This window comes from Henckelia pumila, chromosome 1 (genome assembly GCF_033568475.1).
Source record: "Henckelia pumila isolate YLH828 chromosome 1, ASM3356847v2, whole genome shotgun sequence".
Taxonomy (NCBI): Eukaryota; Viridiplantae; Streptophyta; class Magnoliopsida; order Lamiales; family Gesneriaceae; genus Henckelia; species Henckelia pumila.
Window position 1 is genome coordinate 120,143,152 of NC_133120.1, and position 72,089 is coordinate 120,215,240.

Sequence of the window (72,089 nt, forward strand, 5' to 3'; positions counted from 1 at the left end):
GGGATAAGTGCTCCTTCGAATCCCCTTTTCCATCATACTCTCCTATATGCGGAAACTTGAAATTTTTAGGCATTTTCGCCTCCAATATTTCCAGAGAGAGGGGCACGTTTCGAACCGGCTTGACTAGATACCCAGATTATTTTTTCTTCAAAAGTTCCATCTCCTCCTTCAGTCTTCTGATCTCCTCCAAATGTGCATCTTGGTTGGGGGAGGTGGATTGACCCTCTCCCTATCTGCTAGGTCCCTTTCAACAGAAGTGGAAACGAGTTGATTAAGTATCGCGGGATCAACTGGTGAATTTTCTCCATTTTCTTCAACCATCTCAACTTTTTCTTCTTCAAATTCCCACAGACGGCTCCAATTGATGATACAAAAATTTTATCTCGGGTTTGGTCTGGTAAAGTGGATATTCAAATATTCAACATATCAGGTCGGGTCGGGCGTGATGTTGTTCTGAACAGACAGAAGCTAGGTTAGGGGGCGCCGAAGGTGTTTTCGCCGTGACCCCTCCAATGCCTAAGTCAGTACTCAAAAGATGAAGAGCATAATAAAGAGAGAATAAAAGTGAGTGAACGTGTGAGCAAAAGTGAATCTATAAAACCATAAATAATGCATGTATTTATAGCAGTTGGCGGGGTGAGTTATCTTGTTGCAGTAGAATTCCTATTAGGGAAAAATTCTACCCAAGATAGGAGACTAAGGCAAGTAGAACTCTGTAGTGATCCTGCAATGAATCACCTACTAACTGGCAACTATGACATGTATTTAATATTAATTAAACATAAATACTTCCAGAGTAAAACATGCGAAAATATAACCCATAATTTTAATATCAATATAGTACAAAAGTTTAAAGCTTAAACTCAGTAGTGATACAACCTTATCGAATAAATTAAAATAAAATGTCATAAAATATTATACAACTATATCGAATCCTGCTGTATAAAATATTCACTGATAGCTCATGTCCCCTAGTCTTGCCTCAAACTCCCAACTTCGTCCATCCTGCGACCTGCCCCGTGAAATGGGGTGTCTAAAATAATAACTAGGACGTGAGCGACTAACGTCCAATACATAAACATGAGTAGACATATAAATATGATGCATGCACTCGTGATGACGGGTAATAAGTCATCTGAAAGTCATGCTAATAACTGGCGCCAATGAGTGTTGTGACCGCTCGGATCAAACCTCTGGGTACAACCACACTCGTCTAAAACCCCCACTATAACGGTACTTCCTGTTCTAGAATATCTCTTAGAACCCCCCACTATAGCGGTACATCCGGCTCTAGACTAAATACAGGTATAACAAAATAATAGGCTCAACGTGTATGCGCACATGACATATGAATATGAAAAAAATTAAATCATACATCATGTCACATAATAATGCCACAGAAATGCAACGTATAAACATGTATACTCGCTGGCAATCTCAGTCAATGTGTACGTTCTTCTAAGCTAGTTCGAGTCTAGTAGGACCTAGGTTCCAAGCCTATAATCAAAAGTTCACCGTATCACTACATAAGTTCTATAAGCCTTAACTAAACTAATAGATACTCCCAAAACTTAATAAGATTCCCGAACCATACCTTCGTTCGTAGTAAGCCCTTTGGAGTCGCTCGTTCTGAAGGACTATAACAACACCTTTGTTATTCCAGAACCTCTCTATTAACCGATAGGCCCTCAAGTGTATACCTCACACTATATATAACTGAAGGAGGAAACTTAGGAATTCGTATTCAGAAATGAATCTGAAAACCCTTATTTACAGGTAAAATCTCGGCCACGTTCGGAGCCTCCGTTCCACGATCAGAGCGTTCGATCTCTGCATGCGCGGCACGTGGTGATCGGAGCGTCTGAAGTTGAGATCGGACCGTCTGATCTGCTGACTACTGGACATTTTTCAAAACTCAAGACTTAGTCATCATGCCTGGCTGGCCGGGGGAAGATCGGACCGTCCGTTCTTGGATCGGAGCGTCCGATCCTGCCTTCCCTCCGAAGTAAACATACGCCACTTCAGAGCTTCCGATTTACAGGGTTCGGTCCGTCTGATCCTGTCCAAACTTTGGAAGTCCAATTCTTGCTTATGAAGCCCGATTAAGCCCTTGAATTGGTTAAATACTGACCCTTAATCATGTTTATTATATTATTATCTTAAAATAGACTCTGGGTTCGGACCGTCCGATCATGTCCAAACTTTGAAAGTTCAATTCTTGCTTATGAAGCCCGATTAAGCCCTTGAATTGGTTAAATACTGACTCTTAATCATGTTTATCATATTATTATCTTAAAATAGACTATGGGTTACTACAAACTCAATCACCTTGACGGCTAGAACTCTTGAGCCGACATAATAATCGATCATATCTCGAATTTTTTGTAACTTATCCTTATATGTTAGAGATTCTCCCATATTCTTGCCTATCCAATCTTACATTTGTTGGGCTCGGGTCGGGTCTCTACATCACCTAGCTTGGGCTCAGCCCATTGGATTTAGCAGCTAGGACTTGAACTAGAAATATTACCTTTGTGTATTGATTGGATTTTTATCTCGCTTGGGCTTTGACATATAATGATATTTAGTAATTTTTGGACTATCTTTCTCGGAGATGGATTATCGGATTTGGATCGGACTAGACCCAATTATTTATGGGGCATCAATATTGTAAGTTAGGGAGTAATCTTACGTTTTTGTAGAAACACATCTGTACTGATAGTTGATATCAATAATATTCATTAAGTTTTATAAACTCTATATTTTTACGATGGGTGCGACGGCTTAATATACACTTGAGAAATAAATTTATATAAAAACGTGATTCATTGAATTGTCAAATAAGAGAGAAAAATTTTAAAATTCAACTTTTGTAGGTGATGAAAGGCCACAACTCTTCGATGAGTGCACTATTGCATGCACACAGTACTGCTTAATATATCATTTCTTTTACTCCTAAGACGAAATCGTATTCATTCCTGTTTTGTGTGTTTGATGGAGGTGGAGTTAGATATAGTTTTTTTTATTCATATCATATTTGTATTATTTTTAGTCATTTTTAGCCATCTTGATTTCATCAATTGTTCAATATGCGGGACTTACATTAGATATCACATTCTATCCATATAACGAGAATATGATAAGTATGATATGAATGCTATTTTACAACTATATGATTTGACATGGTTGATTTGGATTTTGTAAGGACATTTAATGTATCAGAAAATAATAAACACAATTTTAAGATAACTGTTAAAATGATGTGAAGAATTGGCTTATATTTTATTTCAAGGTTATTAGTCACAATTCGAATATATGCACATAAAACACTTTTTTTAAATAATAATAATAAATAAAAGACTTTTTTTAAGTCAACGGCAGTGACCAAGTCCAATGACATTTCACGTTTTTTAATTAAAACGATAAATACAAATGTTGAGATATATATATATGTGAATCTTTGACTTCCTGATCAGATCAAAGTCCGTGTTTGACCTCCTGTTCTATGTTGACTTTCACTTTACAATTTCCATTTTTATAATTATAATTTGCAAAATTTTTAGGTTTCATTTTCGTTCAGTTACGCAATACTAAATTGTATTCATATATATCAATAACTTTGCCAATTTATGTACTTAAATGAATGTTAGATTATAGGTATATTTACTCAATTACTCCGATAGGTGAACCCTTCAATGAAACTATATTTGATCATTTCAATTTATATCCAAATTAATTCTTATCATCATTCCAAATTTTGTCCGCATACCACACGAAATCTTATGCTACACTTGGTGTTACACACCGTGCTATACTTTGCTAAAAAATAACCCCATCTTCACAAATTATTAAATACACTAAACACTATGGATAAAAAAATACAATTAATCAGTGATAAAACATTTCATTCACCTGTTTTTTCAATTAAAAAATCATCAATATATCTTTTTACTCATTTATCGTGTTTGAGACACAATTTATTGCCGATTTTAATTGAAAAAAATAGGTGAATGAAATGTTTTATCAATGATTAATTGTATTTTGTTCATCCATGATGTTTATAAGTGCGCTTAATTTTTAATAATTTGTGTGAATATGATTTTTTTAGCAAAGTGTAGCATAGTGTATAGCACCAAATGCAGCAGATGATTTCGTTTGATGTCATACAGGTGCTCGGTTTACTAGTATGAATAAAATGACAAGTCCGTGTGTGCAGTTGCCAATTTTATAAATTTTTAAGTTACTAATATACATACATATATATATAATATTATTGTAGTAACATATCTTTAATTAACCGTTTTGCAATTAATTGGTTAAATTTGATATGGATTTACAATTATATCCAACTCAATTTCGAACAAAATAAAAATATTGAGCATATTAGTCATTTCATATGACAACCGCTTGTTCACCTTTGATATGCTTTTTTATTTATCAAAATAACATAAAATTTGTGCCCTTCGATGTTTTTTTATAAAAGAAAATGTCACTGATCACCTTTATGAAATTGGTATTTATTGCGTTTTGTGAATACGGATATATCTATCTATCTATATATATATAATATATATATATATATTTTGCATTTTTAATTTTACCATTTATTTTTGTTTTCTTAAAATAAATTGTGTAAGCACGAACGCGTAAACCGGAATACTAATATAAATTATACACTTCAATATTTATTCATTATATGGAAAATCTGAACTGAAGCATCAAGCTAGAGATCTATCAAATTTATGGATGTTGGGGTTTTAGTCATTGGAGATTTGTAAAGCCACATAAAAACTCCTATAAAATCATCTCACTTGACGCTATAATTTTGTAAGATGGATCTCCGATCGAACTCCATCCATAAGTTGTATTACTTTTTTATGTAAAAAAAATATTAGTTTTACTATGTGTATATATAGCTAGACCCGTCTTACAGGAGACTCATTTTATATAAATAATAATTAATCTTTAAGGTATCGTTTGATAGGTTTGATGAGATAAATATATAGATAAGTAATATAATGTAATAAAAATAAATAAAAAATGATAGTGAATATAGTATTTGATTTGATTGATGAATTATATTTTATTTTATTTGATTGATTAAATTTTATATAAAAATGATAAATTATCATTTTGTCCTTTTAACAATAAAAATATGAATGATATTATTTATAAGGGGTAATATAGTAATTTAAATTAAATGATTTGATTGATGTAAGATAAAAAATTAATGATTTGATTGATGTAAAATAAATAATTAATAGATGAATAAATAATATGACGAAAAAAACGCGGGATTGGATAAGATGAATTATACACAGATTAATTAATAATATAGACTATCAAATTGAAGTCAATGATTAACATATATTAATATTTAAATAATAGTCTTTCAAATTGTCAAGTATATATTTGAACAATTCAACAAAATATATCCACATTAATAAAACTATGATGTCTAGCGACTTTGCTTAATTGTCCATGCAATATTTAATGCTACGTGAAACGTTTGAACTTACTTTAGAGTTTACAAATTGCCCTTGTAATTCAATGATGTTTTAATTTCGTACCAATTTTTATGTTATCTTTTCAAATATTTTAATTTAACTTGAAAATACCGGCTTGTAGTAGTATATATTGTGAATTTTTTTTTTTTTTTGACATTTGAGGTGGGGAGTTGTAGGGTCTTGAACTCAAGACATCTCCCATTTTTTGAGAGGTTAATGTCACTTAGGTTAGAAGCCTTGGGTAGTATCGTGATGTTATGATTAGTCAAAGTTACAACTTGTATACTAAAGCCAAATTACATATATTTTTTTACACATAAATTTATGTGAAACGATTTCATTGGTCAATATTGTGAAACAGTTTTGCAAAAAATTTTGTGTTAAAGAGTAGTCTGTTGTTAGACGTTCTTGATTCGTGAGACAACGGTTTCTCATATTTATAATAAAAAGTAACACTTCTAAGATAAAAAATAATAGAATTGATCCGTTTGTATTTCTCGTAATATATTATTTAGGAAAAATAGTTTTTTGATCCATTAACTTATACATTTTTTTGTTTCGGTTCATTAACTTTTTAAAGTTTAATTTTAGTACATTAACTTTTAGTTTTCGACTATTTTGATCTAACCTCACAAAAGACCTACTATTTTGTTATTTTATTATAAAATATAAATAATACACAACGTGTTTGTCTCGATGACGATGACCAGCAGTCCTTTAAGGCATAGTTTGGTACACTTAATAAGTGAGTGATTAATAAATTATTCTCTCTCATCCTATGCTTGATACATTTTTAAAAAGCTCATGATAAGTTATTGAGTCCGTGATAAATGCTTCTATAAGTGGACTATGTATCTCTTTAATTTTGTGTGATAAATTTAATACAAGCAAAAACATACTATAAAATCCAAATTTAATTATTACATTTATGCATGTGCAAGATATTGAATAACAATGAAAAATAAAATTTATTATGCTAAGGTTAATTTCGTCATTACAATTCAACATATAAATTTAATCACTCTTTTTAAAACCATACCAATTAAGTACATTTAATATAATATTCTAACATTTTACTTATCCTTAATTTATCTGTATATTATATATCATGTATTCATCATAGGCTATATACCAAACTATGCCTAAATATATAGATATTATAAAATGAAACAATTTAAGCGAGCCAAGTTGACTCATAATCCAGTTGACAAGTTGATGCGCAGCAAATATAACAGGGACTTGACAAATACTATGAATGTTAATATATATAATATAGACGAAGAAAGTGGAATGCATTGAAGTCGTCTTTCTCACACTCCTAACCTCTCAACTGCAATTATACCAACCAAACAATTCTCCAATCCCCTATCCCTATATAAACACCAAGCCATCTCCATTTTAAGCCAATACCAATTCCCCAAACAACACAAAACACACAAAAAAAGAAAAAAAAATGGTTCGTCCAATTATTCCATTATTCCATATAAGCAGTACTACTGATACTTTCTCCTCCATCCCTCTAGCAATAGGACTGTTTGTTTCAGCATCACTCCTAGTCGCCCTCTGCGCGAAGCATGCAAGACAAATCCCAAGCAAGTATGCCTCCAAAGCCACTGAGCCAAATTACAAGCCAAAGTCGCCATTGGTATTACCTTATAAGCAACTGAAAGCAAGCCTTGGCAGCATGCCGGCGATCATGTCTTTGGTTCATGGCAAGAAATCTGCAGCTGGGACGGACACGGACTCCGGTGATGGGAGAGAAGAGATGGGGGTTTGGCAGAAGGCGATATTGATGGGGGAGAAATGCCAGCCGCCGGAGTTTTCGGGGGCCATTTACTATGATTATCACGGGAATAGGGTCCCGGAGATGCCTAAGTCACCGAGAGCTGGCCCGTTGAGAGGCTTTACTTTTCATGTGGAGAAAAATGATCATCATCTTGATGTCTAATGAATATTGGTCAAATGTAAATGCATGCCCTTCTTTGGTTAGTAATGAATATTCTACTGTTTTTCTTAGGATTTTTGACAAACTATAATATAAATGATTTACTTGTAAGTGTTTTCTAATTAAGCATATATTTATCAAACAAAATATGTTGTATTTATTAAATTTTTAGTAACGTGCAAGCAATATGATGTTATTATTATATAACAACATAATTAATCCAAGGTCCAAGGGATGATTAAGACTAATTAAGTTAAATGATGCCTAATTCCCCTCAATTTCGAATTACCAAAACATTAATTGAAGCAAATATAAATGGATCACCTCAAATACAAAATATCTCAAATTTTATATACTATTTTCTTAAAAGATTTTAGCACGTCAATTTACATGATAGACCTTTCAATCACTGTTTCTCCACAAATACATACAATGGGTATGACCAAGACTCCATACTCGTCATAGCAAATGAGCAAGGAACAAATCAATATTTCTCCCTTTCGACGAGATTATCCTTTGGATTTTGAATCCTTGTTGCGACTCTAGATATGCAAACCTCGACCACGACCCCTAGCCATGTAGCCATATCCACCATAGCCTCTGCCAGCATAGTAAGAGCCACGAAAGTTAAAGAAATAGAACGATAAAGAAGAAAGCAGATTTGAAATTCATTTTTCTCATTTATCATCTTGATTAGGGGTGCAAACAAACCGAATCGAGCCGAATAATGGTAAAATTTTAAAGCTCGAATTCGGCTTGATAAGAGTATATTCGAGTTCGAGCTCGATTCGAAGTTCGATAATTTCAAATATTTTGGCTCGAGCTCGGCTCGAAATGAAGTTCGAGTTCGGCTCGAAATATTCGAACCTATTCGTGAACTATTCGGATATTATGGTTCGAAAAGCTCGAAATGTTCGAAAAAGTTCTAAATGTATATACATTTATTATATAATTATATTATATTCATTAAATATTAAGGCTCATGAACTATTCGCAAACTATCGAATAGAATAATTTTGGCTCGAGCTCGGCTCGAAAAAAAGTTCGAACATGTTCGAATTCAGCTCGAATACGAATCAAATATTTATCGAGCGGGCTCGTAAAGCTCACGAACAGGATCAGTTCGTTTGCACCCCTAATCTTGATACACTGTTAGCCTATATATATTTACAGATATATTAAATACGAATTGACACCTGCAAACTATTGGATAACAAATCTTTAACAAACTAACAACTTAGATTCTTTTGGAGACTTTTCACCGATAACATCTTGGGCTTGAATATACTCATGGAATGAAGTGGGCTTGTCCTGTTTTATTGGGCCTTTATCATGCCCCCTTAAGCACAGCTGGGGAGAAGAACCCATGCTGAACTTGATTCGTAGCCGATGAAAATTGGCAGCAGGCAAAGGCTTTGTGAGAATATCCGTCGTCTGATCATAAGAAGGAACATGCCGAACAGAAAGTGAGTGAGATAGAACCTTTTCTTGAACAAAATGGAGATCTAGCTCAAGATGTTTGGTTCGAGCATGAAGAACCGGATTTGCACTTAATGAGATTGTACTGATGTTATCACACCATAGCACAGGTGGTTGATTATGAGGAATATGCAACTCTTTTAACAATGATTGTATCCAAAGTAATTCAGAAGTAGCATTGGCGAGACTTTGATATTCTGCTTCGGTACTTGATCTGGAAACCACAGCTTGCTTTTTAGAACTCCAAGAGATTGGGGTGTTGCCAAGAAACCAACAAAAACCCGATATTGAGCGGCGATCATCCGGGTCACTGCCGCAATCTGCATCACAATATCCATGAAGATCTAGTCTAGAGGATGGCGAAATTCGAATGCAAAGATCAAGAGTGCCATTGATATATCGCAAGATTCTTTTGACTGCTTTCCAATGTGGTTGCAGAGGACTTTTAATGAACTGAGAAAGTTTGTTTACACTATATGTGATGTCAGGTCTGGTGAGAGTAAGGTATTGCAAAGCTCCAACCGTGCTTCTATACAACGTGGAATTGTCAAAAGGATCGCCAGTTTTTGATGATAATCTAAGGCCAGAAGTCATAGGAGTCAGCAATGCTTTTGCAGAATCCATCTTAGTCTTGAGTAACAGTTCTCTAGCATACTTTGTTTGTGAAAGAAGAAGAGATTTATCAGTTGTGGAACAAACTTCAATGCCTAAAAAATAAGAGATATTTCCCAGGTCCTTGAGAGAAAATGTTTGATGAAGTTGATTGATCAATATCCGAACTCGAGCAACGTCACTTCCTGTAATTAATATGTCATCAAAATAAACAAGAATGAAGATTACACAGTGATCATCATATCTAAGAAACAATGAGGCATCTGCCTTTGAATGAATGAATCCCAAATTGTGTAATGCTTGTCGAAGACGATCGAACCAAGCTCGAGGAGCTTTTTTCAGGCCATAAATGGCCTTATTGAGCTTGCACACAAGAGGAGTACTCATAGAATTGGCCACTTTGAAACCTGGAGGTTGTTGCATATAGACAGTTTCATTGAGTGTTCCATGTAGAAACGCTTTATTAACATCAACCTTTCTAATGCACCAGCCCTTGGAAACTGCAATAGTAAGCACAATTCGAATGGTGGCATGTTTAACAACCGGACTGAAAGTTTCAGTGTAATCAAAACCTGGAGTTTGTGAGTATCCTTTCGCAACTAAACGAGCTTTATATCTAGCAACTGTACCGTTAGGGTGCGTTTTAACCTTGAACACCCATTTGCACCCAACAATAGATACATTAGGAGGAGCTTCAACCACTGTCCAAGTATTATTTTGTAACAAAGCATCATATTCAGCATGTAGAGCCTTACACCAATTTGAGTCTTGACGAGCTTCAAGAACAGTAGTTGGTTCCTTGGGCAAAGAATGCTCAGTCAAGAATGTCTTTGGTTTAAAAATTCCCGCCTTAGACCGAGTAGTCATGGGATGATGGTTCATATGAGAATGGTGTGAAGTTGTCAATGGGAGAGTGGATGAATTTTGAGACGGTGACACTAGACTGGAATCAGGAGAAGAGTGACCCAAAACAGGGGAAGGCACAGGAACAGTACAATCTATAGAGGCTGTAGAGTTTGAAGAAGGAACAAGACTTGATACATGAGGTAGGTACAGGTTGGAAGAAATGGGCTGAGAACAAGATGAGACAGACTGATTCGTGGAGAATTTAGTAGAGTATGGGAAACTCTTATCATTAAAAGTAGCATGTCTTGAAATGTATAATCGACCAGTGGAATCAAGACATTTATAGCCCTTGTGATGGGCACTTTAACCTATAAAAGTACAAGGAGTGGACCTAAAATTGAGTTTGTGTTTGTTATAGCTTCGAAGACAAGGAAAACAAAGGCAACCAAAGGTTCGAAGAGAACTGTAATCTGGAGATTTGTGATACAATGTGGAAAGAGGAACATATCCATGGAGAACAGGTGTGGTTAACCTTTTGATGAGATAAACCAAAGTAGAAAATGCATCATCCCAAAATAACAGAGGCATTGAGGCATGAGCAAGAAAAGATAAACCCATGTCAACAATGTGACGATGTTTTCGTTCGACGACACCGTTTTGTTGAGATGTATGAGGGCAAGATATACGATGAGTGATCCCATGGGATTGAAACACTGGTATTAAGGCTTGAAATTCCCCACCCCATCAGTTTGAATGGTTTTGATTTTGTGATCTAATTGATTTTCAACATGAGATTTGAAGTGTATAAATGCTTTAGCGACATCAGATTTGTATTTAAGGAAATAAATCCAGGTAAATCGACTAAAAGCATCTATAAAGCTAACATAAAACCGATATCCATTACGAGATGTAATGTGAGATGACCCCCAAACATCAGTATATATTAAGTGAAGTGGAGCAGCGATAGTAGACTGAGATAAGGAAAAAGGAAGGTGGTGACTTTTGCCAAGTACACAAGATGAGCAGAAATCAAAAGATTCATTTTTTGGAATTGAAAAATTACAACTTAATAAGACTTGTTTAACAGTAGAGGGGAGGGGGTGAGAGGATGACCTAATCTATTGTGCCATTGATTCAACAAATTAGAGGACACTTTTGTTGAGTGCGGAGAAGAGGAGTGACCAGGCGAGGGAGCGGAAGACATGGTAGAGGTAAGACAGCTTGCCCGAGAGGAGGAGGAAATAAGAGGTGAAGTCAAATCAAATTTTAATAGGCCTTCATGTAAAATGCCCCGGAGAAGAACCTCTTGAGTGACTTCATCCTTCACAAGACAGAAATGGGGATGAAATTCAAAATAAACATGATTATCACGAGCAAATGTACTCACACTTAGCAGATTTTTTGTGATATCGGGAACATGTAGTAAGTTATATCAAAATAAAGGGACGAGAGGATAGAGGGGAATGAAAATTGGAACGACCAATATGGGAAATTGACAGACCTGTCCCGTTTCCCATGTGAACTTTACCATTCCAGAATACTTGGAGCTCAGATTAAGATTACCAAAGTCATTGGTGATATGATGCGATGCACCTGAATCAGGAAACCACCAGTCATCTGAGACAGATGCTGGCGAGGCAGTAGATAGAGAGGCTGCAGAATAGTTCGCAGAGAACTGGTTTGAACCATGATAAGGCTGATGTTGAGAGGTGGGAGGGCAAGGAACGAAATCTCTGTCAAATCTATAGTAACATATTTCCGTAACATGACCAGGAACACCACAGATTTGACACACAGGGCGACCATCATTATGGTGCCAAAAACTTCGACCACCATGATTGTTCCTGCCACGCCCACGCCCATTCCCACGTCCACGAGTGAAATGTGGTGACAAAGGTCGTGGATTATCAGCCTTTTTAGTAGCCATATTGACAGAAGGTGGGGCGGGGTCAATAGAATGAGTGAATGATTCAATTCTACCTTCATGAGCAAGCAATAAAGAGCTAACTTCCGAGAATGTTATAGAATCAACCCGGGAGGTAACATGAACTACAACTGAGTCATATTCGACTCCCACCAGTCCAAGAACATAGAGTATCTGATCTTTAGCCGAAATAGGGTGACCACAGGCAGTGAGAAAATCCATATTGTGTTTCATTTTGTCAAGAAAATCTTTCATACTAAGAAAGCCTTTCTTTAGAGTTTGAAGTTGCAATTTATATTGCATGACCCGAGCTTTGGATCGAGGGCCGAACAATTGGGAGACCCTATGCCAAATGTGTGCAGAGGTAACACACCAAATCATTTGGCTTTGCACTCCCTCAGTCATGAAGGAAAACAAAAACGAGAACAGGAGTTGATCCTGGCGACACCAGAGAATGTAATCTGGGTTAGGGTCCGCGATGAAATGATCAAGCCCTAGTCCTCTAATTCCTGCCAGAGTTTGGATGTACCATAGAAGGAAATTTTCATCGCTAAGTTTAATGGTGTTAACCTGATTAGCGGGATTAATAATCGCAAACTTTGGACTGGCAGAAGAAACGACAATATTCTCCGGAGGACTGAGACTGGAGTTGGCGTCAGCCATTGATGGCTCTTTGATACCAAGTTAAAGAAATAGAACGATAAAGAAGAAAGCAGATTTGAAATTCATTTTCTCATTTATCATCTTGATACATTGTTAGCCTATATATATTTACAAATATATTAAATACGAATTGACACCTGTAAACTATTGGATAACAAATCTTTAACAAAGTAACAACTTAGATTCTTCTGGAGACTTTCCACCGATAACATCTTGGGCTTGAATATACTCATGGAATGAAGTGGGCTTGTCCTGTTTTATTGGGCCTTTATCAACGAAACCGACCACCACCACCACCCCAACCAGAGCCACAACCACCCCGGTACCTTGAAAAATCTTCAAATGTCTGCATTCCAAAGAAATGCATGGCCCAATTTTAAAACGAAAGGTAGGAGATTCAAGTGCAAATAGAGCTAAGCAACCCAAGATTATAAAAATCCTTTCGAGAGAGAGTTGGGAACCAATATCCATCCTCATTTTTACGACGAAGAAGGTACGAAGTTAAAAAAAATTATGAGAACAAATAGGAGATGCCTCTGAATCCAACTTCATTTGTTCCGAGTATCTTTTCCTTCCATAATTAGGGTTATTGGCCAAAGCGTTACAAGAAAGGGAATAAAAAAATCATCCTTCTTATAAACAGGCTGCAAGCACAAAAAGATAGTAGAGCGTTAAACGAAAATCTTATTCCAAAGGTAAAGACTAAATCAGATAACAATTGAGAATGAAGATAACCTTGATCTCAATCTTCGACAGTTCAACATCAAACTCGTCCAGTGAATCATATTCGTCAACTCCATTTATATTTACCACTTTATCTTTAGAGTGTGATTGATTATTTTTTCCCAAATGACCCCATACTTCATCCTTATTAAATTTCTCGTTCATTGCCGTAAAATCAAATTCTTCGGTATACTTTGTCGCAGGGCTTGCAGTCTTCAAGATAAGGTCAAAGTGTTAAGCAGCAAGAAGACGAAAAGCCAAACAAAAAAAGAGTTTTCAAGCAGGGACTTAAATGAAATTCGTCATTTGATTGAAAAATGTCAAACTAAAGTGTGACGTGGACACTTCACATTTGGTAAAACCTCACGCCATGATAAATTTACAGAGACATGTGCTTCTATTGGGCCCAATGTGATAGTTTATCAGCATATCCTTTGTTAGCCAGGGATTTAAGAGACAATAATATAAAGTCCAAAGAAAACAAGAGTCACCAGAGTGCCTGTGTTTTGTTGTGAAAAGTCCAACAAGAGAACGTTCATCAAATGAACCGAAGAAAATGAGCACGTTGATAAGCAAATTCAAGCAAATAGTAATTTTACAAAATCAAGTACACATTTATATGGAAAAAAGGATACGACCAATTACTTCTAAATCATTGGCATAAAAATTAACATAGATATAACTTATAAGCACAAATTATTATTCATGGAGAAATTGGTAACTTATAAAATTTTACAAACTCCTCGAAAATTACCCCAGATCCTTGTTCGCCACGACCTCTGTATTTGTTACTCACCGGATGGCCAACAACATTTGGCTAAAAAGAAAAAACACAAACGATACATAACTGATAACTCAACCATGTTTTATTTGTTTCCCAATCCAAATTGTCATCAGCAATTGTGCTATGCACTCCAATTACAATCAGCAATGAATACTTTTCAACTTAGGACGGTTTGTCTTCCCAGAGACAAGGCCCACTGTTCTGATTTTGCTAACTGCTGGAGGATTATCTGGTTGTCATTTAATGGATCATTAACGCACATTCCTTTATCTTGCCCAAAAAATTGCACTTGCTATTTTCCAAAAACTGTTTAAATTGCCTATCGGTAGAATTGTCATTTGAGGAACAATAACCAAATGTAACTATAAATTTTCGTTAAATATTTTAGTTGATTCGAGCACCAAAACCCCAAGTACAATTTCACAATGTTTTACAATCTACGGATAATGGGAATCCATCAGATAATTGTTTACATCCTCCCTTCCACCTCACCCCTATGTTTACCAACCTAACCTTGCTACCTGCGCTCTTCATAACATCCAACTTGTCCAATATATTCCCTTAGCCCCTTACATATACCCGCTCACACAAAATCAGCCCTCACACTTCAATTAAGGATTACAATCTCATTACTCTCCCCATAAAATTTTTGCGTGGCCATTTGTGTATAGAGGATGCGAGCAAGAAGAAAGGCCAGACTGGGGAGGGAAGGTGTAAACCAAGGACGGAGCCTAAATATTCTATTAGGGGTGAAATTTTGTTATTTTTCAAAAACACTATTAAATTAAATATTAATAGTAAAATAACTTTGATTGAACATTGGGTGGACTTGTAGTTTTTCTTTTAGAAGTAACTTAATTATTAAATTAAAGAAACCCGTAGGGGGACTGTGAGGGATTTAGAGTAAATTAAAGGGAGTAGGGTGATAAAATTATTTTTAAAAATAATCATTTCTTAATGAAATAGGGGAAAGGGATAGAGGTTGGGAGGAGTTTGGGGAGGGGCACAGCTGCACCCACCGCCCCTCCTTTGGCTCCTTCTCTGATGTAAACTATGTTTTTCCTTAATTTTAAAACATTCGGTAAGTGTAACACATTTGGTAAATATAATCAGGTGGCAGAATAATATTATATATCAATAAAAAATATGTTGATCCAGGATCTCATAGCAAAAAAATTGAAAGGAAATATCAAATTTTAATAGAAATGAGTTTTCACCAAAATTATACTTTTGAACGAAACAGATTTAGAACCCAGAACATATTTAAAATGTGATAAATAAAATCATGACGTACAGAAATGAAGTCAACGCGTCATTGATAGCAATATTATGAAAATATAATAGAATATAAAAAACTACAATAATTTCCTCCAAAAACTTGTTGGAAACAAACAAACAAAATAATGTTCTCTTAATATTTTCCTGAATGTATTATAAAGGACAACGTGCTTCTACGATAGTTGTTTTTAAAAAACTGGTAATCTAAGTCCTAAGGACAATTATGATTATGCTCCAACAGTGTGCTAAAGGCACAAATTTCTAGTCCATTTCATAAGCTCACACTCTTCGTGTCATTTTATACAATGTTTAACCCCAAAAGACTAACATCCTTAGACTTTGCCCTTCGGTAAAATTTCGATAGTAGATACTCATCATTCATAGCATTCAATTCAATCTGAAAGGATGATTTAAGAAGATACATAAAGAAATAAATGTATGCTTGTGATATATATAAAGAGAAAAACCTTGTGAGCTTGAGTATATGGTAGTAAAGGTAGTATGGGCGGTTGAGCTTCCGTCACTACAGGTACCGAAGGTTTAGATGAAGGCTGTGGTAAAACCTGAACCACTTTGACATCTTTCTGCGCAGTTAGTAAAGGTTGAGGTTAGAAACAATGGTTTGTCCACATTGTTGTAGATGTCCTGGATTTATATGTGAAGGTGTCGAAGTTTCTGCAAAAGCAGAACCAAATGCCAAAGAAACAGATGTTAGGGGTTGAGAAATTGTCTGGTGGGTCAAGGGAACAAGGTCAGGTATTGTGTGCTTGTTAGCTACTGAAGAGACACCGACACTAGGGCCAGCATATATGGGCTCGTTAGCAAATGAAGATACACCTTCATTCTCAGGAGCTAAACCAGAGAAAGGAGACAAAATTTGCAAATTAGATGTCAGTGTTGATGTAGGGATAGCGGGGATAGGAGCTTGATTTGACAATAGATTACTCATTGTTTTTGGTGTAGGCAACACATGATGCAAAGGGTGAAGATTCAAAGACAAAGATGAAGAAGGTAAAGAAGTGGGGATTAAAGTAGCAGAAACAGTGCTTTTAGGAATCAAGGACGAATGATATTCTGGAAAATTAGAAGTGGGCAGGCTTGATGCTTCCATTGGCAAAGATGAATTGAAACTATAAAATTGCATTGGTTGGGTGGAGGGAGGAATAGCCAAGCCAGGAGGTGGTCGGAACAAGGATTGCTGAGGTAGTTGAGGAAGCCCATTATGCGCAAATCCCTGCCAATACATTGGCACAACTAGCCCGCTGCCACTTGCAGTTGGGGCTCCAGGTTGATATAAAGGAAGACCACTTTGAAAAGTTGAACCAGGGAGTCCCAACTGAGAAGAATGGGAACCAATATCAGCCAAAGATCCACTGGGACCCGAAGGCGAGTGTGTGGATTGGGTTGTCGGACGAGTATATTGAGACTGCATCGAACATAGAAAGTTAATAGTCAAAATTAATCATCAACGTATTACAACAGAAAACTTGTTACCACCCACCTGAATAATTGCAGGATCACTATTTATGGGAGGTGGAGTTTGAACTGGTGGAGAAGCTTTGACTTGTAAATCCTGTGGGATGAAAATGGCAGTAAATCTGTAAACTAACAGAATCGCCATGTATGACAAAACCTATTAAACAAGTGCAAAAGTGCAATAAGACAAACATGTGTCCTTGGGTCCAAGCTCCAGGCAAAAGTTGAGCACATGTCTTCTCGAAGTGAAATACACTAGTAAATGATATTTTCGAATTTAGAGCTACTAAACGAAGTACGTATTCAGTCAACAACTTAGTTGCAATAAAACAAATATTTCATCAGTGAACAGGTAAATACCAAACCTACTAAATTCGATTACATGTAAACATACGACAATATCATTTGAGGTATACTTAAAATGTGTCTTGAGCCTCCAAGACACATGGAGAAGTAGATGTGCTCTTCAACTCAACTACATCTCACATCCTCTGTCATGTAAACAACAGCTTCAAAAGTAATGATTTCTTAGTAACCAAACTAGGAGATATTCCACCAGTAAATTAGACCTAGTTCTCAAACAGGGTTGTGCAGCTAGTAAAAAAAAAACTCAGCAATTCAAGACAAACCAAAGAAGCAGAAAAATAAAATAGATACCTTAATATCGCTTCCTCTAAACAGTATATAATCATATGTTTTATCACTTGGGGGAATTTGGAGGCCATCATTTTTCCGACCTTCTGTTCCAAATGATCTCACTGCCAAAGGTATTGGGCACCAATAATTACATTCCAAGCACAGTTTACCATAGAAAACAGATATTGTTACATACAATCAGCTCAATATAATAAATCAATAAAGCAAATAGATAGACTATATTAAAGGCATCACGATAAACTGTGAGCATATTTCTCCCCAGACATGCCCAATTTACAATGTCGACTGACTAAGGTACTTGATACTCATATGATCCCATAACTCATTCAATACGTAATGATATAAGTTAGTTCATTCTTCTTCACAACTGATCATCAAATCAACAAAAGAAATGTTATTGAAGTGGAGTACAACATTGACACATCTAACATTGTCAAAGCTAAAGAATTCCAGTTTTTCAAAAGAAGTAGCCTAGCATGGGTAGCACCACATGCCATATCCGTCCAAATTGCAAATCTCAATCAAATATCTAATACAGTACAAATTCATTGTGTGAAGAGAACCATAACGTTCAAATTTTCCGGCTAATTCCGTGAATAAAACCAATGATCACCATGAATATAACTAATAATTACCAATTCAATGCATCAACTTTATATTTCTTTGGCATTCAACCTCTCGCTTTATTTTCGCTAAAAAATATCAAAACAAACAGTACAAGAACATATCTGTTATGAGTCTTATGACCAATACAAGAATCTTAATATTAGAAATGAAAATTCAAGAGCACAATTCAACTCATTCAAAACCGAACCAAAAAAATCTTGTCTTCTTATTCCTTGAATGTATGAGAAAAAGATAAATATTCACATTTTGAATACGGATATCGAATAAATCAGTCACGTTCCCATTTCCAAAAATTCCAAGAAAGAAACAAAAACACTCCAAATATTACATTATAAATAATTATAAAAATACAAATGCAGTTTACAGAATGACCGATCCTTCTCACCATTGCGTAAGCCGATGCTGGACTCTTCGGTATTGATTTTGTACAAAATGCCCTTGTATCTGATCTCGCTCTTCAAAGTCAAGCTTATTAAGGTGCTGATATAGGAGTTCGTCGATGCTCCGCCACCTGCAGATCCACTGCTCGATTCCACCGTCGAACCCACCGCCGCCATCTTCTCCGGCTGCTAAACGACGATATCTGATAACTTACTATTTAAAATCAATAATTATATACGTGTCTCTATTGAGAGAAATGGAGGAATTATTAGTCAACAAGCGAGTGAGAGAAAGCCGTTGACCCTTGGGAACAACATATATGCAGGTCTTGTCTATTTTGGGCCTAGTTTTGGGATGTAGATCCACTTGTGTCCAATAACTGTTAGGCATGTAAATTTTATTAACATGTGCACGTGATATCATGAAGTCATTATATTAATTTTTTCTAATGAATTTTTTTTTGTTTTAAAAAATAATTATTTTCTGTTTTAAAATTAAGACCAAAGAAAGGCAGAATCAAAGAAAAACAAAATCTTAAGTGTCCCTAACATGCATCATGCTATATATATATATATATATATATATATATATATCTTTCTATTCTATAAAGAGTGTGGATACTATTCCAACTGTTTGGTATGACCCATATATTTTGACTAATATTTTGTTACACACATTGCGTGCTAACTCCATTTTTATAATAAAGTTATATTTTAATTAAAGCCGACGAACAAAATTATTGTATTATATATTAAATACAAAAATCGAAGAGAAAAAAAAAATTCAATGAAAAAAAAAAAAGAAATCATAACTGAAGGAAAAAAATTGAGATAGTGGATAAAAACGGTTGACTGTGTGGGTGGTTTTTTTTAAGTGTGTGGGTGGTTTTTTTAATTTATTTAATTATTTAAATTAGCATACCAAGAGACTAAGAGGTTGTTACATAATATATAGGAATAGATATGGCAAAATCAATTTTTTTAAAAAATTAAAAAACAAAATACCTTAATACCTTAAATAACGCCCGTCCATTTGATATGGGCAAAACCATCGCCCACCTCTTCAGTCTTCGCTCATCTTGGGTGAGATGGAGAAAATAAGTCATAACCTCCTGGCGGTTTCCACCTCCCACTTCAACCAAAAAATTTATATTTGCCACAAATCCCTGTTAAGTATTATTATTGTACTGTAGGTTATTTGACTAAGTCTTATTATGTTTGACTAAGTCTTATTAATTAGATGTAGTAGACGTGTGGTAGTGGAGGTTATGTTCTTTGTAGTTTAAGTCTACTTATTTTATTATTTTTCTTGTGTTGAATATATGTGTATTGCTCTTCCTCTGTTGGCTGTTTTTATTTTACAGATCTTTACTTTTCTTCTTCCTTTGCTATGTATTGAATTGTTTTACAGTGGTATCAGAGCGGGTAAGATATATAATTACAAAGCAGCAGCTTTGTTAATTTTTCTTCCTGTAGAAGAGAAAGCTGATGGCCTCTAAAAATTTTGTTCAAACTGCAATTCCACGCTTTGATGGTCACTATGATCATTGGAGCATGTTGATGGAGAATTTTTTGCGGCCCAAAGAATAATTGCAGGTAGTCTCTGGAGCGATACCGACCCAGTTGCTGGTGCCATATTATCAGATGCACAAAAAAACAGCACTAGAAGGACAACGCCTTAAAGATCTCAAGGTGAAAAACTTTCTATTTCAATCCATCGATCGATCAATCTTGGAAACAATTCTTAGCAAAGAAACTTTTAAGCAAATATGGGATTCGATGAAAAAAAAGTTTCAATGATCAACAAGGACAAAGAGGCAGTAGCTTCAGGCACTCCGATCTGAGTTTGAGACACTTAGAATGAAGTCGGGAGAATCAATTTCTAATTTCCTCTCAAGAACAATGGCAATCATTAACAAAATGCGCATCCATGGTATGAGAAGATGGATGATGTGATTGTTATTGAGAAAATTCTTCGATCAATGACACCAAAGTTTAATTATGTTGTTTGCGCTATTGAGGAATCTAAAGACCTTGATGAATTATCAATTGATAAATTGCAATGGTCTTTTTTGGTTCAAGAACAGAAAATGTCACAGGAAGATAAAGAGGAGCAAACCTTAAAAGCCTCGACAAATAGCAATGCTTGGACAGCTAATAGATCAGCAGATCGAGGTAGAGGTAGAGGAAGAGGAATTCGAGGTGGTAGAGATGGAGGTAGAGGAAGAGGAGGACGAGGAAATTTCAGAAATGATAACGAGCAACCAGTCTATCAAAATAGAGGCAGAAGCAGACATCAACAATTTGACAAATCCAAGGTGGAGTCCTTTCGATGCCATAAACCTGGTCATTATCGTTCTGAATGTTATACTAAATTTCCTACTAATAAAGAAAAAGAAGAGAAATCAAATTTTGCAGAAAAAAAAAAGAAGTTGAAATTTTGTTGATGGCTGCTCAAGTCGATGAACAACCTCAATCAAAGGTATGGTATGTTGATATCGGTTGTAGCAATCACATGTGTGGAAGTAAGTTTTCTTTCTCTATCTTGAATGAAGATTTTTGATCTACAGTAAGTTTTGGTGACAACTCAACTGTGAATGTTATGGGAAAATGAGATATTAATATACGAACCAAGAATGGTTTCATTGAAACAATTTCAAATTTCTTTTATGTTCCTAACTTGAAAAGTAATCTGTTGAGTGCTGGTCAATTACAAGAGAAGGGCTATATAATAACAATTAAACAGGGGGCTTGTGAGATACATGATCCTTCAAGAGGTGCTATTGTTGTTATTCAAATGGGTTCAAACTGGTTGTTTCCATTAGAAATTGAAAGTGTCCAATCTTGTTTGATTACTGAAGTAGATGACACTTAATGGCTTTGGCATTTTCGTTCTGGTCATTTGAACTTCAATGGCTTGAAGACACTATATTAAAAAAAATATGGTAGCTGGTCTTCCTCATATTGTTCCTCCAAACAATGTGTGTGAAGAATGTATTATTGAAAAACAACACCGGGAGAAATTTCCGCAATAAAAATCATGGAGAGCAAAGAAAGTTTTGGAGTTGGTACATTCTGATATTTGTGGACCCATTAATCCGTTTTCTAATGGAGGTAAAAGGTATTTCATTACATTCATTGACGATTGTTCTTGCAAGACTTGGGTTTATTTTCTGCAAGAAAAATCAGAAGCTTTTGATATGTTTAAAAACTTCAAGACATGTGTTGAAAATGAAGCAAAAAAAAAATATTAAATCTCTTCGCACTGATCGTGGTGGAGAGTACTGTTCAAAAGAATTTGAAACGTTCTGTTGTGATCAAGGCATAAGAAGAGAACTCACAGCTGCATATACACCACAACAAAATGGTGTATTGGAGAGAAAAAACCGAAACATCCTCAATATGGTGAGAAGTTTGCTGGCTAGAGGAAAGATTCCAAAGAATTTTTGGCCAGATGCAGTAAATTGGAGTATTCATGTGTTGAATAGAAGTCCTACTTTTTTGTTCAAAACATGACACCGGAAGAGGCTTGGAGTGGAAAAAAACCAGTTGTGGATCATTTCAAAAATTTTGGTTGCATCGCATATGCCCATGTCTCGGACGAGAAAAGGAAGAAACTTGATTGATGATAAGGGTGAAAAATGTGTTTTTCTTAGTGTAAGTGAGTATCCAAAGCTTATAAATTATTTAATCCACTCACAAAGATTGTGACCAGCAGAGATGTTATTTTCGATGAGAAAAACACTTTGAATTGGGAAAGGCAGTAGTCTTCTCCCATTGTTTTAGACAGTCTCATTGAAGAACACGAAGAAAGACAAAAGCTTTTACAACAAAATGATGTTGCACCTAATGACACTTCACCAACAAAAACAGAAGGTGCTAGTGTTATAGGTGATTCACAACATCGTCGTATTCGAAAGAGACCCATATGGATGCACGATTATGAGGTAACTGGTTTTCAATTTGATGACTTTGATTCAATTGCTCATCATACTTTGTTATCAGATTGTGATCCCATTACATTCCAAGAAGCTGTTAGGGACTTAAAGTGGCAAAAATCCATGAATAAGGAGATTGGGTCTATCGAAAAGAATAATAGCTGGGAGCTGACAAAACTTACAAAAGGGCAGAAAATTATTGGTGTTAAATGGGTTTATAAAACCAAGTTGAACAAGGATGGAGAAGTTGATAAGTACAAAGCACGTCTTGTTGCAAAGGGATACAAGCAAGAATTTGGTGTGGATTACAAAAAGGTGTTTGCTCCAGTAGCAAAACTTGATATCATTCATTTGGTGCTATCCTTGGCTGCCCAAAACTCATGGTCTATCCATCAACTAGATGTGAAGTTGGCATTCTTGCATGGAGAGTTGGAAGAAAAAGTCTACATTGAGCAACCACCTGGATATGTGAAGCGAGGCAGTGAAACAAAAATATACAGGTTAAAAAAAGCATTATATGGGCTAAAACAAGCACCAAGGGCTTGGTACAGTCGTATAAATGCTTATTTTTTTAAAGGGGGTTTTATTATATGTCCATATGAGCATAATTTTTATACTAAATATGATGATGATACGAAGTATTGATGGTCTGCTTGTATGTTGATGATCTGATTTATATGAGCAATGATAAATCCATGCTTGCTGATTTTAAAAAGTCCATGATGACAGAATTTGACATGAATGTTTTGGGATTAATGCACTATTTTCTTGGCATTGAGGTAGTGCAATCATACGCTGGTGTATTCATTTCCCAAAAGAAGTATGCTCTAGAAATTTTGGACAGGTTTGTGATGAATGATTGCAATACTATAGTCACTCCAACTGAAGTTGGTCTTAAACTCTCAAAGAACGCAGCAGGAGAGAAGGTGGATCCTACTTTATACAAGCAAATTGTGGGGAGTCTCATGTATTTGACTTCTACACGGCCAGACCTTATGTATGTTGTTAATTTAATTAGCAGATACATGGAGAATCCAGCTGAAGTTCATCTCTTGGCTGCAAAGAAAATTCTACGATATGTGAAGGGTACTGTTGATTTTGGAATTCTTTATAGAAAGGGTGAAAATTCGAGTTTGGTTGGTTATTCAGATAGTGATTATGTCGGTGATATTGATGATCGAAAGAGCACTTTTGGTAGTGTATTCATGTTGAATTCTGGAGCTATAACATGGTCATCAAAGAAGAAACAAGTATTGACTCTATCAACTACAGAGGCTGAGTTTGTTGCTACTGCTTCGAGTTCATGTCAAGTAATTTGGCTGAGAAAGCTACTGGAAATTCAATACAACAAGCAACAATGTCCGACTGTGATGTATTGTGATAATCTCTCAACAATAAAACTCTCAAAGAATCCAGTCTTACATGGGAGAAGCAAACATATTGATGTGAGGTATCATTTCTTACGTGATTTATGCAAGGATGGAATTGTTGATTTAGTGTATTGCAAAAGTGAAAATCAGTTGGAAGACTTATTGACCAAGCCTCTCAAATCTCCTATTTTTGTGAAGCTTTGAAGTATGCTTGGAGTTTGCTCATTAAAGGAAGCTGAAGTTAATCTAAGAAACACGTTTTCAGATTGATTCCTAAACTAATATTTGTAGATATCAATTTAAGTGAGGATGTTAAGTATTATTATTGTACAGTAGGTTGTTTGACTAAGTCTTATTATGTTTGACTAACTCAGCCCCATCAATGGCCCTATTTCTTTCCAATTTTTCGTTAAAATAAGTTAATGTTTATTTAGTTCCTAATTTTTTTTCCTGACATAATGTCAATGACATTGTTTTAATGTTTTGCAGAAAACGATTCTCAGCAAGAGGCGATAAATTCAAATCAGTTGATCGTTCTTCAAATTTATGGGTAATTTGTTATCCTTTAGTTCTGCTTTTTACCATGATTCATATTCATTGTATTATTTCCAAGATGTACACGGATGAGATATTATTATACAATTTTTATGTTTTAGTCATACAGTTTTGCATCTCATCCTTATTCGGTGAAATGCTCTGTACATGCTTGATAAAATGCCCAAAAGAAGATTTTTTAGTAAATACAATCAAATTTCCTATTCAAATTTTATTTATTTTATTTTACCCATGTTACGACATGTTGATACAGGCATATTCAAAGCATTACTCTTAGACGATGGAACACAAAACTCAGTAGCTTGCTTCAGTGAGTTAACCACGACTCTCAAAGTAAGAGCACATATTCAATATTATATCAAAGGTAAATGATTGACAAAAATTCCTTGATTACTTATTTTGTTAATATATGTATAGCATAAAATTTTATAAAGTAAGAACTTCAAATTTTTTTTAAAAAAAAAATTCAAGTGGCGGCATAAAAATTCTCAGCTTTTATTAACTATAACTATCGAGTGATGAATGAAAAAATTGTTTACTTAGTTTTTAAAGTGGGGCAATCAGGTATACTTGGGGACAGATTTGCAAATGTTGTTCGGCTAGAGGAATGCGATATATTGTGTAGTAGGTTGGTTAACATGTTTGCTTTTTTTATTTTTAAAAATCAATTAAGAAGCACTCCTGGCACCATGCATGTGTTTTTTTAAGGAGATATTGCATATGTGTTTTTATTGTGTCTATCTTAAAACTTTTATTTTTTTCGTAGTACAAACTAAAATTTGTACTGACTTTTATTGTTCTAATTTCAAGGACGTTCAAAGGATTGGGATATGTGATCACTAAGCCTTTATTATTAGCTGCAATTTTAAGTTACGTTGAGTTATTGTAATCAAGATAGAAACTCATTTTACTTCTAATAACCATTGAATTCTAGCCAGTGAATTTAGTTAAATGGCCACAACAGAAGAACCGAAATTTAAAAAAAAATATAGCCTATACTATATTATTGTACATCTCTAACGCTATCTTAACATATTTAAAAATGTGTCTACCATATTATGATTTTGAAAATAGATGTCTTATTTCTTAATAGAATGCTCATTGTACAATATTAATTGTAAGATATTATGACTTCACGAAATGTTTTTTTAAAAAAAGTTAATTTAATACAAACAAACCATAAATAATATTCATTTATTCTTTGCGCATGCAATGTGTGTGCGTCGTTTACTAGTAATAATAAATCCTCAACCTCTACTACACAAATGACGTAATAATAAAAAAAATATTATTGGTTATCCTACACATCAATTCCCGTTCCCATATATTTATATATATATATATATATAGAAATTTTCAGTTGTCCAACTATATTTTTTCACTTGGTCCGCGACCACTAAATTCCGGTAGTGGGTTTTAGTGGTTATTGTTTTTTTTTTTTGCATCACTAAAACCCACTACCGGGTTTTAATGGTCGCGAACCAAGTGATAAAACAGGGTTGGGCAGCTGAAAATTTCTATATATATATATATATATATATATATGAAAAGTGTGTATACACAATTTAATATAAAATATGATTAATATTTGAAACGTCGAAATTCTCGATAAACACGGTATTTTATTTAATACCTTATATATCAAAATATAAAATATTAATAATATTTGAAACGTTGAAATTCTCGGTAAACACGGTATTTTATTTAATACCTTGTTCTTCAAACACTAGAATGACTATCATAGACATATATTAATTTATAGATGCTCATTCCTATCGCTACCATATATTTGAGAAATATATGTCAAAGATATAAGTTGCTTTAATTTATTTTTAAATTAATAATTATATACGTGTCTCTATTGAGAGAAATGGAGGAATTATTAGTCAACAAGAGAGTGAGAGAAAGCCGTTGACCCTTGGGAACAATATATATGTAAGCCTTGTCTATTTTGGGCCTAGTTTTGGGCTGTAGATCCACCTGAGTCCAATAACTGTTAGGACTGTAAATTTTATTAACATTTGCACATGATGTCATGAAGTCATTATATTAATTTTTTTTAATGAATTTTTTTTTGTTTTAAAAAATAATTATTTTCTGTTTTAAAATTAAGACCAAAGAAGACAGAATCAAAGAAAAACAAAATCTTAAGTGTCCCTAACATCCATCATGCTATATAGAGTGTGGATATTATACCAACTGTTTGGTATGACCCATATATTTTGACTAACATTTTTTTGCACGCATTGCGTGTTAACTCCATTTTTATAATAAAGTTATATTTAAATTAAAGCCGACGAAAAAAATTATTGTATTATATATTAAATACAAAAATCGGAGAGAAAAAAATAATTCAATGAAAAAAAAAAGAAATCATAACTGAAGGAAAAAAATTGAGATAGTGGATAAAAGCGGTTGAGTGTGTGGGTGGTTTTTTTTTTAAGTGTGTGGGTGGTTTTTTTAATTTATTTAATTTTTTAAATTAGCATACCAAGATACTAAGAGATTCTTACATAATATATAGGAATAGATATGGCCAAATCAATTTTTAAAAAAAATTAAAAAACAAAATACCTTAATACCTTAAATAACCATTTGATATGGGAAAAACCGTCATCCACCTCTTCAGTCTTCGCTCATCTTGGGTGAGATGGAGAAAATAAGTCATAACCTCCTGGCGGTTTCCACCTCCCATGTCACGCCCCGAAACCGGGTCTAGTTGACATCGGCGTTGTTTAACAATTTAACATTGAAACAACAAGCCTCATAGTACAAGTCTTGCCAAAAACCAGTCTATTTCATAAACCATAACTGTTTTTACAGAAAAAAAAAAAAAAAAAAAACACAAGTGCGACAATGCGGAAGCGAAACTGAAATTTAAAGTAAAAATATTTCTTCAACTTGAACTGATCCATCCTCACCAATCTCAGTACTTATTTTGTTCTTCGTCATCTAACTCATCTTCATTCTTATCTGGGGAGCAAATTAAGGGGGTGAGTGTTTTGGGAAACACTCAGCAAGTGGGGGCCGATCAAGCACGATAAACACCAAAATATATTTACATGTACTCATGTATATTTCATAATCTCGAAACAAAATAAGCATGCTGAATTTGAACAAATACGAAGCAAATATTGCTGAAACGACCCTAACTCTATAATTAATAAATAAATATGCTGAATTTTTTATTTATTTATTTACTTACTAAATAAAATAGGTACATATATGCCCATATATATATGCACAGAATAAAAAGATTTAAAATAAATAAATAAATAAATAACTTAATAAAAATGTATTCTTTAATAAAATAAATATCTGAGTCAAATATTGAATTAAAATACTGCATAAATAAAATGATTAAAGTTTGCATGCACTGAAAATATTTAAATAAAATATTCCAAAACACAACCACTGAAAAAAAATACTTAAAAATGTAACATGCTAAAAAAATATTCAAAACATGCAATGTGACTCAGACATCTATCACGGTCACGGGGATCACTGCCAGTCTGCTCATACGTCCTCGCCTCCGGTGGGTACTACATCCTCCTCTACGAACTCACCTGCACCATACCAGTATAGTGAGCCTAGAGGCCCAACATGCTAACATAACAAGGGTTCAAAATAATTTAAATCAATTTAATACTAATACATAACATATACATGAAAGTGCATGCTTAAAAACATCATAACATATCATAACTTAAATTATCTTAAATAACATACCACATAAATATTGTTGAGCAAATTATTTTTTAACATCGCATGGTTGTATCCGTAGTGTAACCTTAAATCATACATTAAATACTGATCAGCGTGGAAACCAACGTACGTGGCGGTGACGAATCACCTCTTAAATTGGCAGTAAACTGCCCTTCAATAGTTCACATATGGGGACGAATCCCCCTCAAATCTCAAATTGTCACACTACTTCAACTTCCAACATAAAAATATTTTATTATTGCTCAACCTTAAACATTTAATCGTACATAAAATTATTTCATGAATGCATGTACTTAAATAAAATGTGTGTCCTTCATATATATTTAATTTAATTTCATACTAACATATAAATATTAAAATAACTTCAATGCATAAAAATAATTAAATATATATTCAGGACACATGCAATTTCTCATGGATTGTACCGGACTGCTGGCTCTAACACTCAAGCCCAATTACTTAAATCTGGCTCATTAACATACTTAAGCCCAATAAAATTATTCTAAGCCCAATTAAAATTAATTAAAGCCCAATAATACAATTTTGACCCAATGGGCCCAAAAGCCCAAAGACTGGCCCAATAATTTCCATGGGCCCTAAAGCCCATAGAAATTAGTGGATCAACATAATTAAATTAATTAAGCCCATTAGTAAACTTAAGTGAAGCCCAAAAATATAATTAAGCTAATTAACCCAATAAAACACTTAAATTTAATAATTAACTTAAATTAAAAAAATTACCCGAGCCCAATTAACTTAACCCGGACCCGGACCCACTAACTTAACCCATGACCCATGAACTTGACCCGGACCACCGACCCGACCCGGAAGCCCATAGGAAAACCTAGAACACGTAGCCCTAACCCCATCTCGGCTGCGGCCGAGAGCAGCAGCCCCTCCGTGGCTGCTGCCGGCCTGCTCCGGCCACCCTTGGCCGGAGCGCCGCCACCCAGACGTGGCCCACGTCTGGGCGGACCTAACCCGCACCAGCCCCCAGCCCCATGCAGCCTGGACCACCGAACCCGAAGCCCATTTCCCGAAACCCTAGACTGTGCACCAAGGGAGGCCGAACCGCACCAGCAGACTTCCTGGGGCCGTTTGGCTCGAGCCACTCGAGTCATTCGGTCCAGACCCTCCTCACACTACCTAGGACTCTGACCAGCAGCCATACCAGCCATGGTGGACCGAAAACGTGAACATGAAAAAGGAAAACAAGGAACCTTGCGCATAAAACTGAAACAACCAGACCATTTTTTTGAAAAAAACTTGAAAGTTTTCGATGCATACACAATCCACACAACATAATATCTGATAGGTACGAAAAAATGGAAGAAAATCATGCCTTTCACCGAAAACGAAGAGAAAAATTGAGTGTGGGACGATTCCGGGACGACGGGACGACGACAACCGACTTGGACCTTCAAAAACCGAGCTATGGAGTTGGGGTGTCGGCTGGGGCTTAGGGTCGATGGGTTTGGGGTAGATTAGGTTAAGTTTTTAATAAAATAGGTTTTTAGGAAATTAAATATATTAATAAGGATTTTAACATATAAAATATATAACTTAAAAATCTAATTAATAAAAGAAATCTGATAACAAAATTTAAAAAAATATATAAAAATCCAGAAATATTAATTTAGGGAAATTTTAAAGATAATAAAAAGTCATTATTTTGGCTTATTTTGAATAAAAACGGACTCCTAAAATTATATAAAATTAAATACTAAAATTTTTGAGGAAATAAAACTCAAAATAATATTTTTGGGCTTTTAAAAGGCTCATGAAATAAATTGGATAGAAAATTGTCATCTCGTCCGTCCACGGTCCCGTCAACGCGATAAAATACTTAAAATACTAAAAATCATAAAAATCACTAATTATGGGTTAAATGCTTAAAAATAAATTAAATCATGCACAAATAATTCACATAATTATTTAACCCATAAATCACAAATTTAAATAATTAAATTCTCTAATTATGCATGCGGATTTACGTATTTAAAATACCGGGTGTTACAATTCTCCCTCCCTTAAATTGAATTTCGTCCTCGAAATTTAAAGTACTTACCCAAACAACTCCGGGTAGCGAGTCCTCATGTCTGTCTCGGTCTCCCAAGTAGCTTCCTCCTCTGAGTGATTCAGCCACTGGACTCTGACCATCGGTATGACCCGCGTCCTAAGCCTCCGCTCCTCCCTAGCCAAGATCCGCACTGGCCTCTCCTCATACACTAGATCTGGTGGCAACTGCAAGGGCTCGAAATCCAACACATGCGACGGGTTAGAGACATATCTCCGAAGCATGGATACATGGAAAACGTTGTGCACTGCCGCTAGCCCTGGTGGTAGAGCTAAACGGTAGGCCAACGTGCCAACTCTCTCCAAGATCTCGAATGGCCCTATATACCTCGGATTAAGCTTGCCTCTCCGGCCAAAACGCACTACTCCCTTCATAGGTGACACCTTCAGGAATACGTGATCACCTACAGCGAACTCCAAATCTCGTCGTCTGGCATCTGCATAACTCTTCTGACGACTCTGAGCAGTCCTCATCCGATCTCGAATCTGAGTCACAATGTTAGCTGTCTGCTGCACAATCTCAGGACCCAGTAAAATCCACTCACCAACCTCATCCCAATGCACAGGAGATCTTCATCTCCTCCCGTACAATGCTGCATAAGGAGCCATACCTATAGACGACTGAAAACTGTTGTTATAGGTAAACTCCACTAATGGCAGTCTAGTCTCCCAAGAGCCCCGAAAATCAATGACACAAGCTCTCAGAAGATCCTCGAGAACCTGGATCACTCTCTCAGACTGACCATCTGTCTGGGGATGGAATGCTGTGCTGAACAAAAGCCTAGTCCCCAATGCTGTGTGCAGACTCTTCCAAAACGCAGATGTGAATCTCGGATCTCTGTCTGACACAATAGACACTGGTATGCCATGTAGTCTAACAATCTCTCTGATGTAAAGCTCTGCATACTGTGTCAAAGAATAAGTAGTCCTCACCGGCAAGAAATGAGCTGACTTGGTGAGTCTATCCACAATCACCCAAATCGTTGTGCAACCTCTGGCACTCCTCGGTAAGCCAACCACAAAGTCCATCGTAATATTCTCCCATTTCCATTCCGGAATAGGAAGAGGTCTAAGAAGTCCTGCTGGACGTTGATGCTCTGCCTTGACTTGCTGACAAGTCAAGCACTCTGACACCACTCTCCCGATGTCACTCTTCATCCCGGGCCACCAATACAATAGCTGCAAATCTTTGTACATCTTCGTACTTCCAGGGTGAATGGAGTACGGAGATGTGTGAGCCTCTGCTAAAATCTCAGCTCTCAACTGATCGACGTTCGGTACCCACATCCTACCACGGTACTGAACGATACCATCCACCACTGTATACAAGAGGTTACCCCTAGCCTCATCTCTCTGTCTCCATCGCTGCAACTCCTCATCAGTAGACTGTCCATCCCTAATCCGATCTCGCAGAACTGGCTGCACCGTCAACACTGACAAGCTCGGTGCATGACCACTCGGATAACACTCCAAGTCAAATCTCTGAATCTCGCTCCGTAGTGGTAACTGTACGGTCAAACATGAGACCACTGACGACTTCCGACTCAAAACATCTGCTACTATATTAGCTTTACCCGGATGGTAGCTAATGTCACAGTCATAATCTTTCACCAACTCCAACCATCGGCGCTGTCTCATGTTCAACTCCTTCTGTGTGAAGAAGTACTTGAGACTCTTGTGGTCTGTGAAAATCTTGCACTTCTCTCCATACAGATAGTGCCTCCAGATTTTCAAAGCGAAAACCACTGTTGCTAACTCTAAGTCATGCGTCGGGTAATTCTGCTCATGAACCTTCAGCTGCCTCAACGCATACGCAATAACCTTGCCACACTGCATAAGTACTGCGCCTAAACCCAGCTTAGACGCATCGGTGTACACCACTAACTCCTCGTGTGGTACTGTCACTGCTAACACCGGTGCAGTAGTGAGTGCTTCCTTCAGCTGATCGAAGCTCCTCTGACAGTCTGAACTCCAGATAAACTTCGCATTCTTCTTGGTTAAGGAAGTCAAGGGTACTGCAATAGAGGAAAAACTCTTGATGAACTTCCTATAATATCCTGCCAAACCCAAGAAACTGCGAATCTCCGAAGCATTCTTCGGAATACCCCAATTCTGCACTGCCTCAACCTTCGACTGATCAATTGCAATCCCATCTCTCGAAATAATGTGGCCAAGAAATGCCACCTGCTCAAGCCAAAACTCGCACTTGCTGAACTTGGCATACAAACGATGCTCCCTCAAAGTCTGCAAGGCTGTCTGAAAATGCTGTCTATGCTCCTCGATGCTCCTAGAATAGATCAAGATATCATCAATGAAAACTATGATGAACTGATCTAGATACGGCTGAAAGACTCGGTTCATGAGATCCATGAAAACCGCTGGAGCATTGGTCGTCCCAAATGGCATCACTAAGAACTCGTAATGCCCATATCGTGTCCTGAAAGCAGTCTTAGACACATCTGCATCTCTAACACGCAACTGATGATAACCAGATCGCAGGTCGATCTTGGAGAACACCGAAGCTCCCTGAAACTGGTCAAATAAATCCTCTATCCTCGGCAGTGGATACTTGTTCTTCACTGTGACCTTGTTGAGCTCTCGGTAATCGATGCACAGTCTCATACTGCCATCCTTCTTCTTCACAAATAACACCGGAGCTCCCCACGGAGAAAAGCTAGGACGAACAAAGCCTTTCTCTAACAACTCCTGAATCTGCTCCTTCAACTCTTTCATCTCGGTAGGAGCAAGTCTGTACGGTGCCTTAGAGATAGGCACGGTGTCTGATACCAAGTCGATGCCGAACTCCACATCTCTCGCTGGTGGAATTCCTGCAACATCCTCCGGAAAGACATCCGGAAAGTCACGAACCACCTCTATCTCTGATAATGATCTGCTAGATGGTTCTGAAGTCGTGACGATGCTCGCTAGAAACCCCTGGCAACCCCGTCTCAACAACTTCCTCGCCTGAATAAGAGATATCACCTGAGGAATATCACTGCTCTGAGATGCATGAAAAGTGAACGGGTCGCCTACTGTAGGTCTCACTGACACTGATCTCCGACGAAAATCAATCGAAGCTCCATTGACTGTCAACCAGTCCATACCCAAAATCAAATCGAAACCACTCAATGGCAAAACCACCACATCTGCTCGAACGGAGTGTCCCTGCAGCTCCAACTCCAGTCCTCGAATAACCTTCGAGGTAGAAATAATCTGCCCTGACGGCATAGTAACATCATACCCACTGTCAATAATCTCAGGTGTGATGTCTACCCGCCTGATAAACTCCAGGGAGATAAACGAATGCGTAGCTCCTGAATCTAGCAACGCAAACGTGGAGTTGCCTCCAACTAGAATTCTCCCTGCACGCAGAAAATTCCCAACAATTTCATACCACTACCAAATTTTCCCCAACGAGTCACTACTAATTCTTAATTCTAATCACAAGTAAAACATGCTTCCTATTCTAACATGCAGTTAAATAACCCAAATAACAACAATTCCAAAATAAAGACGAAATTTTAACCAAAGGAAAATTATTAAAATGTTAGGGGTAAGATATACCGGTGATCAAGGAGGTGTCTGGATCTACCTCCTCGGCCTGCATGACGAACACTCTACCAGCAGTGTTCTTCTTCCTCGGGCAGTTAGCTATCTGATGCCCTGGCTCCCTACAGTGATAGCAAACCCCTGCTCCCAACAAACATGGTCCCGAATACATCTTCTGACACTTCGGGCAAGTAGGAAAACCTATGGCATTAGGGGCCCCGCCCCTCTGCTGTTGTGGCCTCTGCTGCTGCGGCCTCTGCTGCGGATTCAGGCCCTTAGCCGGCCCTGTAAACTGCTTCTTCGCAGGAGGCTGCGAAGGTGGTCGCTGATACCCAGCCTGAAACTGCCTCTTCCCTTGCTGATCGCTCTGCATCTCTCTCCTACCCTCCTCTGACCTCAGTGCTCTACTAACTGCCGCCTCATATGTAGCGACATCCATCATACGTACGTCGTGCTTAATATCCGCTCTCAGTCCCTCCACAAACTGTCTCATCTTCTCCGGTGGACTGTCTGCAATCAGAGGCACAAAATGACAGCCCCGCTCGAACTGGCTCACGTACTCCACAACAGACCTGTCCCCCTTGCGGAGACTCATAAACTCCCAGATCATGCGACTCCTCACATCCTCCGTGAAATACTTGGCGTAGAAGACACGCCTGAACTCCGCCCAAGACAGTGTAGGAAGGTGAACTCCCCTGGCAGCACCCTCCCACCATAGAGCTGCATCTCCTCTCAGCATGTAAGTCGCACAGTTCACCCTGTCGGCGTCTGTGATCCCCATATAAGCAAAGATGGACTCCAGAGAGCGAATCCACCCCTCAGCCACCAAAGGATCGGTGGTACCAAGGAACTCCTTCGGTCCCTTCTTCTGGAACCTCTCAGCAACGTCCTCCTCATGGGACAACCTAGGACGAGTAGCCTGCTGCTCTAACAGAGCAGTAATCCCTGCCATCATATTCGCATTGGCCTGCTCCAATGCTGCTAGAGGGTTCTGCGGAGGTAGAGGTGGAGGTGTAGGTGGAGATCCCCCACGTCTGTTCATCGGTCTGGGAGGCATTTTGCACCACCACATATTTCTTTACGTATCGCCATGCATAACTAAGTGGTTTAAAAGTAATGCTACCTTAAATCCAAAGAATTAAATCATACTATAAACACTTAAAACTTACAGACCGGTAGCGTGGATTTCTGAGCTCGCATAGCAGTAATGACCCCTCCAAGGACCGTGCTCTGATACCAACTGAAACGACCCTAACTCTATAATTAATAAATAAATATGCGGAAATTTTTTTTTTTTATTTACTTACTAAATAAAATATGTACATATATGCCCATACATATATGCACAGAATAAAATAATTTAAAATAAATAAATAAATAAATAACTTAAATAAAAATGTATTCTTTAATAAAATAAATATCTGAGTCAAATATTGAATTAAAATACTGCATAAATAAAATGATTAAAGTTTGCATGCACTGAAAATATTTAAATAAAATATTCCAAAACACAACCACTGAAAAAAAATACTTAAAAATGTAACATGCTAAAAAAATATTCAAAACATGCAATGTGACTCAGACATCTATCACGGTCACGGGGATCACTGCCAGTCTGCTCATACGTCCTCGCCTCCGGTGGGTACTACATCCTCCTCTACGAACTCACCTGCACCATACCAGTGTAGTGAGCCTTGAGGCCCAACATGCTAACATAACAAGGGTTCAAAATAATTTAAATCAATTTAATACTAATACATAACATATACATGAAGGTGCATGCTTAAAAACATCATAACATATCATAACTTAAATTATCTTAAATAACATACCACATAAATATTGTTGAGCAAATTATTTTTTAACATCGTATGGTTGTATCCGTAGTATAACCTTAAATCATACATTAAATACTGATCAGCGTGAAAACCAACGTACGTGGCGGTGACGAATCACCTCTTAAATTGGCAGTAAACTGCCCTTCAATAGTTTACATATGGGGACGAATCCCCCTCAAATCTCAAATTGTCACACTACTTCAACTTCCAACATAAAAATATTTTATTATTGCTCAACCTTAAACATTTAATCGTACATAAAATTATTTCATGAATGCATGTACTTAAATAAAATGTGTGTCCTTCATATATATTTAATTTAATTTCATACTAACATATAAATATTAAAATAACTTCAATGCATAAAAATAATTAAAAATATATTCAGAACACATGCAATTTCTCATGGATTGTACCGGACTGCTGGCTCTAACACTCAAGCCCAATTACTTAAATCTGGCCCATTAACATACTTAAGCCCAATAAAATTATTCTAAGCCCAATTAAAATTAACTAAAGCCCAATAACACAATTCTGACCCAATGGGCCCAAAAGCCCAAAGACTGGCCCAATAATTTCCATGGGCCCTAAAGCCCATAGAAATTAGTGGATCAACATAATTAAATTAATTAAGCCCATTAGTAAACTTAAGTGAAGCCCAAAAATATAATTAAGCTAATTAACCCAATAAAACACTTAAATTTAATAATTAACTTAAAATTAAAAAAATTACCCGAGCCCAATTAACTTAACCCGGACCCGGACCCACTAACTTAACCCATGACCCATGAACTTGACCCGGACCATCGACCCGACCCGGAAGCCCATAGGAAAACCTAGAACCCGTAGCCCTAACCCCATCTCGGCTGCGGCCGAGAGCAGCAGCCCCTCCGTGGCTGCTGCCGGCCTGCTCCGGCCACCCTTGGCCGGAGCGCCGCCGCCCAGACGTGGCCCACGTCTGGGCGGACCTAACCCGTACCAGCCCCCAGCCCCATGCAGCCTGGACCACCGAACCCGAAGCCCATTTCCCAAAACCCTAGACTGTGCACCAAGGGAGGCCGAACCGCACCAGCAGACTTCCTGGGGCCGTTTGGCTCGAGCCACTCGAGTCATTCGGTCCAGAACCTCCTCACACTACCTAGGACTCTGACCAGCAGCCATACCAGCCATGGTGGACCGAAAACGTGAACATGAAAAAGGAAAACAAGGAACCTTGCGCATAAAACTGAAACAACCGGACCATTTTTTTGAAAAAAACTTGAAAGTTTTCGATGCATACACAATCCACACAACATAATATCTGATAGGTACGAAAAAAATGGAAGAAAATCATGCCTTTCACCGAAAACGAAAAGAAAAATTGAGTGTGGGACGATTCCGGGACGACGGAACGACGACAACCGACTTGGACCTTCAAAAACCGAGCTATGGAGTAGTTGGAGGCTGCTGGAAACGATGGAGAGTGATGGAGGAGAGTGGGGTGTCGGCTGGGGCTTAGGGTCGATGGGTTTGGGGTAGATTAGGTTAAGTTTTTAATAAAATAGGTTTTTAGGAAATTAAATATATTAATAAGGATTTTAATATATAAAATATATAACTTAAAAATCTAATTAAGAAAAGAAATCTGATAACAAAATTTAAAAAAAAATATAAAAATCCAAAAATATTAATTTAGGGAAATTTTAAAGATAATAAAAAGTCATTATTTTGGCTTATTTTGAATAAAAACGGACTTCTAAAATTATATAAAATTAAATACTAAAATTTTTGAGGAAATAAAACTCAAAATAATATTTTTGGGCTTTTAAAAGGCTCATGAAATAAATTGGATAGAAAATTGTCATCTCGTCCGTCCACGGTCCCGTCAACGCGATAAAATACTTAAAATACTAAAAATCATAAAAATCACTAATTATGGGTTAAATGCTTAAAAATAAATTAAATCATGCACAAATAATTCACATAATTATTTAACCCATAAATCACAAATTTAAATAATTAAATTCCCTAATTATGCATGCGGATTTACGTATTTAAAATACCGGGTGTTACAATTGCACTGTTAATTATCTCATTTTCCGTGGTTCTACTGATCAGTCCCCTATATGTTACTCCTCTAAGGGGCGAGGCCAAAGGAACGGTTATTATAACCCACCGCATCAGGGCCATATCAAATCAAATCAAATCGTCGGAAATTCCTTAACCATTTCTAAATCGACTCTTAACAGTGCATCTCAAATATTTCCAAATAATTCTAACATGCTTCAAATAATATCACGAATAGCCAATAAATAATATATATCAAATTTAAACGAATATTATCATGCCGATCGAATTTTCAAAAGTTTAAGTATTTATGTTATAAAACTTAACTCACACGCAAAAATAAATATAAGTATAAAAACTTATATCACACAAAAGAAAGGTAGAAGCCCACTTACCTCGATCTCATATTCATATAGTGGAAGACTATTGTGAATCATCCTCTACCTCAACTTCACGACATAACTTAAGAATTATCTACCTCAAGAAACCTTAAATATTCACCAATACATAATACCCAATGTCTCAACTTGAAAGATGATTATTTTTTATCGCCTTCAATCTTTATGCCACTACTCTAATCTAATAAAAACAATTAGCATACACTAGTATGGAAGGAAATAAAATTAGGCGGTAGCTATGTTGTGTTGTCAACTAGAGAAACAAGGTGACAACAACAAATTAGGAATTCTTGGGGGATGATGAATTTTGGATTAAGTAGAGAATGAAAAATTACTTGGATTGTTATGAATGTAATTGGAGATTTATATACACAAGACAAGGGACATGAAAGGTTAGCAAATTAATTAGGGGAATTTATTCTTCATATTGATAGTAATTTATAAAAAAGAGTTACAATAGTAATTACATTACATTATATAAAAAACGTTAATCTACAAAAGCAAATGGGTTTCCTACACTTTTGAAGAAATAATATAATTTAATGAAAAAGAATGAAGCCTTGAACGTGGGTTCATTCCTAGTTAGAGTTAGGAATTTCAAAGATGTACTTTTAATTAAATAAAAATTATTAAAGACCAATTAATTACCTAGCTATTTAATAATTATAATACGTTAGAGAACATGTACGTATTATAATTGACCGAAAAATAATAATAATTTGGATAAAATCAACTAAGACATATTATATATTAATCTGAAATCAATTAATAATCTAATTTAAAAAATAAAGATTTTTAAAATAAAGGCATAATCAAATAGGAATGTGATTTTATGGATATAGACTGATGAAATAATGATAAGACGTTGGTTATGATAGGAGCTCTTAGAATTCTAAAAGAAGTTATGTCTTATTGATTAAATGAGATATAATGTCTAATTAAATATCCAATCAATAATTATATCATTTAAGAAAATAATTATACTTTTCATCTAAAATATATATATATATATATATATATATATATATATAGATAAAAACAAAACGTAAACTATATATGTTTAAGTAAAAGTGCCAATTTAAATATAAAGTAATACAATCTTAATTTTGTTTAATTGTATTTAAAATTAGGTCACGAGTATCACATCCCACTTCAACCAAAAAATTTATATTTGCCACAAATCCCTGTTAAGTATTATTATTGTACAGTAGGTTATTTGACTAAGTCTTATTATGTTTGACTAAGTCTTATTAATTAGATGTAGTGGATTGTGAACGTGTGATAGTGGATGTTATGTTCTTTGTAGTTTAAGTCTACTTATTTTATTATTTTTCTTGTGTTGAATATGTGTATTGCTCTTCCTCTGTTGGCTGTTTTTATTTTACAGATCTTTACTTTTCTTCTTCCTTTGCTATGTATTGAATTGTTTTACAGTGGTATCAGAGCGGGTAAGATATATAATTACAAAGCAGCAGCTTTGTTAATTTTTCTTCCTGTAGAAGAAAAAGCTGATGGCCTCTGAAAATTTTGTTCAACCTGCAATTCCACGCTTTGATGGTCACTATGATCATTGGAGCATGTTGATGGAGAATTTTTTGCGGTCCAAAGAATAATTGCAGGTAGTCTCTGAAGGGATACCGACCCAGTTGCTGGTGCCATATTATCAGATGCACAAAAAAACAGCACTAGAAGGACAACGCCTTAAAGATCTCAAGGCGAAAAACTTTCTATTTCAATCCATCGATCGATCAATCTTGGAAAAAATTCTTAGCAAAGAAACTTTCAAGCAAATATGGGATTCGATGGAAAAAAAAGTTTCAATGATCAACAAGGACAAAGAGGCAGTAGCTTCAGGCACTTCGATCTGAGTTTGAGACACTTAGAATGAAGTCAAGAGAATCAATTTCTGATTTCTTCTCAAGAACAATGGCAATCATTAACAAAATGCGCATCCATGGTATGAGAAGATGGATGATGTGATTGTTATTGAGAAAATTCTTCGATCAATGACACCAAAGTTTAATTATGTTGTTTACGCTATTGAGGAATCTAAAGACCTTGATGAATTATCAATTGATGAATTGCAAGGGTCTTTGTTGGTTCATGAACAGAAAATGTCACAGGAAGATAAAGAGGAGCAAGCCTTAAAAGCCTCGACAAATAGCAATGCTTGGACAGCTAATAGATCAGCAGATCGAGGTAAAGGCGGAGGAAGAGGAATTCGAGGTGGTAGAGATGGAGGTAGAGGAAGAGGAGGACGAGGAAATTTCAGAAATGATAACGAGCAACCAGTCTATCAAAATAGAGGCAGAAGCAGACATCAACAATTTGACAAATCCAAGGTGGAGTGCTTTCGGTGCCATAAACCTGGTCATTATCGTTCTGAATGTTATACTAAATTGCCTACTGATAAAGAAAAAAAAGATAAATCAAATTTTGCAGAAAAAAAAAGAAGTTGAAATTTTGTTGACGGCTGCTCAAGCCAATGAACAACCTCAATCAGAGGTATGGTATGTTGATACCGGTTGTAGCAATCACATGTGTGGAAGTAAGTTTTCTTTCTCTATCTTGAATGAAGATTTTTGATCTACAGTAAGTTTTGGTGACAACTCAACTGTGAATGTTATGGGAAAAGGAGATATTAATATACGAACCAAGAATGGTTTCATTGAAACAATTTCAAATTTCTTTTATGTTCCTAACTTGAAAAATAATTTGTTGAGTGCTGGTCAATTACAAGAGAAGGGTTATATAATAACAATTAAACATGAGGCTTGTGAGATATATGATCCTTCAAGATGTGCTATTGTTGTTATTAAAATGGGTTCAAACAGGTTGTTTTCATTAGAAATTGAAAGTGTCCAATCTTGTTTGATTACTGAAGTAGATGACACTTCATGGCTTTGGAATTTTTGTTATGGTCATTTGAACTTCAATGGCTTGAAGACACTATATCAAAAAAAATATGGCAACTGGTCTTCCTCATATTGTTCCTCCAAACAATGTGTGTGAAGAATGTATTATTGAAAAACAACACCGGGAGCAATTTTTGCAATCAAAATCATGGAGAGCAAAGAAAGTTTTGGAGTTGGTATATTCTGATATTTGTGGACCCATTAATCCGTCTTCTAATGGAGGTAAAAGGTATTTCATTACTTTCATTAACGACTGTTCTTGCAAGACTTGGGTTTATTTTCTGCAAGAAAAATCAGAAGCCTTTGATATGTTTAAAAACTTCAAGACATGTGTTGAAAATGAAGCAAAAAAAAAGATTAAATCTCTTCGCACTGATCGTGGTGGAGAGTACTGTTCAAAAGAATTTGAAACGTTCTGTTGTGATCAAGGCATAAGAAGAGAACTCACAGCTGCATATACACCACAACAAAATGGTGTATTGGAGAGAAAAAACCGAAACATCCTCAATATGGTGAGAAGTTTGCTGGCTAGAGGAAAGATTCCAAAGAATTTTTGGCCAGATGCAGTAAATTGTAGTATTCATGTGTTGAATAGAAGTCCTACTTTTTTGTTCAAAACATGACACCGGAAGAGGGCTAGAGTGGACAAAAACCAGTTGTGGATCATTTCAAAAATTTTGGTTGCATCGCATATGCCCATGTCTCGGACGAGAAGAGGAAGAAACTTGATGATAAGGGTGAAAAATGTGTTTTTCTTGGTGTAAGTGAGTATCCAAAGCTTATAAATTATTTAATCCACTCACAAAGATTGTGACCAGCAGAGATGTTATTTTCGATGAGAAAAACACTTGGAATTGGGAAAGGCAGCAGTCTTCTCCCATTGTTTTAGACAGTCTCATTGAAGAACACAAAGAAAGACAACAGCTTTTACAACAAAATGATGTTGCACCTAATGACACTTCACCAACAGTAACAGAAGGTGCTAGTGTTATAGGTGATTCACAACATCATCGTATTCGAAAGAAACCCATATGGATGCACGATTATGAGATAACTGGTGTTCAATTTGATGACTTTGATTCAATTTCTCATCATACTTTGTTATCAGATTGTGATCCCATTACATTCCAAGAATCCGTTAGGGACTTAAAGTGGCAAAAAGCCATGAATGAGGAGATTGGGTCTATCGAAAAGAATAATAGCTGGGAGCTGACCAAACTTCCAAAAGGGCAGAAAATAATTGATGTTAAATGAGTTTATAAAACCAAGTTGAACAAGGATGGAGAAGTTGATAAGTACAAAGCACGTCTTGTTGCAAAGGGATACAAGCAAGAATTTGGTGTGGATTACAAAAAGGTGTTCGCTCCAGTAGCAAAACTTGATATCATTCATTTGGTGCTATCCTTGGCTGCCCAAAACTCATGGTCTATCCATCAACTAGATGTGAAGTCGGGTTTCTTGCATGGAGAGTTGGAAGAAAAAGTCTACATTGAGCAACCACCTGAATATGCTAAGCGAGGCAGTGAAACAAAAGTATACAGGCTAAAAAAAGGATTATATGTGCTAAAACAAGCACCAAGGGCTTGGTACAGTCGTATAAATGCTTATTTTATTAAAGGGGGTTTTATTAAATGTCCATATGAGCATACTCTTTACACTAAATATGATGATGATACGAAGATATTGATGGTCTGTTTGTATGTTGATGATCTGATTTATATGAGCAATGATAAATCCATGCTTGCTGATTTTAAGAAGTCCATGATGACAGAATTTGACATGACTGATTTGGGATTAATGCACTTTTTTGTCGGCATTGAGATAGTGCAATCATACGCTGGTGTATTCATTTCCCAAAAGAAGTATGCTCTAGTAATTTTGGACAGGTTTGTGATGAATGATTGGTAATGCTTAGTCGTATCACGCTCAAATTAACCCAACTCAGATTAACTAAATAAACATGTAGTAGCGAGAGTATGGATCGTTCCCACGAGAAAAGTGAAATTTATTTGTGTTATTAAAAATACTAAAAATAAATAAAAGGGGATTTGGAAATTTTAGAATTAACTACTATGCAAGAATTAAAATAAAAAAATAAATAAATTAACGAAACTTGGTATCGGTCGACTACACCCTTGAAATCATTCACTCGATCATTGATTCCCTAAAAATAATTAATTCACATCGAATATTCATCATTGGAAATTAAATTCCTGTTTCACCTTAATTTTAGTTAATTAGAAAACATCATTCAAAATTAATCCTTACCAATGAATTAATCCGATAACAGCAATCTAGATTTAAATGTACGATAGCATTCAAATGAGTAAAACTAATGAAGCTAGACAACACAAACACCAGCGGTTGTATTTAGCCTAGTCAATTGTTATTCCTAAAAATTAATAAATTCAACAGCAGAAAATATTAAACGTAGTTGCTTCACAAATTAGATGATTCAAGCAATTACGGATTTGAATTCTAATTTAGCGGTAGATTGTACGAAAGAATTATCAGGTGATCAGTCTAATAATCAAACACACAAGCATGAAATAAACCAGAACAACTCTTGATACTCGATAAAAATCAAACAATGAAAATCTGAATCTCACAAAGTAAATAAAATCAAGGGTTTTGTCTTCCTTAACCAAGTACAAAACTAGAAAGATTAAAATCTAAGAACACAGAAGATAGAACCTAGCCACCAGATGTTTCCTCTGTGTTCTTCAGCCATCTCCAATCTCTCGTTTGATCTCTCCTTCGATCTGATGATCCCTATTTTGCGTCTAAATATCATGTATTTATATTGCTTTGAAAAGCCCACAAAATAAAGCCCGCAAAATAATATTTTAAATTTCCGAAATTCTATTCTTTTCCTCTGCGCGATATCCTGCTCGATCGGACAAAGTCAGCAGATCGAGCGAGACATTTTCCCAAACTCTCTGTCCCGATTTCTCAAGTGGCCCGCTCGATTGGACAAGTTCCGCGGATCGAGCGGATGCTTTTCTTCTCGCAAATCTGTACGCACAGATCATTAAGCGCACTTCATTCTCTTTATGCGCGATTGCGCTCAACAGCTACGCCCTTCATCTCATTGCTGCGCGATAGCGCTCCATATTGCGCCTTTCACCAAGTATCAAGCGCGATAGCGCTTAAGACTAGCGCTAACCACAACTCCAACAGCGCATCATCCTTTCTTTCTTCCTTTTTTACAGTAAGATTTCTTCCTTTTCTACAGTAAGAGCCCTTCGTTAGAGCGATAGCACTCCTTCAAGGGCTGTTCGTTAGAGCTGTTGGGTAGCGCTATTCGTTAACAGCTCTAACGAACCGCTCTACTTTTTCATCTTCTTTATTTTCTTCTTTTCTACAATTCTTTTGCACTCCAAACTTTCTTCATAAAATGTTGTTTCCTACACAATAAATCCGAAAGCATGTTATGTAGACATGATGCATGAAATATAAACAAAATACTTAAATCAACTAAATAAATTCATGCTAAACGACAATAAAAATTCATTAGAATATGCAACTAAAACACACCTATCAATGATTGCAATACTATAGTCACTCCAACTGAAGTTGGTCTTAAACTCTCAAAGAACGCAGCATGAGAGAAGGTGGATCCTACTTTATACAAGCAAATTGTGGGGAGTCTCATGTATTTGACTTCTACACGGCCAGACCTTATGTATGTTGTTAATTTAATTAGCAGATACATGGAGAATCCAGCTGAAGTTCATCTCTTGGCTGCAAAGAAAATTCTACGATGTGTGAAAGGTACTGTTGATTTTGGAATTCTTTATAGAAAGGGTGGAAATTCGAGTTTGGTTGGTTATTCAGATAGTGATTATGCCGATGATATTGATGATCGAAAGAGCACTTCTGGTAGTGTATTCATGTTGAATTCTGGAGCTATAACATGGTCATCAAAAAAGCAACAGATAGTGACTCTATCAACTACAGATGCTGAGTTTGTTGCTGCTGCTTCGAGTTCATGTCAAGTAATTTGGCTGAGAAGGCTACTGAAAATTCAATACAACAAGCAACAAGGTTCGACTGTGATGTATTGTGATAATCTCTCAACAATAAAACTCTCAAAGAATCCAGTCTTACATGGGAAAAGCAAACACATTGATGTGAGATATCATTTCTTACGTGATTTATGCAAGGATGGAATTGTTGATTTAGTGTATTGCAAAAGTGAAAATCAGTTGAAAGACTTATTGACCAAGCCTCTCAAATCTCCTGTTTTTGTGAAGCTTCGAAGTATGCTTGGAGTTTGCTCATCAAAGGAAGCTGAAGTTAATCTAAGAAACACGTTTTCAGATTGATTCCTAAACTAATATCTGTAGATATCAGATTAAGGGAAGATGTTAAGTATTATTATTGTACAGTAGGTTATTTGAGTAAGTCTTATTATGTTTGACTAAGTCTTATTAATTAGATGTAGTGGATTGTGAACGTGTGGTAGTGGAGGTTATGTTCTCTGTAGTTTAAGTCTACTTATTTTATTATTTTTTTTGTGTTAAATATATGTGTATTGCTCTTCCTCTATCGGCTATTTTTATTTTACAGGTCTTTACTCTTATTCTTCCTTTGCTATGTATTGAATTATTTTACAATACCTCCTTTAAAAACTCACTGTTCATCAGTTGATGTTGACAAATTTTTCCGTCCACCGAATTTGATGTTTGAAGACATATAATTTCTTAAATCAGGAAGACAAACAATCAATTGGTTTAATTTAATTTTGTCGCAGTGAATGCAGAAGACTAGCACAATTGCAGAAGACGAATCACAACGGGTGAGTCAAATCGGGAATTCATTAAATCTATACTAACTATCGGTAGATGAGATCCTAGCATATGGGTAATACCCAAACCATACATCCAATGGTTCTTATTTTTACACATACGCGTGATTAATTATATATTGTTGACTTGACAAATAATAGGACATTAGATCTATCATTGAGGTAATACTCATATGCTAGGTTGAAATTTACCCTAACTATCCTTTGATTTAATTTAATTTTTCTGCAATGAATGCCTTCCATGTCTTCATTAGTCATTCATTAAATCTTCAAAATATTGAACACCAAAACCATCGGACAAACCATCTTTATAAGGTAAACATTTCCATTTACTCACCAAACATTAAAGCTTCATTACACTTTCTATTTACTGTACCATATATTAGGCCATAATCAGCTTAGTAATATTGATTTGCAAAGGGCGTAAAACTAACAGAATATCAAATTTGCTCATACAGGTTTCCGAAATAGAGAAAATGGGTTCAATACGTTGATTATAAAACTCATAACCACCAATCAATTTTCACATCTTGCTTTGACATAACCATTCACTTATATTCCCTCCAAGTTTTTAATTTCAGATCTCACCAATTCCTCATTTGAGGCTCAAAAAAATTCTACAGTGACATAATATGTTTAGGAGTTCGAATATTGTTGTTCATTGGAAACCGATAAATTTCTCAAACAATGAGATTCGAAGTTTGATTATACATAGATGAAACGGTCATCTATATCTAAATTTCACCTATCCATTTCTTCCAGGTTTTCTTTTCTTCTCTTTTTTTCCGTTGGATTTGTTTCTTATTATGTTCTTTACAAATTATTCTTTGTTTTATAAATTAATTAATAATGGTTGTTTATGATATATTTGTGCTACCCATTTGTTAAACTAAATGATAGTTGTACGTAATCGAATGGTTTTCCACAATCATATGTTCTAACCCCGTAAACATTTTGAATTTTTTCACATTTATATAACTTAGTCTTACGAATCTTCTAATACTATTCTTACCCTTGCGTTACATTTTTGTGCTAAGGAGAAAATCAAAATGTAGAGATAAATATCACGTAGATGCAATTTGTTGAGATGTAATTTAGTTTTTATATATGGGGTGTTTTCCATACCACATTGTCTTGAAGAAGATTTTTTTTTATTTTTGATGGTTGATGGTGAGGGTGATATTGTTTTGCCTGTCACAGTTATTTTTAAAATTATGTCTCATTTGTAAAAATTATTTTTCTATTGTAAGTTTTTGGATCTTCTAAGATACTTTGGTAATTGCATTTGATTGTGACTTGTGAACTTATTTTGTCTATCATGTCTAAACATGTAATTTTTTTAAAAAAAAATTAAAATTATATAATGTTGTTCAATTGGTTTTTGTATCGATAGATATAAATATTATTTTTCCTCTTGCAGTAATTAATATGTGTTCAACTTGGATACTGTTTTCTTCAACTCCGTTTTACGGACAACTATATTTGTGAAATGACATTTCATCTTCTAATACAATCCATAAATATAGATATTATTAGCCCATCTTCAACCATAAAAACCATTTTGGTGCAAGTTTTGCACTAAAATAGTGTAATTTCTGCACCAAATACAGCATTCATCTCCAACCCATTCGCACCAAATCTTGAACTAAAAAAAATATTCTCGGAATATTTCTTTTATTTCACATATATTAATTATTATTATTATTCAATATTTTTAAATAAATAAGTATTAAATTAAATGAATTATTATAATATTTTTTTTTATTATTTAATTATTAAAACAATAATTTAAATATTAAAGTATTATTTATAATTTTAAAAACAAATAAAATTCATTATTATTTAAAAAACAAATAAATATAATAATTTAAAAATAATAAAATAATTTAAAAATATAAAAAAAAAAATAAGAAGGGCTGCGCAAATTTGGCGCAGCCCCTTTTCCTGCGCCAAATATGGTGCAGGAGTTAATGGGGCGCCGAGATTGATTTTGCACCAAAATAGTGCATTTTTGCACCATTTTGGTGCTCCGTTGAAGATGCTTAATTGTTATTTTTATTTGTTTTAATTTAGTTTTTTTTAGTTCAACGTCTTTTTAAAAGGTACATGATGTGTATATATGTGTGTTAAATATTTTAGTTATATTATTTGATTGCATTAAATTTATTTTAAAAACATGTATTAAGTTACACACAAACGTGTTTGTCACATTTTTTTCGTTACACAAAGTTGCTAGTATATATAATATTTGGGTGTGGGGATGTGGGACCCTTTCCTCATTTCATTTTTTTAAAAGTAAATTAAATTATTTAACGTTAATTTTTTTTTTCGCTTTCTTTAGACCTTATTTTTTTCCTTAAATTATGTGTACAAAATGGAGCAATTATGTATTAATTTTTTAAAAATATAAATTGTCAGTAAAAAATATTATAATTTTTAACTAATAATTTTTTTTTAAAAAAATAGTAATTCATATAAAAAAAAAAAAATACATCATTGTTTGAATTTTTTTGTCATAAAAAAAACTCATGTTGGGTTTTTATTGTCGTAGATGCGCTATTACCCAAAACGTGAAGCCCAAGAACCCCAAGTCCACGTGCAACAGCGGGAACTGGAACACAATTTGGCGGGAATATATCAAACACCTTTCTCGGTAGATCCATTCTACACTTTGATAATCGAAATGGAGAGCGACGGGGTGGCGCCAAGTCCCAGAGTAGCGGTGGCGGTGTTTCTGCTCAAGGGAAACAAGGTCTTATTGGGGCGCCGCCGCTCTCCCGTCGGCCGCGACACCTTCGCGCTTCCCGGGGGCCACCTCGAGTTCGGTCAGTAGTACTCTCTCCTCATTTCCCACGCATTTAATCGCTTCCATCATAAAATCAAAGATCTGCATTCTTTTTCAGGGGAGAGTTTCGAGGAATGTGCGGCCAGAGAAGTGAAGGAGGAGACGGGGCTAGACATCAGCAAAGTCGACTACTTAACCGTCACCAACAACGTCTACTCGCGAAACCCATCGAATCCACTGCATATCGTGGCCGTGTTCGTGCGTGCGATCCAGGCTGATCCGACTCAAGTGCCGCAAAATCTGGAGCCGGAGAAATGCGAGAGTTGGGATTGGTATGACTGGAATAATCTACCCCGACCGCTCTTTGGACCGTTGCAAGCCATGGCGGATAATGGGTTCAGTCCATTTCCCACTGATCGTGAAAATGATTGAAGATTTTTCCAATCTGGGAAAATTTCATAATGTCCGAGTTCTAGGCTAAGAGCTCAAAATGATTACGAACTTGGGAGATATATTAAATATTTCTTGCGCTCTTGTTGGCTAATGAATTACTATATTTAATTTCTCTATGTTATCTAGCTATATACTAGTTCATGAATATAATTTTTATAAGGTGTCCGATTGATACAAATTTTGAATTTTGATGGCATCTGTAGATTAATTTGTATGGAGAAATTAGTTGAAAAGTCGTTTGAATGACTGACTAATTGATGCAGTATTTGAAGAGCTCTTCTTGGCCCATTTTATGTGAAGATTGGTTGAGTTCTTTGTTACAACAAGGGTAATGCCATATACTCATAATTGGGGGGTGCGAATTGCGATGACCAAAAATCAATGTGACACGTTTGATAATTTGTGGAAAATAATAGAACTTCATATCGTCAAATTACAATTACATCATTGGTTTTTAAAGAAATGTAAGGATATATGAGCGTTTAATTAATTGTCAGAAATTCGATTTATTCTATTAACAATTTCTTAAGCGAGTTCGTCACACTCTGTTGTCCGATATCATTTACCTTATTAGCGTGATTTGAAAGTTATTAGTTAGATTGAGTAAATTTAGAGGTGTCAAAATGGGTTATGCCCGTCAGGTTGGCAATATCTCAACCCGCCTAAAAGGTGGGTCGTCCCGCCACGTCTAATGGTGGGTTGTGGTGGATTACGGGTTGACCCGCAAAAACCCGCTAATTTACACGTGAGTCCGCCGGGTTGGCCCGTTCCGCCACCTAAAATAGGTGGGTTGGGTTGATGTTTTCTCAACCCGCCTAAAAGATGGGTCGCCCCGCCTAATGATGGGTTACGACAGATTGTGGGTCGCCCCGCCCCGCTGGCCCATTTTGACTCCTGTATGAGTAATATTAGGTGCATAATGCATGCAGTGCCAGACCTGAGTTTTTTAGGCCTGAGGCGAGCACAAAAATTTGGTGTCCTTGAACCGTAATATTTATATATTTTTTCATCAATAAATATGATAGTATAAATAACATGATTTCTAGAATAAAATATAGACAAAATATATAATCTAAATAATATGTCATAAGAAATTACTAATAAAGTCAAGATCATCCAAGAAATATATGAAATTCATGTTTTGAGTCAGTACATAGTCGCTTGAATATTACTTGCCTCGCGGTATCAAGTCATTTAGTCTTTTTTATAACATAGTTGATCGGAGATAAGTTTCGAACAACTTCAGCTTGAAAAAACCCGCTTTTTGAAAAATGCAACTTCTGATGGATCAAAAAATTTATGCGGTCTGGTGTTGCCGTGTTGAGAAATATCCTGAAACGTATTGATAGACAAAAATAAAGTAATAGTGAAGCTTGATTATTGTAGAATAATAAAAGATTTGTTTTTTGGCGGAAGGATGAAGATGAGGTATTTCGGATTGATTATCGATTATTGTCGAATGTTTATAACTGAGATAAAAAGATATTGAATGGTCAGAGTTCAATTTTTCATCATAAGCTACCTCCCATTAATTATCATTTATGAAATGAGTTTATGGATTAATTATATTATACTATATTAGTAAACAAAATTAAATTTTGGTGACTTCAAAATTTTGAGGCCGGAGACTGTTGCCTCAAATTTCAGTGTAAGTACATGGGTGCATGCCAAAAGAATAGTGCATTTCCATTGTCATTTTTTTAAAAAAATCTCACCAGATCTAGTATTGAGATACATAATTAAATTCAAATTATATTTTTATATAAATCATGGTTTAAAATTTGGTATTAAACTTTACTTTTCTTTCGCATATAGACAACAGAGTCATAACTTTGTAAATAATCAACATAGCTAGCTTGGTGTAGAAGTTAGAACATTGTATAAGTTATTCCTAGTGCTAGAGAGTGTTGGCACTTGGCAACTCTGAAATTATTGATAATTATTATTTATTTTGATCATTTTAAAAAGTAAGGTTAATCATGTATCAAGTATTTGGCAAACAAGTTTATTTTATTTCTGTTTTTTTTAATGATACATCATTTCTACTTTTAAATCAATCAATTACTCTTTTTTTTTTAAAAAAGAAAAAAATCAATTACTTAAATACATAACAAAGTCACTGTTTTTTTCTCTCTCTCACCACTTTTTCGTACCGTTTCTCCTTTTAATGCAAAAAGTATCTTTCACAACATTATTTTCAAAATTAATAAGCCAACATAAATAATTCAAAGTTACATGAAAAATATATAATATAAAAGTGTTCCTAGATTTATTTTTAAAAAAAATTAAACTAACAACCGACACTAATAAGATAGTGTTTGAAAAATTTTATAAAGAAAAAGTTAAAAATATCTCTTTTTAAGCATTTTAAACACTATCTAAGTCTATTATTTTAGGCATCAATTGACTCGTGGATAGGACTATGCAAGATTCAAAATATATGACTAATAAATCAATATATGTCAATAAGATCATGATGATTAATGCATGACACTAATCTATATTGCACTGTACATAAAGGATTTGTCTAATTAATAGAGACAAAAGATGACACCAATTTTTTCCCAAAATTACCCTTATAAATTTATGTTTTTCTTTGATGGTTTTTTTCTTCTTCAAAATTTCAAATTATAGTTTAATTATTTGATAAGTTTTAAAATTATGGTATGACTTAAAAGTGTCTAAATGGATGAGATCCGTTAGGATGGTCTGCCCACCATATAAAATAAGTGCATGGCTTGCGTTGATCATTTTTCAACTCACCAAAATGACGGACACCCCACTCCAACCCGCCAAACCTCACCACCTAGTAGATGAGTTGAGTTGATATTTTTTCAACTTGCTTAAAAGACGGACCGTCCTGCCTAATGATAGTCGGGTTATGGGTCAACCTGCTCTGCTAACCCATTTTAACAAATCTATATGACCTTCATATAAATATATCAATTCAAATAACATCATGACTCTTTATTATTTTTTATCACTTTGATATTGTTTCTATCAGAATATAAATCAAATTAATTATAAGAAAAAAACTGTACAAGCACGAAACATATGTGCGCCAATACACTAGTCTTTTAGAAATTTTAGCCAAATATTAGACAAAATAAAAATAAATAACAATCAATATCTTATTCTCAACAACATAAGCATCTTAAAGTAATAGTGGCTTCTTTAACCTTAAAAAAATAATGGGTTCTTTAGATTAACATATAATAAATTGAGTGGTTGATTAAGAAAGGTTGATACTCATACTCATATTACAATATAATAGGACAAATATTATTATAAAAAAAAAGGGTGAGCCCCACCCCAAGGGCTTCACACAGAGTCGCCCCAAGCTCCGGCATGAAGGGAGGTAAATCAGGATTATGCCTGGCCAGGTAAGTATCCAGGGAGAGGAAGGCTCGCAAGCACGATAAATAAGGCCAAATACACCTTTTACGGGATTTGAACATTTATCACCTTCTTTTTCACCAAGGCCTTTGTCAGTCCAGCTGTGCTCTGGGGCACGACAAATATTATTATTGCCGCACAGTCACGATGCGACATGTGGGTCCTTGACTAGAAATAGTTGGATAATATAGGACAGACAACTCAATATATTTCGAAATAATTCCAAGGATAGGGTACAAGCTTGCTTCTGTTGGATATGACCCCAAAATGACAATACGATGTCATTTCATACTGATATACCACCCCACGAATTACCATTATGAAAAAACTTAGATTGAAATGATGGATCGATGTGAGTATGAAAATATAAGATGGTCTAGAGTTTAGACCATACATAGGCCATGTTGTATCGGCCATCGGGAGTTGCACCTTTTACGTTTTTTTATAAACATGATAATCTTGGGCACTTCCACCATCGAAGTAATAACTCTATATTTTTATGATTATGATTGGCCAATTTTCAGGTAAGATTCATAATTTTTTCATATGAAGTTAACATGAAAATTGTATGCGGTCCAATCATGGCCATAAAATCAGCCGAGGGGTAATACTCCTCTATAGGTTCGAATTTCTTCATCTGAACGAGGCTAATATTTTATTTTGAGTTCGTATGATCTTACGAACATTATGTATAAAAATACCCAAAAAGTAACTCCACGAATATAACATAAATAAAATGGGATTTGGATCCCCCCACAACAGGGGATGCTGTGGAGGAAACAGCCCACATGCCTTTTCCTTTGTTTTTTTTCGGTTGGTTTTCATTTTTTTTTTTTCAAATTTTGTAATTTTTTTTTATTCTTTAACTAAACAATTTTGTTTTTATTTTTTATTTAAAAAAACAAAAATACAAAATTGGTCGTGAAATGATATTTTATTTTGGTGTCCTTTTTTAAAATTTAATTAAAAATTTAATTAATTCATATTTATAATTATCTAATTAGATCAAATATTTAGAATAAAAGATGCTGACAATCTATTTACTAAAATTTATCCATTAATTTTTATCATAATATTTTATTAATAATTATATGATATCGTATGATGTTCTTCTTTTTGCCAAAAAACTTGAAACATTATCATAAATATTTTAATATTATATGCTTTAAGTCGAATATTTATTTTATATTTAATAAAAATTTCGAAATAGCATTTTTTTAAATAAATAAGCATTTTTTTGTGTTTTTTGAACGAAATCTTGAAAATGTAAAAAAAAATCGGAATTTATTCTCCCTACCAGAGAGATTTCGAATACTCGCGGTTCGGAATATTCAAGTTTCAAAATATGTCGAGTTCGAGTTCCCGAATATTCAGATCCCAAAATTTCAGAAATTTTCTCTTATTTATTGTAAGTTTAAAAAAAAACTTGAATTGAGAATAAAAAAAAATAAACGAATTGAACATGTAGAAATTGGAGGCAAAATTTTTTTTTTTTTTTTAAAATAAAATTAGATTAAAAAATTAGATGAACTAGAAAATAAAAAATAAAACCAATTTTGTTTTTTTAAAAAAAGAAAGAAGAAAAACAAAATCGTTGAGTTAAAAGAATGTTAAAAAATTAACTTGAAAAAAAAGGAAAAGAGAAAACAAAAAAAAAAAGGAACGTTTCCTCCACAGCATCCCTGCTGTGGGAGGCGGAATTGATATGATTCCAATCTTGAAAATAAGTCCGTGTGGTCATCATCTTAGTATCTAATTTTTTTCTCCGGATATTCTGTATTAAAGTTTATTTTAAGAATGTTTTCTGTATTAAACTTTAACAAGAGACAAGTATCGAACGTTAAATATAAAGATGAATACAAAAATAGCCAATTTTCATGATACCAAATGTTTGTTACCACAATTGCTTGTTCATTTGGGCGAAGTAATATAACTTTATTTCCTTAAACAAATAGGTATGGGTTTAATTCACGTAAATAATAATAATAATAATAATAATAATAATAATAAAAATAAAAAATCCTCAACCTCTACTACACAAACGGCATAATAATAAAAAAAAAATGTTATTGGTTATCCTACACATCAATTCCGTTCACATATATCAAAAGTGTGTATATAAAATTTAATATAAAATATGAATAATATTTGAAACGTCGAAATTTTCGGTAAACACGATATTTAATTTAATACCTTGTTCTTCAAACACTAGAATGACTATCATAGACATATATTAATTTATAGATGCTCATTCCTATCGCTACCATATATTTGAGAAATATATGTCAAAGATATAGCTTTAATTTATTTTTAAATGACAATAATATTTTGGACTATGTCAGTTTATTTGACAGGATACTATCTCTAATTTTTTTCTGTCCTCCACGATCATCAAACCCCAAATTGAAATATGCTACATTTCCTATTCAAGCACATCCTTTAAAGGATTTAGTTCAACCTATTTTGAGGGTATTATTCTATCAGTAGATTTAACAATTCATGATTTGTCATGTCAGCACTATAATATTAATTATGTATATGTGTTGAGATGTAAATCCTCGAATTTATGATTTAAATATTATATAAAAAAAGGATTTCATTAACTCTTTAAAGATCTCACTTGCCACAAACCACTAATAAATGAACCCCCACATGCGACACTTTCAATCTACGTACACGACAGTCAGAATTTAATATCGAGCACATGTCACACTTCCAATTTAAGTATTCACCTTCGTATTTTTTGCGTTTCTCAAAATTAAAATCATTCTCTTTCAAAAATAAAATAAAATAATTCCACTAATTAAAGTATCATATATCATAGAACAAAAAAATTTAATTTCAAATCATAAGCAAAATTCATAAATGAAGATTATAAATATGCACTCGCGCTTTTTTAAATACAAAATGACCCCGTAACTTCTTTCAACTTTCTACCTACATTACATTTAACAAGTAATCATGCATGTGGTTTATACAAAAATTAATTATCTGAAAAAAATATTTAAAAATAAACTATGAGAGATTAAAAAAATGTGAAAATATGAGATAAAATCGGAAGAAGTCGGAGAAATAACAAGACAAACCACACCAAAATTAAATAATTATAATAAAGATTTAAAAGAATAAAAATATATTAAACTTGAATATGTCTCTTGTAAGACATTCTCATGGAGACGGACCGATCTGGTTCATATTTTTAGTGAAAATAAATATTGTTGAAGTTAAATTAATACTTTTACGGGTCGAGTCGGATCAGATACCATATTTTTTGTGGTTAAGATAGTATTTGAGAAAGCTTTTAGGAAGCACTTCTCAACTTTCTATTCCCAAAATTTCACAAAATTTCAAAATTTTATGAAAAAATCTGAGAAGTAATTTTTAGAAGCTCTCCAAACATTACCTAAATATCAAAATTTTGTGAAAGAAAAGTTGAAAAGTGTTTATTAAAAGCTCTTCCAAACATTACCTAAATATAATGTCTGACATGCTAGTATTTCTTTATTTTTTACAATTGCAATTGTTGGTTCGTTAAGATGTGTCACATTGGTTGAGTAAAAATATTGAGAGTTATAAATATGAAATAGGACAATCCTTCATCTTGAAATAGCTTTTGGGGTTAGATTAAGTTCACTTTCGTGTTAAGATGTCTCCCATGCATTGGGTAAAAATGTCCACTTCGTTTTAAGATTTTTAAAAAATTTTGTAAAGAGTTAGGTCCAAATTCATAATGTTTAACACAAATAAAAAAAAATTTCCTTAAAAATAAAAAAATTTCAATAAATAAATTTATTAAAAAAATTATTTTAATTGGCGTGTACGGTTAAAATGGCGAGAGACGAAAAGAATTTCTGAGCAACAGTCTGACTGTACCGTACGAGTACTAGCAAAGGACAAAAAACATGCAAAGTTGAAAATCGTTACACGTTCCACGTGGCACCATCGCATTCCTTCTAACTCCCGGAAAGCGATCGCAGCCCCACGTTTCCACTTCAGCCAAAAACCAAAGCATTCATCACACATATTCGCAGCTAGAGCTTTTCCGCTACTGTATGTTCACTCCACTGTAATCCATACGCACAATCTCAGCCAAAAAATGACGGATATTACCGATGATATTTCGGAAGAGATATCGTTCCAGGGGTTCGAGGATGACTGCAAGTTGCTGGGGAATCTTCTCAATGATGTTCTTCAGAGGGAGGTTGGCCCGCAGTTCATGGAGAAGGTGGAAAAAACCAGAGTGCTTGCTCAGGTTCGTTTGTGTACTCAGTTTTTGAGATACGCACTCGTTCTTTCTGGATTTGTGTTTGTTTGTGCTCTGTTTCTGTGATTTCTTCATTTTTCCTCTGTTTGATTTGCCTTATCGGGAAATTTTTGTCGTGTTTGCTTTACTTGTGATTTCGTGGTCCGTCTGGTGTAAGCCTCTTCTTTAATGTCTAGAACTTTATGTATTTATGTGTATTTTTTGATGCTGAGCTGATTTAGTCGTTTCTGGTTGTATCTTGCCTTTTGCCATCGGGGGGATTTGTTGCTAGGATCGTTATATTAATGGGCAGAATGTGTGTGCGCAGAGCGCATGCAATATGAGGATGGCTGGAATTGAGGACACAGCGGAGCTGCTTGAGAAGCAACTTGCCGCGGAGTTGTCGCAAATGACACTTGAAGAAGCCCTATCACTTGCCCGAACGTTTAGTCATTATTTAAACCTTTCGGGGATTGCTGAAACTCATCACAGGTATATGGCATTTCTGTTGTTCTTTAATGGTATAATTGTGATCTTGGTTGTTTTTTGTGCTTGCATGATTCAGAGGTATGGAAAATTGCTAGAACTACATACTAATGACTTACTTCAACTTTTGTACTTTCGACTTTTTAACTCTATTTTATTTGAGGTGTAGTCTTCGTGCGTCGATGATATTTCTTACATCCTCAAATTGATGCCGAAATCCTTGATATTTGAAGCGTGGGATCTTATGAAATTTTGACATGGTTAATTTGCAGAGTGACTAAGATACGAAGCACTGCAAAGCTATCGAAATCTTGTGATGATACTTTCAATCAGCTCATTCAGGGTGGTGTTTCTCCAGATGAGCTTTATAATACGGTTTGCAATCAGGTCTGTAGCTGTTGTTCTCTTTTCTATTTTTGCTAGTGAAATGGTTTGGAGCGTCTGTTTCTAGCATTAATGTTGCTCAATTCTTTTCTCAGGTGGTTGAGATTGTCCTCACCGCACATCCCACTCAAATAAATCGTCGTACTTTACAGTACAAACATATTAGAATTGCAGTATGTACTTTATATGGCTTTTATTCTAGATATAAGGTAACAACCATGAGATATATTTAAGCTTGGCATATATATAACATGCATTTATCCTATTGCAGCATCTTTTAGAATACAATGATAGGCCTGATCTGGGGCAAGAAGACCGAGACATGTTGATTGAAGATTTGGTTAGTTATTCATTTAAAATTTAGACCATTTTTGAAAAGGAAAAACTGACTGACTTAATTGACATTTTCCTAATCTCCGTGAATATTTTTGTCAATACAGGAAAGAGAAATATCAGCAATCTGGCAAACAGATGAACTAAGGCGGCACAAACCTACTCCAGTTGACGAAGCTAGGGCAGGTAAACTCCACAGGCAATGATCGGATTTTTATAATGTTCCTTTTACACTCTTTTTTTTTTCAGGCTTAAACATTGTAGAACAATCACTTTGGAGAGCTGTACCTCATTATTTACGACGTGTTAGCAATGCTTTAAAGAAGGTTACTATCATTCATTTTTTGCAATTCCCATGCCAAACTCTGGTTTTAGCTGTAGTTATATTCAATGTTCTCAGCATACTGGAAATCCACTGCCTTTGATGTGCACTCCAATTAAATTTGGATCTTGGATGGGGGGTGATAGAGATGGAAATCCAAATGTGACGGCAAAGGTGATGTTCTTAATCTTTCGTTGTGAAATTGTGTGCTACATGTATGATTTTAGTTGAAGGGAGCAAAATTTGAAAGACAAGAGTGATAAAATGTGTAAATACTGCTTTATTTCTGGATCACAACCTTCAAATATAGATTAGGCTAAACTCTTCTCATTCATGTCCCTTCGGGGACATCAGATAAACTCTTCCCAATCACGATTCTGATAAAGCGGTTTCATATTGTGTTTTCAGGTCACAAGAAATGTATCTCTTTTATCCAGGTGGATGGCAATTGATCTCTACATACGTGAAGTTGATAACCTGAGATTTGAACTTTCAATGAACCAGTGCACTGAGAATTTTTCTAGACTGGCACATGAAATTTTAGAGAAAGGTCTGGCATCGCTGTTTCCATAGTTTTCCACGACAAATGTGCTCCTACCCACTATCATTAAAAACTTAAAACTCGGCATGTGAGGTCATAAATAAACGAAGTGACTTTAATTCATTTTTATGATGTAACTAAACCTTATTAGCTGTGCAAGAACTATAGTGGTTTTTGCATCTCAACATGCTACTGAAGGTCACTGGTGAGGAAGAGTAATTATCCATTGATGTTCTTTTTCCTCCTCCGATTTTTAGCTCACTGAGATATTAAAAAATAACCGATTGGTCTTCATAATATTTGAACGATTCAGGTAGTTTTACTTTGTTTGTCATCTTACAGCAAAGGTCTGTGGTACATGCTAACTTTACTTTTCCCATCCCATTTTTCCTTCAAAATTGGCATTTGCCTAGTTAGGCATGGTAATCAATAAGGTAGTTAGGCATAGTAAGTTAAGGATTTGAATGTTTTTTGTTTCAGAATTTCTGTACATTACCTGAAATGGAGATAATCTTGAGCTTTATTTGAGGAAATATTAGTTTGCATCCAGAACTGAAATGTTAGTTTGTTCTCATTTTCCATAAATCAAATGGCTTTCAGAAAATTCAACGGACGATCGGCATGACATCTGGAATCCACCTTCACTCAGGAATCAATTTAAGAACAATAGCCATCACGCCCCCCCTCTTCCAACACAGCTTCCAACTGGAGCTGATCTACCTTCCTGTGCAGGTTGACTTCTTATTCGTAATAGTTTATTCTATCTTACCTCCTTTTTTCAAGTTGAGTAATGTTCTATACGCATAAGCAATGTCTACTATTTATACAGATCGAAGCATCACATGAGTCCACATTTGTTGAAACTTGTAATATTTGATGTTTCAACATCGTTGTGATCCAGACTCTACTTCTGCTGCATTTGATCGTTTTGCTGGTCCACATGAACTGATTATTTCTTACTGCTTGAGTTATAGCACCACATAAATTGTACGGTTCCTCTTCGAAAGTTCTCTCTCTCTTTTCTGGAGTTTTTCCTTGAGCTTCAAAAGCAACAAAAAATATTTTGGGTGCTTTGTCATGGTCCAAATTCAAAACTATGATTAGTTCAATACATCTGTTGATGAACGTGTCAGTGAGTTAATTCATATCAATTTTAAAAGATATGAATGTCGTTCTCAGGATATTCTCTGATTCTCCTGTTCTTACGCTTGAACCCTTTTAAGGCTTCAAGGCTTTGCTGATAAATTGTTTCTGTGCTATATCATGCAACTTGTTTCGTCATTGCGTCAAAACTCTCTTCTGTTCTGCAATTATCTGACTATTCAGGCTCCTGTTCACCTCGTTTTTCTTTCCTATAAGCATGTCCACCTTGGCATTCGCTCTTTCTCTGTTTTATGGAGGGTAAATGGGTCTTGGTATCTTCATCGCCACGAAGTTTAGGTACTTTATGGCATCATGCATTTCTCTGACATTACTCCGCTGATTCCAGTTAGTCATGGTAGTTTGTGTTATGATGCCTCCCAAAACTGGTTATTGGAACCTTTTCTTTCCAAAGGTTCCTAGGATAGAAAGTTCTGATTTTCATGTTCCTTTTCTACTTGTCTGGTTTTGTTGGTTGTCAGGCGATAAATTGTGTTATTCTTCTCTCGCGTATGACTTGTTTGCATTATAAATATGTTGTTTCATTAATGTACTCTTTTTGTCAGCAGAACACAATGAGGTAGAATCTCACTATCCTCGCCTAGATGTTCCTGGGTCAGAATTCATGCCATTGCATTCTGAGGTGAAGTAAATGCTCTTGTATATTTTTGACATATTCTACATCCGTCATGGTTAATGGACTCGGTCTTTGCATTTTCGGTAATAGTGTTTAGGTGATTCCTAAACCCCATTTTCCTTCTTACAGGATGGTCAATCTTCTTTGGGAGTTAAAGAATCTTTGCATGATATTAGTAAGCTCACTATCAAAACACATGGAAACGACAGTGTGAGTAATTCAGGAAATGCTCAGTCAGTTGTTACTCCAAGAGGTTCATCTTTCAGCTCAAGCCAACTTCTAGCTCAGAGAAAAGTATTCGCTGAATCACAGTTAGGAAGAACTAGTTTTCATAAACTCCTAGAACCTAGCTCTTCCCAGAGACCTGGAATCGCTCCTTACAGAGTTGTTCTAGGAGACGCAAAACAAAAGGTTCTGTTTTCTGCTTTCAAATTCCTGGATGATTAAGCTCTTTGAAAAAATGATAGTTTCACAATATCTCTGTTCAAAACGAAAGATGATATCTCACAGCATCTCTGTTAATGAAAGATGATATCTCACTGAAGTTGTCTCATATTTTGCTCATGTGTTAATAAAAGTTAAATAGTTATTTGGGACCTTCTCCTGAATTTTCCACATTTGCATTGCTTAGCAGAGGAAAATTCATAATCTATGGACTATAAGATGATTATTGAATGCAGAAATTTCCTTGTGAATTTCAGTTTTTGTCATCTCATTTTCATGTGATGATTTCATTTAAATTGGGATGCTTATACAATCAGATGTATCCATGTTGGTCTTACCTAAATGCTTTAGTTCTTATGTGGTTTGCTAGTATATTTGTTGATCCATCAAAATGTTTGTCAGAGAACTAATAAGAGGTCCTAGCCCAAATGCATATTCTACTCTAAGTTCTCAAGGATAAACCTTATCGCAATGAACTCGTGTTCTCTACTGGCTACTTTACTTTTGTTGTATCATCCTATAAGCTAAATGGTCACACTAATCCAGCTTTTGAAGACTAGGAAGCAGCTTGAACTTCTTCTCGAAGACCTTCCTTGTGAACATGATTATAAGGATTACTATGAAACATCAGAGCAACTTCTTGAACCACTGATAATGTGCTATGAATCCCTGGTATCTTCATTTTTCACTTTTATCAAATGAATTAGATGTTTAGGTGAACTTTAGATCAAGACACGCTCATTTACTGACTGATAGCAACTTTTGTAGAAATCTTGTGGGTCTGTAATCTTAGCTGAAGGCCGCCTGGCTGACCTAATCAGGCGTGTTGCTACTTTTGGGATGGTGCTAATGAAGCTTGATCTTCGTCAGGTAGTTAGTTACTCAGTCCTTGTTCCAAAGCACAAGTATACCTGGCAATTTGTGGCAACATTTTGTCTTTTCTGTGTCAGGAATCCGGGAGACATTCTGAAACTCTAGATGCTATAACCGAATATTTAGATATGGGTACATATAGTGATTGGGATGAAGATAAGAAACTAGAATTCCTGACCAGAGAATTGAAAGGGAAGAGACCTCTAGTCCCTCCAACAATAAAGGCAAGTGTTTCAATGTGCATGCATTTTTAACTGCTCTCAAGTCTCAATCCTGTCTTTCTCGCAATTCAGTCTTTGAGGATGTTAAATAGTAATCTTTTCTTATTCAACGTGCAATCATGCTGAGCTTTTTATCCCAGTTGTGCTCTATGATGAATGAACATGAATGAGACTTGTGTTAAGGCTTCTAAGTTCTATCTCAGTGCACTGACTTGAGCATTTTGAGTGATCATGAATTACAGGGTTGATAATCTATGCTTCTCTTTGGATAATATTAGAAACTACAGTGGTTCTCTTGCTCTGTCATGTGTAAAAACAATTAAATAGCTGCTCACTCACGTAACTAGGAAACAAATTACTCTGTGCTATAAAGATCTTTGAAACATTCCAAGTGCAAAGCCTGTCCAAATTCCTCTCTGTTATTTATGGATAGGTAGCATCACCAAATTCAATTGCCATGGTTGAATGCCGCATTTTCTTATTTATGAATTTTATCAATATTTAGTGATTACAACGTTCTTCTTTAGGTTGCGTCTGATGTCAAAGAAGTACTGGAGACCTTCAGAGTAGCCGCTGAATTGGGAAGTGATTCACTTGGAGCTTATGTGATTTCAATGGCTTCCAATGTATGACATGCGATTTATACCCAATTCTTAGTGACCCTGTTGTGAATACAATTAAACATCAAATCTTGTTAAGTGATTAAAATCTTTTGTATTTTATCTGTCTTCACTGGCAGGCTAGCGATGTTCTTGCAGTTGAGCTTTTGCAGAAGAATGCCCACCTTTCCATTGCTGGAGAGCTCAGCAGACGACGTCCATGTGGAACGTAAGATACTTGTCTTACATTAATTGCATAATGGAGGGTTGTTGTTTGAGAGGCTAGATTAATTGAAAGGCATGGATTTATGTGTCATCCGGTAAAATATTTTGTCATCCCAATTTGTTATTGAAAAGAAATTGCTAGGATGACATATGATATTGTATTTAAAAATATGAAAAATGTCGAACTCTCCCTACTCATTTACAATGTTGTTTAATCAAATAGAATATTGTAGACAAGAAACTTACCTTATAACAAAGTTGCATAAAATTTGTAACCACGCAATTTGTAAACCAAATGCTATGATTCCTTTCAGGTTTTGCTTTCAACGACTTCCCAAGTGTTTTGAAGACTAACGACAATACTTAACAGACAGGAATTAACTTAGATTGCAAAAGACTAATGAACATTTTCACAAAATAGAGATGAAATTAGCTGTTTTTATGAACAATGCTTGATGACTGGAAGTATTGTATGTTTTTTGAACCTCTTTTCATGATTATTGGAATAGGCTTCGGGTAGTTCCTTTATTTGAAACTGTCAAGGACTTGAGAGAAGCTGGTTCTGTCATTCGGAAGCTATTATCGATTGATTGGTACCATAAACATATCATTAAGAACCATAACGGACACCAAGAGGTATTGCTGAAATGATCATCATTATGTTTTATGAACTTGTGGCAGATTTGAGCTGAAACATGATCTCCTTACAGGTGATGGTTGGATATTCTGACTCAGGGAAAGATGGTGGCCGTTTTACTGCTGCATGGGAACTTTATAAAGCTCAAGAAGATGTTGTAGCTGCATGCAATGAATATGGAATAAAGGTTACCTTATTCCATGGACGTGGAGGCAGTATTGGACGTGGTGGTGGCCCTACTTATCTTGCAATCCAATCGCAACCTCCTGGATCAGTTATGGTAAACTTCAGTTTTTATCTGCTTGTTCTTTTCTTTTCTTTTCTTTTCTTTTATTTTTTCCCTGTTTTTCTTTGGTTAGTTCACAAATTTTGTGAATTTACTCTCTTCCCACTTCAACTCCCATATAAATATTTTGAGCATGTCAATATGCTCAAACTTAGAAACAAAACTGTGCTAAATCATGTTAACGGTTTGGTCACGTTGATTAAGAATCTGAGAAAATTAAACCAGATAAATTTTAATAATCTAGCGTAAACAATAAATAATTATTTTTTGAAAAACAGGATAAACAAATCAAATGATAGAGATGCTCTTATCTCTTGATTTCCTTGTATTTCCTGCATCCAGTAAATTATTGTTCTTTCTTACTTAATCGTCCTTTTCGCCCTTTTTAAGGTATATTATATACATTCGCATTGCTAAAATTCAGGAACTTTTAAGCAAGAAAAATAAGCTAATCCATCATCATTACAAACCAATGTTAAATTTTGCTTTCCTGCTAGTTCAATCTGGATCGCGTGGTTGTGTAGAAGCGTAGGTTTTTATTTCCTTGCTTTAACAATTTCAAATCAAAAACAATTCTTGTGATTTGCTGTGGCAGCAAACAGACAAGTTCTGTTAGGCATAAAATCTGATTTCACTCTTCAGTAGCTTTGATGTTTGCAACTTTTGTCCAAGAATTCTGATAATTTAGTTGTGATGAATTGGCAGGGGTCCCTCCGATCAACTGAACAAGGAGAAATGGTACAGGCGAAGTTCGGACTACCACAAATTGCTGTTCGTCAGTTAGAAATCTACACAACAGCTGTGCTACTTGCTACGCTGCGGCCTCCAAAGCTACCCAAAGAAGAAAAATGGCGTAATCTAATGGACGAAATTTCTAAAATTAGTTGCTCTTCATATAGAAACACTGTCTATGAAAACACGGAATTTCCAGCTTACTTCCATGAGGCAACCCCAGAAGCCGAACTTGGCTTTCTCAACATCGGTAGCCGTCCAACACGAAGAAAGAGTTCGGTTGGAATAGGGCACCTAAGGGCTATTCCATGGATATTTGCTTGGACTCAAACAAGATTTGTTCTCCCTTCATGGCTTGGAGTTGGTGCTGGTTTAAAGGGTATCTGCGAAAAGGGTCATACAGAAGATCTGCGAGCAATGTACAAAGATTGGCCGTTCTTTCAGAGCACTATTGACCTTATAGAAATGGTTCTTGGAAAAGCCGACATTTCGATAGCCAAGCATTATGATGAAGTTTTAGTGTCCGAGAGTCGACGAGAACTTGGGGCAGAGCTGAGGAGGGAGCTTTCGACGGCGGAAAATTTTGTGCTTAAAGTTACAGGACATGAAAAATTGTCTGAAAACAACAGAAGCCTTAGAAAGCTGATTGAGAGTCGGCTTCCATATCTAAATCCTATGAATATGTTGCAGGTTGAGATATTGAAGAGGCTGAGACAAGATGAGGATAATAACAAACTACGAGATGCACTTCTAATCACAATAAATGGTATTGCTGCTGGGATGAGGAACACTGGCTGAATTCATATGCAAGCACGACTCATTGATAACTATGAAAATCTGAAATAACTGACGGCGTTGCAGCCCGTGAGCTTACTTGTTTGGAATGTTACAAGGTTAGGCTGCAGGGGGGGCCTGTAAAAAACATGGTATATAGTTTGAAAAATGTTGAGTTTTGGTAATCATACTTTGCTGTACTACTTTTGTTGAAAAATTGTCATGTATTACTGCAAATTTAGTATTTCTTTTACTATATGGTGTTTAATGCTTCGTCGGATCAGTCAAACATAACACTTTCATATGTAATTTGTTCTCTTCTCACGTCCAGTGATCTCAGGTCGAAATCAGTAAAGATTATGTTCCAAAATATCATATTTGCATAGGTTCTATACCAGGCATCTGATGCAGCCAGCATCTTTCGAAATGACGCTCACAGCTAAAATATTCCACTTTCTTGAAAGAAATTTAGAGCCAGTGGTGGAATTTTATTCCCTCCACACCCTTCAAACAAAATTATAAATACCTACTACACTCAGAAAATTGAAGCTAAAACCTGTAGATCAATTAGGTGAAAATTTAGACTATATCTGCCAATAAACTGCATAAAGATGGCATCGCTTAAAGCGGAAAAACCAGTTGGATCTCAATCAGCTGGCTCGGTCAAGAAATCTCCGGTCTCCAAACCCGCTCCTCCCAAGAATGAGCAGAAGCCTCGGGAGCCTAGAAAGAAGGTATGAATCCTCAAAAGGCCACACGGTTAAAAAAATATAGTTTGATTTCTTAAATAAGCATCAACAAGTGTACTCATTTAATTGTAAAGCTTAATCAGAGGGTGAAACCCTCAACTTATGTTAGATCTGTTCTTGCTGATTATTATTTTGATCGTTCTCATAGGGATCTGGCACCAAACCAGTTGCAAAGAAGTGAGGACTGGGGGATTAAAATGAAGTGTTGGCTTGCATTATGTAACCTTTTTGTTTCACTAAATAAAATCATGATATATAGTTGAAGCACTAATGAATTCTATTGCTGCTGAAATTCTTGCATCTGTGAACATGAAATTGCGGTTGCCAATATCAGAAGTAAGATTTACCAGTGGTAATAACAGTTACGACACAAAGAACCAACCAGAGTAAGCCTTATAAGAGATCGTGCAGTCGATTGATTCTTTCCTTTCTTGGACCTTACCAAGATCTAAGAAATATTGGAAGAATTTATGGCCCCGAGAAACATGATCAGACCTAAAAATTAATGAAACTTGCAACTTAACATATTAAGATAACATTTTGGAAGGTTTTCATTAAACCTTTGTTCAGGTCGATATGCCACCATCAGAATGGGCTGATTCGGCCTGCTAAGTTTAACATGCATTCAGGCACAAGGCGTTTTCTAGGTGGAGCTGTAGCATCTCTGGCCTGAGCTTCAATGTCTCCTGAATGAATAATGGCAACCAAATCTTCAAACAAGTCATCTTTACCGCCCCTCATTGGATCCTGAATTTCGTTCATATTAAATCAGAAAATGCGTCAGTATTTGGCTTCTTGTATAGGCCTTTGCACAGAAGTAGAATTTTCATCATGCTTTCAAAAATGCATGAATCAAATCCACATAGCTACACAGAAGCTTAATCTTGGCAAATAATAACGCGAATGAGCCGTTTTTCCAACCTGAACGAACAAATCTGTATGAGTCTTCCCTTCATATAGAATATACTGAGCTTGCACTCCCAAGCTTTGAAGCGTCTCAGCAAAACTTTTACTGCAACCAAATTTGAGCATGTCAAAACTCAAAACCGATATAAAACTTGTTTAGAGATGACTTGCATTATGAAAGAACTACGAACACACAATTTCTCTCGCTCTAATCCAAGATTCAAGGATTCTTCTGAGCACTTATAGTTTGTCTAAATTCATCAAGTCACTTTATATATCCCTTTACAACAATAAATAAGATGTTAACCACATAATAATAGTTCAGAAATTAATAGTTCTGCTACCTGGCATCAAAGGGAATGGAATAATCTGCAGTTCCATGGAAAAGGTGTATAGGTGGTAGAAGGGAGACGGCATCCCTAAAGTTGGAGTCTCGCACCATTACCTCTGGAGAATATCGTCGTAAAGATTCTTCTCCCTCCATTATGCTAGGCAAGTAACAAAAATCATTATAAGTACGTGCAATGCTATCAGAGAATGCGACCAAAGGTAGTGATACTAAGTTCGAGATATTGAAGTTGGTCAAGTATATATATACCTCAGAAATATGGAGCGGTATAAACCTCGAGTATGGAAATGATCAGCCAAGCTGAGAAAATTGTATCTGTCCATAAAATGTCGAATGCCAGGTTTAGATTCCGTCATAACTTGCAGATACTAAACATGAACAACAGACACAAGAAAATTTCTATTCTCCAGGAATAGGAGGATCCGTGAGCAATTAATCAACAGCGACATTTCGCAACTTTGATTTGCAAAATCTAAGAAACCCCAATGGGTTCAGAAAATTACATAAGAATTCCTATTTACTAGTTTTTGGCATGAATCAGGCTCCGTTATATCTTGGTGGCATTAGAAGAGGAAACTAGTGAAGCGATATTCACGAGTTCCATTATTCATAAAATAAACCTGCATGTCACTACCTTGACTATAAAAGCAAGATCAAGATCCACTAGCAAACAAAACAATATAATCTGAGCACATCATATCATTATTTCAAAAAATTTTGCAAGAACGTAATGTTTAATACAATCTCACCCTCCAGATAAACCAAAATACGCGTTTATTTGAGATACACTCCAAGAAGTTTTCCCTCGTCCTGCCTCTTTGATCGCCTGCTCTAGTAGAGCACAAGCAGCAATATGTGCACCAGCTGACTGCCCCATGAGATATATTCTAGGCAAAAGAAAATGTAGTAAGAATAAAAGGCAGCATCGTGACACTAAAAGAATGTAACTGACAAAATACCTGTTAGGATCGCCACCATATTCTGCAATGTTATTGCAGACAAATGAGATACCTTGAGAAGCATCATTCACCATGTCACTTATAGTTCCCTGTGGGAAATTCCTATGAGTAAAAGGTGGCACAAAAGTTTGTCGTGGTTAATGAATCTCGCGTAGCAAAAAAGAAGGAACCAAAGTTTGTTTTGTTTAATAAACCTCACGTAGCAATCTCTGAAATGAATTTCCAATATGTGGACTTTGAATTTAATAAAAAATAATACAGAAATTCAGGTTACCTGTAATCTATGCAAGCCACTATAACATCTCTTTCTGATAGCTGAACTCCTAAAAGAGAACCCCACGCTTTATAACTGTGCTGACCAGAAACGATGGTTTAACTGATTGTGATACAACTTATGCTTCACGAATGACAAGTTTGGTAAAAAAAAATGTGAAAACATCACTAAAAGTTATGGATTAAATGTCAAGTTCTTTCTCAAATAATACTTAGGCGATATTAACATAATTCCACTTTCTGAGTTTCATTATCTTCTTGAGTATTTCTGTTAGAAATTGACTTGGACCTAACTCATCTCAAAAGCTAGCTCAAGAGAAAAGGTTTGCCCTTATTCATATAAAGGGCTCCTAGGTTATTTAGCCAACCGATGTGGAACACAAACTTATACACCAATATATCTCTCTCACGCCCAGAAATGAAACGAACATATCTCTCTCACGCCCAGAAATGAAACGACTGGAGCGTGGAGATATTAACGGGTGGCTAACTATGGGACGGGTGAGGCCAACTATGAGCCATCCAACACATAACGGTGGAACCCGGGCTTTGATACCATGTTAAAAATTGACTTGGACCTAACTCACCTCAAAAGCTAGCTCTTGATGGGAGGTTTGACCTTGTTCATATAAAGGGCTCCTAGGTTATTTAGCCAACGGATGTGGAACACAAACTTATACACCACCAACTTCTTAACATTACAGCTCAGTTCTTCAGTCTAATGCTTGTTGCACGAATAAAAATATTCTAATATATGTCTTAATCGTATCCGAACTTATATCACATGGTATTTTAGGTACTCTCAAGTCTCAAGTGCTAAGGAAAAAGGAGCATACTTGTCAAACTTTGCGAGATAAAGATACGTATAAGAGTGCAAGGTATACTATCTTAACGGAACAAAAGAGAAAAGCATACCCAATAATCCAAGCTCCACCAGTTACAAATGCAACAACTGGCTTTGGTCCATCACTGTTTTTAGGCAAATAAATATCAAGTCTGCAGTAGAAAATCTTAGTCATGTATCCCATCGTTCAGAAAATAAAATATCATCTAAAAACACACTCTAAGAAACTGGACTTGTCTGTTGTTCAGTTATCATAATAAATGCAGTCGGTCATAATCTTACCTATTTCTGGGCTGGTCCCCATAAACTATACCTCTACGTATTCGACTAGAGCGGAAGTAATGAAAAGCAACTGCACGAAAAGTAACAAAATTTAAGATAATTTGTCATATTTAGTTTGCAAGAGTCAAGAAACACAAATCATATATTACATATAAAATCAACATATGCAGTTAAAAAGTCTTGTCAAGAAAGGTTTCATCAACATAAAGTGAACAGTTCATATATGTGCAGATGGCAAACCTTGAAGAAAACCAGGAAAAATAAGGAAAGCATAACATCCAAGGGCAATAAACCGGATGATCCATCTGTAACCTACCCTGAATAAGGATATATGATTAGATAGTGCAAAGGAGATGAGGCAAAAAAATATGCTAAACCATAAGTCGTGTTCAAAAATTGGAAATACATTGTTACATGTTGAAGACACCACAAAGACGAGGCGAGGGCATATTGGGCTGCAATTTTGTAGCTTTTACAAACCAGTGATTATGGAATTTGTTACGCTTCTATCTTTATTCAAATTATACAGCTTCAATTTTCCATTAACGCACATAGCTTCATACATAGTATAAGAACAACAAGAGTGAACGACGAAATACAAAGAATACATTCAAAAACTAAATGAAAGAGGTCATATGTGATCATCACACCACGTAGGTAAGCATCTGTTACCTTCACATTTGACAAAACCGTCACCTTGTTCGAACTTAAAAAGTTAAAATTTTCATCTTTATCCCGAAAAGCAACTGCTAAATGCCCCAATTCAGTAACTTTGAACCCAGAAAGCAATTCAGTCAGAATGTCTTCTCTAAAGCAAAGACTCCCAAATCAGACCATCTAAGAACTTCTTTAATGCAAATGCAAAACCTCTAAACAAAACAAGAAAAAATGCAAGGACATTCACCCAAGATATCGCCACATGTTGAAGCACAGTCGAGAGGTCCCGTGAGTATCAGAAGCTGCTCTGCCCGCGTCCTGAGTGGAAGATCTCCGGCCGCCAGCAGAGAGGGTGAAAAGGGATGCATCACTCGCCACGCGCCTCCTCCTCTGCTGCTGATACGAATCCGAATCGGCAGCCGCGTTGGTGTAACTCGAGGTTCTCGAAAGAATCGGCCTAGCTTCACTTTTCCTGTCATCCTCCGACAATGAAGGGATCAAGATTCTTGTCTCCGTTCCCAGATCAAGATCATCTTCTTCTGATTTGATCAGCATCGGGGTTGATGATGAGAAAGGCAAAGAAGAAGATGATGATGATGAGGTGATGTGATTATATACAGGAAGCATATTTACAATCTCTGGCAAAAGGATTCTATACCGAATCCTTTGACTTGGATCAGATGGAGCGAGAAGGAATCTACCAAGTTTTCAAATTTCTGACGAGGGAATCTGGCAGGAAGAGGAAGACATTTCAGGGGAAAGATTGAAGAAACTGGAAATTCAAAGCTTTGTGTAGAAATCTTGAACATTTGTGTGGACCTATGCTTTAGCTGGTGGCTCTGTTGGATGGGAGAGTTCAGGGAAAGTTGGGACCAATACACTTTGTGACACGTGCCGCCTTTCTATTGGCTTACCTTTTCTAATAAGTAAATTCAAATATAACTTTTTTAACGTCTAGCCGTGCTACTTATAGGGTAAATTAGCCTAAATATATATCAATTGTTATATATTATTATTATTATTTTTATTATATAATAGTTTTTCGGGTCAGACCGTATGGTCGAACCAATTAGATCATTTATTTAAATATTTATCGGTCGATCTGGTTATAAAAACACTGCATTTATCAATAAAAATGTCAAAATTTATTTACTCTTAATATTTTCAACTTAAAGGTTGACCCTTTTTCATGCTTTTGTCCATAGTGAATTTTTTGTCATACACTTCGTGCTTAAACTATGGTTTTTAGAACATTGCATTTTTCAATATTACACTAGAGCAAATGTGATTTTGTGAAATAAATAAGCAAGATATATATGTTTGAAATGTTCTTGATTAATATAATCTTAAGAAGAATAAATAAGTGATAAGACAGATCACTTAAGTTATTATGAAAAAAATATACATAATCACTTATTTTTAAAGGTCGCAAATACT

At 35.4% G+C, this 72,089-nt stretch overlaps 3 protein-coding genes, 1 long non-coding RNA gene and 1 pseudogene across 6 annotated transcripts; 3 read left to right on the top strand and 2 right to left on the bottom strand.

Moving 5' to 3' along the window:
- Nucleotides 1–13,524: 13,524 nt before the first annotated feature.
- On the bottom strand, nt 13,525–19,106 carry LOC140873876 (protein decapping 5-like; annotated as a pseudogene).
- Nucleotides 19,107–24,395: 5,289 nt separating this feature from the next.
- Nucleotides 24,396–49,506, top strand: LOC140875838 (nudix hydrolase 1-like). 2 transcript variants are annotated; one of them, XM_073279641.1, is made up of 6 exons: nt 24,396–24,520; nt 24,699–24,759; nt 25,018–25,128; nt 46,069–46,113; nt 48,674–48,947; nt 49,026–49,506. In XM_073279641.1, exons 4-6 carry the CDS (start codon nt 46,072–46,074, stop codon nt 49,337–49,339), a joined length of 630 nt encoding a protein of 209 aa, XP_073135742.1. In that variant the 5' UTR covers nt 24,396–24,520; nt 24,699–24,759; nt 25,018–25,128; nt 46,069–46,071; the 3' UTR covers nt 49,340–49,506. The 2 variants fall into 2 exon arrangements, with proteins under 2 accessions (XP_073135742.1, XP_073135741.1); XM_073279640.1 differs by lacking the exon at nt 24,396–24,520 and having other exon boundaries at nt 24,593–24,759.
- Nucleotides 49,507–56,777: 7,271 nt separating this feature from the next.
- Nucleotides 56,778–65,906, top strand: LOC140880173 (phosphoenolpyruvate carboxylase 4). Its single transcript, XM_073284790.1, has 20 exons — nt 56,778–57,008; nt 57,328–57,491; nt 57,758–57,872; nt 57,965–58,042; nt 58,141–58,209; nt 58,310–58,388; nt 58,452–58,528; nt 58,603–58,698; nt 58,933–59,074; nt 59,666–59,797; nt 60,775–60,848; nt 60,972–61,253; nt 61,833–61,958; nt 62,055–62,156; nt 62,237–62,383; nt 62,908–63,006; nt 63,120–63,208; nt 63,714–63,840; nt 63,915–64,121; nt 64,833–65,906. The coding sequence occupies exons 1-20, from the start codon at nt 56,853–56,855 to the stop codon at nt 65,655–65,657; spliced, it is 3,186 nt and encodes a 1,061-aa protein (XP_073140891.1). The 5' UTR covers nt 56,778–56,852; the 3' UTR covers nt 65,658–65,906.
- A 73-nt stretch (nt 65,907–65,979) lies between these two features.
- Nucleotides 65,980–66,674, top strand: LOC140881920 (uncharacterized). The gene is made up of 2 exons (XR_012150151.1): nt 65,980–66,367; nt 66,531–66,674. It is a non-coding gene; the product is annotated as an uncharacterized lncRNA (long non-coding RNA).
- Nucleotides 66,675–66,800: 126 nt separating this feature from the next.
- Nucleotides 66,801–71,457, bottom strand: LOC140880827 (probable isoprenylcysteine alpha-carbonyl methylesterase ICMEL2). Of its 2 annotated transcripts, none has more exons than XM_073286032.1 (11): nt 70,900–71,457; nt 70,236–70,312; nt 69,996–70,065; nt 69,785–69,865; nt 68,871–68,945; nt 68,597–68,698; nt 68,387–68,524; nt 67,887–67,952; nt 67,633–67,776; nt 67,304–67,394; nt 66,801–67,129 (listed from the first exon to the last, which is right to left on the bottom strand). In XM_073286032.1, exons 1-11 carry the CDS (start codon nt 71,277–71,279, stop codon nt 66,968–66,970), a joined length of 1,386 nt encoding a protein of 461 aa, XP_073142133.1. In that variant the 5' UTR covers nt 71,280–71,457; the 3' UTR covers nt 66,801–66,967. The 2 variants fall into 2 exon arrangements, with proteins under 2 accessions (XP_073142133.1, XP_073142914.1); XM_073286813.1 differs by having other exon boundaries at nt 70,236–70,307; nt 70,900–71,276.
- Nucleotides 71,458–72,089: the final 632 nt, after the last annotated feature.

Coding starts and splice junctions, on each gene's coding strand:
- LOC140875838 (XM_073279641.1), top strand. CDS start 46,072: ATGCAGAAGACTAGCACAATTGCAGAAGACGAATCACAACGG. Junction 46,114..48,673: donor CAGAAGACGAATCACAACGG/GTGAGTCAAATC, acceptor TTATTGTCGTAG/ATGCGCTATTACCCAAAACG. Junction 48,948..49,025: donor CGGGGGCCACCTCGAGTTCG/GTCAGTAGTACT, acceptor ATTCTTTTTCAG/GGGAGAGTTTCGAGGAATGT.
- LOC140880173 (XM_073284790.1), top strand. CDS start 56,853: ATGACGGATATTACCGATGATATTTCGGAAGAGATATCGTTCCAGGGG. Junction 58,043..58,140: donor ACAAACATATTAGAATTGCA/GTATGTACTTTA, acceptor ATCCTATTGCAG/CATCTTTTAGAATACAATGA. Junction 62,157..62,236: donor TGAAGCTTGATCTTCGTCAG/GTAGTTAGTTAC, acceptor TTTCTGTGTCAG/GAATCCGGGAGACATTCTGA.
- LOC140880827 (XM_073286032.1), bottom strand. CDS start 71,279: ATGCTTCCTGTATATAATCACATCACCTCATCATCATCATCTTCTTCT. Junction 70,313..70,899: donor AACATGTGGCGATATCTTGG/GTGAATGTCCTT, acceptor ATCCTTATTCAG/GGTAGGTTACAGATGGATCA. Junction 68,699..68,870: donor GTGGCTTGCATAGATTACAG/GTAACCTGAATT, acceptor TTTTACTCATAG/GAATTTCCCACAGGGAACTA.